The 72,089-nt window shown below is 46.6% G+C and overlaps 1 protein-coding gene across 3 annotated transcripts; it reads right to left on the bottom strand.

Annotated features, from left to right (window-relative positions):
• Positions 1 to 47,090: 47,090 nt before the first annotated feature.
• Positions 47,091 to 66,038, bottom strand: TFAM (transcription factor A, mitochondrial). 3 transcript variants are annotated; one of them, XM_075612939.1, is made up of 7 exons: positions 65,876 to 66,038; positions 61,557 to 61,720; positions 58,077 to 58,147; positions 54,316 to 54,465; positions 51,111 to 51,206; positions 50,297 to 50,353; positions 47,091 to 47,738 (listed from the first exon to the last, which is right to left on the bottom strand). In XM_075612939.1, the coding sequence occupies exons 1-7, from the start codon at positions 66,013 to 66,015 to the stop codon at positions 47,469 to 47,471; spliced, it is 948 nt and encodes a 315-aa protein (XP_075469054.1). In that variant the 5' UTR covers positions 66,016 to 66,038; the 3' UTR covers positions 47,091 to 47,468. The 3 variants fall into 3 exon arrangements, with proteins under 3 accessions (XP_075469054.1, XP_075469057.1, XP_075469056.1); XM_075612942.1 differs by lacking the exon at positions 65,876 to 66,038 and adding an exon at positions 65,543 to 65,820; XM_075612941.1 differs by lacking the exon at positions 65,876 to 66,038 and adding an exon at positions 63,807 to 64,457.
• Positions 66,039 to 72,089: the final 6,051 nt, after the last annotated feature.

The raw sequence follows: 72,089 nt of genomic DNA, 5'->3' as shown, positions 1-72,089 counted from the left end.
CAGCTTAGGAGCGTGAGCGCGGGCGTGGGTTCTGCGCGTGCGGCACCCATGGTACTGGTCTCAGGAAGGGATAGGCAGACCGGAGTGGGCACACCGCCAGGCAGCACTGGAAAACCAGTGTTTCAGCGCAAGAGTCCAGAGCGGCCTGTGCAAGGAGAGAGAGAGCTACAGACCTCAGGACCCGTAGACCGGCCTCTTCAAGGGAAGGGCAGCAGGCCTCAGGAAACTGGAAGCTGAAGTACGCACTGGAGAATCCTCCGCTTCAGCAAAGGAACCAGGACACGGCATCTGCAATGGAGAATGAGCAGCAGGCCCCAGGAACCAGTAGATAGGCTCTGCAGTGGAAGGATAGCAGGCCTCAGGAAACCGGGAGCTGAAGTCAACACTGGAGAGACCTCCGCTTCAGCACAGGAGACAGGAACAGGCCTCTGCGTGAGAGTAGTAGCTGGCCTCAGGCTACACAGGATAATCAGGAAATACAGGCCTTGCATGAAGACTTAGAAGCAGGCCTCAGGAACTAGAGATAACAAATAGAGAGGTTAGTACACACACAAACACGACATCCAGGAAGGATTATGCTCAGCAGGGGAGCATTGTGGGAAAGGTGTCTTTAAAGGTCAGTGAACCAATAGCAGAAGGGGCGTGTGACAGCATTGCATTAATGAGTGAGCCCAGGGTGGAGCTGCAGTAAATATCAGGAGCAGTGTCCCAGGGCTGCACATGTCTGTAAGGCAAGGCAAACAGTAAACTAAGGTGCGAATCCGTTACAGAAAGGTGCTGTTATGAAATTTATTGTATGTATCATTTTAAGTTGGATTCATAAAATACTTCACAATCATCTAAAGAACCCAGTTCTCTCTGATAAGACTAAATATAGAATTGTGTCCCTCACTGATAATAATAGAAAAATAAACTGTATTTTGATTAGGGTGGCCACCATTGATGGAAACTAATTTATATAATGACTACTAAAAGTCGTAACAGATTGAGTAGGACAGGAAACTCTCCTGCAGGTGCCTAGTATATACGGCCTTACCCTCTACTGCAGAACAGTCTTTGGTTTCTCCCACAGCAACAAAACATAACTGAGACACTTGTTACAGGGAGGTTATGTTATACCCACTGCCATTAGTGGAGTACAGGAAAAGAAAACTATGATAAGCTAAATAAACTCTCATCCTGTTCCCCAAATGGCAGTAGGTTCTTTTTTGGGACTTACCTAAGCTCAAAACATGGGAGGGCAAAAATCACAAAGAAATAAACAGTCTAGATTAACCGTTTATTTACTCTACCATCGCTTGCAGAATCTTTCTGCCACCACTTGCTTCAGCCAAGGCTTGAACGTCCAATTTATAGTATTTCACGAAGGTGTGAAAGGAAGATCAGACTACTGCTCAACAAATCTGTGTCTGAGATTCTTGTGCTTTTAAAGGCCCTCTGGGACTTGTTTGCTCTTAAGGTTGTAGTCATCTTGATACATAAAGTAATCCAACGTGATATAGTTGCCCTTGAGGCTTGCTGTCCTCTATTTGGGCCCTTCTGGGAGTATAGACCTTCCTTACTGTTGAACTCCAAGTAAGTATGCCCTCAAACACCTTACAACAGTCATTGTCAACCGGAGTTCCATGAGCACCCCTCAGGGGTTCCACGCCTGCCGGAGGAGGAGAGCGGGGACAACTCTAACAGATGTCCCAGACCTGGTGGCACTCCACACAGCAGTGACCCGGCGGCTCCCTAGTTCAGCAGCAGTCACACAGTCACTGCAATCCTTCCTGTCCCTGCTCTTGTCAGTTCCCAAAGTTGCATTCAACTTCCGGCTGACAGGTAGGAGCTGCGCATCGGCATGCTGCCCAAACGTGCGTGTGTGCGTTGTTAGGGGGCAAGAGGGGGAGGAAGTGTGTATGGGGGGAAGAGTGTAAGTGAAGAGAGCAATATTCTATTCTAGTCTGAAGTTCCACGGGAAACTTAGAGGGTCTACTTGACTGGCGAAATGGTGGAAAGAACCTTGAGTTTACTTTTTCACCTTTTTGTTTCTGATGTGTTGCCATGAGAACTATTTGGGGCTGCCTCCACCAAAGTACCAGCTGATGGAATATTTGAGAGTCCAATTCCAATGCACCTAGGTGGATGATGGTTCGGCGTCAGAAATCGTTCGTTGTGCTCTGGCATCCGGGAATTTTAACCACAGTAATATTGTTGAGTTAGGGCTTGGCTCAAAGAAAGATTATTGCCGTGAGAGTCAGAAGTCTTTCTCTCCTGGTCCCTAATTGCTTCGCAACGTATTTCACAGTTGTGCGGTTGTCAGAATCTATTCGTGTATTTGCACCCTGTATATGGTTCTTCAAGGAAAACAGAGCTCTATAGACTGTGTGTACTTCTAGCATATTTGCTGGAAGGTTGCTGAAGGATCATGGCCAACTTCCTTGTGCCAATGAAGCCATCTGTGCTCTCATCCAGTCTTGCTAGCATCAGTGAGGATAGTCTCTCCAAGAATAGTCCTGGTTAACTTTGTTTTCTAGGTTCTGCCGACTCTCCCACCATCTTAGGTCCTGTTTTGTTTAATGATTGAGACATCCCCTTGGTTGTAAGTATCTTAGATCATTGCTCCATTGTTCCATACAACAGACGACAGAGAAGCCCAATGCTACATCCAACATGACAGAAATACAGTAAAATACTTATATATATTCTCTTGAAATAGGGTCATTTAGTTTAACCCTTTGGCCAAAGCGTTGTAAGCTTGCGAGCCACGTCAAGGCACACACCTGTTCGCAAGTCCTAACACTACCAGATAAAATACTAATATACCTCTATTAGGATTAATGGTTGTTTTGTAAATCCATTGTTCCATAAAATGTATTTGAAGTGGCCTCATGTGGAGTCTTGCCCACTTTACGAAGTTAGAGTTGAAGCAAACCTCAGAAAAAGGAAACACAGAGCACACCAAAGGTAGGTGAAATTGTATTAACCAGTACAATTGAAAGCATGTAGAAACTTACATGTATTGTAATTACAGTTCAGCAGATTCAGACGAAATGTGTCTGTCAAGACTTCAGTAAAAGATAGGACCTCAGTGGCCGGAACAGCAAAGGGGCAGGCGAGAAGGCATCAGGTTCATTAGAAGGGGTCCAGGGCAGGCGGCAATCATCATGGTTAGGGTCACAAGCAGGAGTCCAAGGCAGGTGGCAAGAATCGTGGTCGGTGTCACAAGCAAGGATCGGCAGCAGAGAATCCACAGTGTCAGGGACAGGGCAAGAACAAACCGGGACAAGTCTAGTGCAGGCATGGGCCTTTATTACGGAACAGATACAGGAACAAGCTCAAGCATAAGTCAGGGAACACAAATCAAAGGCAAGGAAGCACAGGAAACAGGAAACTATAAGGACAGAGGAAACGACCAACAAGAGGACACAGACAGAGGAACCCCAGAGCAGACAGAAACAGCAGCACACCCGGTGGACCGACAAGGGAACTGTGACTCGGAGCAGGATGTCTAGGAAGACTCTGACAGTGTCCATGTTGTCCAGTTTTACGTCCAAATAGAGTATGAAGCAGAGTGGGTATTGAGTATTGAGCTGTGGATCCCGCGCGCTGGGATCAGCTGCTACTTGACAATACTTCTGGGTTCAAGGTCCCACATGCACCAGATCAGTGCATGTCTCACACGCAGCTTTTTCCAATCGTGGCATTCACAATGCGCAATTGCACTGGACAAAAAGAGGGGCTGCTACCACAACGTGTTTCACACTATACAGTGCTTCATCAGGCTTCAACAAGGAGGCCTGATATGACCGCCTTATCCTTGCGGTTTGTCCTGACAATTGCTGCATTCTGATGTGGGGTAAATAGACCCTTCTTCGTTTCATTTGGAACATGACTCCCAAGAAATGTAGTGACTGGGATAGAATTAAATCACTCTTGTGGGTGTTTATTATCCACCCATGCCGTTCCAGAAACACAATCACCTGTGTACGCTCTGTCAGCGGGTCATTTTGCTGAGATTTAACTAGTGGATCGTCTAGCTAGGGACAGATCTGGTTTCCTTCTTTCCTAAGCTTGACAACAAGTAGAACCAACACCTTGGTGAAGGTCCTGGGAGAAGTCACTAACCCAAATGGAAGAGAGGTATATTGGTAATGTTTTCCATTTACCACAAATCTTAAGTATTTCTGGTGGTTTTCTTAAATTGGTATGTGCATGTATGCGTCTTATAGGTCTATAGAGACCAACCAGACCGGGCTTGACTTTTTGAATCACCATGTTCAGGGACACCATTTCAAATTTTCCAACGTGCAGAATGGTATTTACTCCTTTGAGATGCAGAACTGCTCTAAATTTTCCAGCTGCTTTCCCAACTTGAAAGATTCTGGAATAGATCACTGTTCTCTGTAAACATGGGACTTCCTTTTAGTTTATTCCATAATAATGGCCTAAGAATGTCGTCTAAGTCTTTGGCTTCTAGGGGGGGAAGTTGGACTTCGAGCTATCTGAAATTAATTTAGTAGATTCTCTTACGCAAATTGTAGTTGATAACCTAAAGTGACAATATGGAGGAATCATCCAGCAAAGCAGGAGAAATAGCGCTGCACGGCCATAGAAAAACAGGGTGTAGACAAGGGTGGTGACTACAAAAAGGTTTATTTAAACAGACATGTGTAGCTGGTGGATCCTCTGACGCGTTTCAGCCCTCAGGCCTTCGTTAAACTGTGAGTTTCAAAGCAACTATTGGTGCCTATAGCTAGGCCAGTTGCTATTTGACTTTCAAGGACTGTTATTTTACACTATGCAATGGTTATCTTATTCTTTCTGATGCACCTGATAGGATATACACTTATATCCATATCTACTAAAGTGACAATATGCAGAACCCCTGTCTTCTACAGACTGAGCCCTTACAGTTGTGAACTGAGTCACCCTCCCTCCGTCCACACACTGCATAGCTCACCTCACTTCATAAAAACGCGCCTCTCCCAAAAGGTCCTCTTCCTTGTGGGCCACAAAAAAAGGCTACCCTGTCCCCCTCTCATGCATGTGGTTGAACCAACGGCTTTCTCAGATGGTATATCTTAGCTTCTCTTTAAGGCATTCTGTCTTCTTGACTAAAGAACCTTTTATTTGTCCTCTCCTGGGGAATGCACTCATTTCGCCTGATATCTTGGCTACTATTGCATCCAGCTTTCTACTGAACAGAAATTCGCCCTCAAAGGGCATGGAAGAGAGATTGTTTTTAGAGGTAGAATCCACTACCCAATGCCTCAGCTCTCTTCTTTCTGCTACTGACAAAGCTATGCTCCTTGCAGGCAGATGGAAATCTAGCAAGGCTTAAGCGATGTAGTCATTTGCTAATTTGATTTCTAACAATGCAGATAGAATTGAGGATATCTTGACACCATTTTTCAATGCCCCCTCCACGTTGGCTGATAACAGTCACATGGCTCTGGAGAGTGACGCTGTTGCTACCATAGGTTTGTATGTGAGCACAGCTGCTACAAAGAATTTTCGTAGGACAACTTCCATCTTCCAATCCATCGTGTCCCAGAATGAAACCTATCACAGGCGGTGACACATTTAAGCAACCTTCCTTGTTGCAGACAGAACTCCCGACAGTGTGGAAACCAGCGTTCAATACCCAACAATAACATCCCTGACATTAGTATCTCCTTCCAAGGAGCATCGTTTGAATGATCTCTTTCCTGCCTTGGCAGGATTTCTTTGGTGGAAAATCCAGATTAGCCGTGAAATATGGACATTCTTTTCTCTTCCCCGTCAATCTGTACAGGGTCAGGAGGAGGAAGAATGCACCCAGGAAAAGGATTGTCCCAGAAAGGTTTTAATAGGGAGGCGTGGAACACAGGATGTGTTTTCATGGAGTTCCAGATTGAACAACACAGGGTTAACTTGAATGGGGATCTTGAAAGGATCAACATATTTCTGGTTCAGCTTAATTATTTTTTTATTTATTTATAAAATGTTTTACCAGGAAGCAATACATTGAGAGTTACCGCTCGTTTTCAAGTATGTCCTGGACATAGTTAATGACAATTATAGACTAAAGCAGTAAAATTCAGGGCATTATTGAAAACCCTGCTCTATGATTGGTTAAAATTCCAGGCATTATCCAATCAGTAGTGCCCGGAATTTAAGCAGCAGATTTTGTAGTTTTCAATGTATTGTATTGTATTGTATTGTATGTCTTTATTTATATAGCGCCATTAGTGTACATAGCGCTTCACAGTAGTAATACATGTGGTAATCAAATAAATAACAGATAATATAAATAACAGATCATGGGAATAAGTGCTTTAGACATAAAAGTAACATTAAGGAAGAGGAGTCCCTGCCCTGAGGAGCTTACATTCTAATTGGTAGGTAGGGAGAACGTACAGAGACAGTAGGAGGGAGTTCTGGTAAGTGCGTCTGCAGGGGGCCAATCTTTATGTATCCTGTGTTCAGAATATCCACAGTGCTATTCATATGCTTCTTTAAGCAAGTGTGTCTTAAGGTGGGTCTTAAAGGTGGATAGAGAGGGTGCTAGTCGGGTACTGAGGGGAAGGGCATTCCAGAGGTGTGGGGCAGTCAGTGAAAAAGGTTTAAGGCGGGAGAGGGCTTTAGATACAAAGGGGGTAGAAAGTAGACATCCTTGAGCAGAACGCAAGAGTCGGGATGGTGCATAGCGAGAAATTAGGGCTGAGATGTAAGGAGGAGCAGAAGAGTGTAAAGCTTTAAAAGTGAGGAGAAGAATGGAGTGTGAGATGCGGGATTTGATCGGAAGCCAGGAGAGGGATTTCATGAGGGGAGATGCTGAGACAGATCTAGGAAAGAGTAGAGTGATTCTGGCTGCAGCATTTAGGATAGATTGTATGGGAGACAGGTGAGAGGCAGGAAGGCCAGACAGCAGGAGGTTACAGTAATCAAGACGGGAGAGAATGAGGGCCTGAGTCAGAGTTTTAGCAGTCGAACAACAGAGGAAAGGGCGTATCTTTGTTATATTGCGGAGGAAAAAGCGACAAGTTTTAGAAATGTTTTGAATGTGAGGGGCGAATGTGAGAGAGGAGTCGAGTGTGACCCCTAGGCAGCGTGCTTGGGCTACTGGGTGAATGATTGTAGTTCCAACAGTAATGTGGAAGGAGGTAGTAGGGCCAGGTTTGGGAGGAAGTATGAGGAGCTCTGTTTTAGCCATGTTGAGTTTAAGGCGTCGGAGGGCCATCCAGGATGATATAGCAGAGAGACATTCAGAAACTTTGGTTTGTACAGCAGGTGTAAGGTCAGGTGTTGAAAAGTATATTTGTGTGTCGTCGGCATAGAGGTGATAATTAAACCCAAAAGATGTTATTAGGTCACCTAGAGAGAGTGTGTACAGAGAAATGTGTTTATTTTCAGTCAATCAGCTTTCAGAACAGCTGAGACAGGGCAGGGGATTCGTCTGATTGAAGTAACAGCTCTGAGACAGGGCAGGGGATTGGTCAGGACTTATCAGCCGCGGGTTGACTCCTCCCCCTCCCGAGCTGACTGAGATTTTCTGAGCAGATTCAGTTGAATGGGGGGTGGGGGGGGGGAGTCTGCAAAGCAAAAAAGTGGCTGTCTGCAGTTTCTTTGTGGCTGCAGTGTGTGTGTGTGTCAGCAGCAGTGTTTATGTGTGTAGCAGCAGTCTGTGTGTGTGTGTGTGGAGGTGCTGGGTATAGAGGTGCAGTGGTGTGTGTGTGTGTGTGTGTGTGTGTGTGTGTGTGTGTGTGTGTGTGTGTGTGTGTGTGTGTGTGTGTGTGTGTGTGTGTGTGTGTGTGTGTAGAGGTTTTGTGTGGGGTGTGTGTAGAGGTGCTGTGTTGTGCTGTGTTGTGTGTAGAGGTGGGGGGGAGTGCAAAGTTTAGTAAGTGGCTGCATTTTTTAGTGTGTGTGTGTGTGTAGAGGTGCTGTGTTTATAGAGGTGTAGAGGTGCTGTGTTGTGCTGTGTTGTGTGTAGAGGTGGGGGGGGGGAGTGCAAAATTTAGTAAGTGGCTGCATTTTTTTATTGTGGCTGCAGCCTGTGTGTGTGTGTTGTGCTGTTGTATGTGTAGCCGCAGTTTGTGTGTGTAGAGCTCCAGTGTGTGTGTGTGTGTGTCAGTGCCGGCAGCAGTGTTTATGGGTGTAGCATGTGTGTGTAGCAGCAGAGTTTGTGTGTAAAGCTGGTGTGTGTGTGTGTGTGTGTGTGTGTGTGTGTGTGTGTGTGTGTGTGTGTGTGTGTGTGTGTGTGTGTGTGTGTGTGTGTGTGTGTGTGTGTAGAGGTGCTGTGTTGTGTATCTAGAGCTCCAGTGTGTGTGTGGAGTTGGTGTGTGTAGCAGCAGTTTGTGTGTTGAGCTGCGTGTGTGTGTGTGTGTGTGTGTGTGTGTGTGTGTGTGTGTGTGTGTGTGTGTGTGTGTGTGTGTGTGTGTGTGTGTGTGTACACAGAGGGGCAGCAGTGTGTGGATATAGATATCTGCAGTGTAAGCGTATATAGGAGGTGGTTTCATGTATTTACCATTTTATTTTAATAAAAAAATCTATTTAACTATACAAAAGTGTCTATTATTTATGAAATAAGCCTACATTTAGCCTATAATAGTAATAATCCCCTCAGAACAGGGCATTACTGGCCAATAATGCCCTGGCTGGGTTAAAGTTCCTCGGCTTCGCCTCGGGCCTTCAACTCTTCCAGCCAGGGCATTATTGGCCAGTAATGCACTGTTCTTCGGGGATTATTACTTAAATAATACATGGTTACAAATACAGTTACATAAATGAACAAAGTATACATTATATACAAGACATTGCATGCACAGCTAGAGGAGATGTATATTATGGGCGTATGTAACAGTTACAGACCAGATTAAAATGTGAGACAGCTTTAGTTTTGAAAGAACTTAAACTGGTGGTGGATGTGAGAGTCTCCGTAGGTTATTCCAGTTTTGGGGTGCACGGTAAGAGAAGGAGGAGCGACCGGATACTTTGAGCCTTGGGACCATGAACAGTCTTTTGGAGTCGGATCTCAATAAGTGCTGCATGGGGTAGGGGTGAGGAGCTTGTTCAGATAGATGGTTAGCTTGCCCAGAAAGTATTTGAAGGCAAGACAGGAAAGGTGAACTTTGCGCCTAGACTCGAGTGATGACCAATCTAGTTCCTTGAGCATTTCGCAGTGATGTGTGTTGTAGTGTCATTGGAGAACGAAACGACAAATTGAATTGTAGATGGTGTCAAGTTTGCTAAGGTGGATTTGGGGTGCCGAGCCATATACTATGTCTCCATAGTCGATAATTGCATTAGCATCTGCTATGCAATACACTTTCTGACCAGCAGGCTTAGGGAGGATTTGTTCCTGTAAAGTACACCTAGTTTGGCATAGGTTTTGGATGTCAGGGTATCAATGTGCATCCCGAATGTTAAGTGGGAGTCAAACCATATGCCCAGGTATTTAAAACTAGTAACAGGAGTTAGGGTGGTGTTAGCGATGGTTCTGATCTGGAGCTCAGTCACTGGAAGCTTTAAAAATGTAGTCTTGGTCCCAAATACCATTTTTACAGTCTTGTCAGTGTTTAAAAACAGTTTGTTTTGGGAAATCCAGTTTTCGAGTCTCAAAGTCAGACTGAAGTATGTGTTCAAGATCAGAGAGGCTATGGCTGTGTGCATATAGGATTGGTCATCTGCATACATGTGTATTGAAGTTTCCTTGCAAGCTGTGGGAAGATCATTGATGAACACTGAGAAGAGTAGGGGCCCCAGAACAGAGCCTTGCGGGATGCCACAGGTGATATCCAAGGGGTTGGAGTTAGAGCCAGAGATGGACACATGTTGGGATCTACCTGATGGGTAGGACTGAAACCAGTTTAAAGCATGCTGCCCTATTCCAGAGCTCTGGAGTTTGTTAGGCAGGATAGCATGATCAACTGTATCAAAAGCCTTTGCAAAATCTAGGAATATTGCACCAGTGAGTTGACCCCATTCCATTCCACAGTGGATTTCATTGCAGACTTTTAGCAGGGTAGTTACGGTGGAGTGTTTGGGGCGAAAGCCAGATTGGAATTGGCTAGGGAAATTTGTCTTGGTATAGTAATCGCTTAATTGGGAGTGGACACATTTTTCCATGACTTTGGATAGTATTGGGAGAAGGGAGATTGCCTGTAGTTTGAGACAGTGTTTTTGTCCCCACTTTTGAAGATTGGGACAACTCTGGCAGTTTTCTAGGTGTTAGGGATATGGCCTACAGACAGGATAGAGTTGACTATAGAAGCAATTGGTTTGGCAATTGCTGGGGCACCAATTCTTAGGAACCTAGATTGTAGTAAGTAGGTCCACATTGGCTGCTTAGTTTTAATTTGAGGAGCGCATGTGTAATCTCCTCTTCGGATATTGGGCCAAATTGAAAATTGTGGGCAGTGTTGGGAGGGAGTGGGGCTATATGGGTACTCCCAGGATGAGATTCTGGTTTGTGGTTTGGGTTGCGTTTCGCTAATAAGTTAGTAGCACACCCCACAAAGTAATCATTGAATGCGTTTGCAATGTCAGTGGGGTTTGTCAGCGTAATATCCCCCTTAGTCATATTACTTGGCTGTTGATGGTTAGCAGGCTGGAATATGTTGCTGATAACCTTCCAGAAGTTAGCTGGGTTTGATGTATTCTGGAGGAGATTGTCAGAGTAATATTGTGCGTTTGCATGCCTTGTTTGCCTTGTGCACATGTTCTGCAGGCATCTGTAGTGATTGAGATCCTTGGTAGTGCCAGTTACTTTGTAGCTTTTCCACAAGGCATCCCTGAACTGGTAGAGTGCTTTATAAGGTCAGGTGTAACCCATGGAAGGTGGACATCCCGTACCCTTATTCTGCGTAGTGGAGCATGGGTATCAGAGTTTTAAGAACTCGGACTGGAAATAGTCAAGTGCAGAATCAGGGTCGGGAATTAAATCGATTCTGTGCCAGGGGCAGTTGGTAAGGTCAGCCAGAAACTGACGAAGTACTGACGAAGTACTTGGTACGAAACGCGTAGAGGTCACGACAGGTCATCCTGCGCGTGTATGCTGGTAAGCTGAGACGGAGCCTGCAGGAAACAGCAGCGGTTTTATCCATCTCCGCGGTGCCGAGATCCGGATCCTGTGCAGCCACCGCGAGTCTGCTGACTGTCTCAGTGTGAGTGTCCGTTTCCCCTTGCCAGTGCCCAACCCTATGGCGATTTCTATACAAATCTGTTGATAGGTTGTTTTCATGTTTGTTTTTTTCTTTCATGTTTTTTATATACATTTTACTGTATTTGTATACTGTGCAGCTTAGGGTTTAGTCACCATTAGGTGTTTTCCTTGGTAGTACTTAGCCGTTCAGCTGCACAGATGTTCTGAGGTGGGGTTGGATCCCATCAGTTTTTGTGTATTTTTAATAAATTACCTTCCATTAATCCCTGGTGCGCATTTGTGCATTTTTTATTATCTTGTTTTTCAGGGTGCCTTCCCCCCTTTCTAAGGGGGGTTCACCTAGATTTCAGAGTTTCTGGGGAGACGCTTTATGTACATGCTGCAAAGGGATCATCCACACCATCACACACCACAAGCGCTGAATATCCTGTTTTTTCTACCTTCAAGAAACTGTTGTGGGTTAAAGTTTCTAAATGTTCTAGTGAGGAGAACTTTGGGGCTTGATTGAGGTGGTTTAATTTTCCTTACACAGTACACTATTGAATGGTCACTGAAAATGTCAGGAAGGATGCCAGAGGATTGGATTCTGCTGGGATTTGAGAAGAGAATCCAGTCTAGCAAGGAATGGTTGTGCGATTTCAGGTTTGTCCATGTGGGTTGGGAAATGAGTTGCGATAGGTTAAGCGATTTTGATTTGTATCTGGATTTTGTGGTTTTTAGGGTCAAGACAATTGAAGTTGAAATCCCCAAGAAGTAGCAGCTCACTCTTCTCATTCAGAGAGGAAATGGAGCCAAGAAACTGGGTGATATCAGTCAGGGATTGTAGAGGGGCTTTAGAGGGGTGGTAGATGCCAGCGAGCAAGATGGGCTTAGAAAAGGGGAGGCAGATTTTGCCAACTAGAATTTCAAGAGGGTGGGTTTGGGGGGCAATTTAACAGTGTAAATTGTAAGGTGTCTGCAATATAAAATAACACCCCTCCTCCTCTCTTTGACCTATCTCTCCTAGAAATGGAGTATCCCTGAATGGCAATATGTGCATCAGGGTTTTAGGGGTTAGCCATGTTTCTGTAAGAACGATGGCTTTGGGTTTATGCATAAGGCACCATGCCCTTAGTTCATCCAGTTTGGGCAGCAGGCTCCGGATATTTATATGGGCGACAGAGAGCCCTTTTTGGATTTTGAAAGGGGTATACTCAGGGTTATGGTGGGGAGCTTTAAATGTAGGTTCTTGATGGTGAGCCAGATTCCATCTCCGACATGTAATGTCTGTGGTGCTTGTCAGCAGTCTCTTTATATTGTTCCTGAGCCTTCAGAAGAGTTCCTTTTAGCGTTTCTTGAATCTACTGCAAAGAAGAAAGTATTTCTGAGACCGCAGAAATGGGACAAGCAACCGTAAGGCAGGGAATTAAGGTGGAATGAAAAACATACTTTGCAAACAATTGACTTTGCTTGATCGAGCTATGTTGAGCATTGTTGTAGGAAAACTATCAGGTTTGAAGGGAGGAAATCCACGGAGAGAGTCTGAAGTCTAATTAACATGGTGGGTTGCAGGTATCTGGAGCCAGGGAGCTCGGATCTGTATGGTGACGTGCAGCTGAGAGCTCCTGGAGGAGTCAGTAGAAGGGTAGACAGGACAGTGGAAAACAGCAGAATGGATCCGAAGTCCGGACAGGAACAGCAGAGTGTGAGAGGTTGCATCCATATGGGGGGGGAAAGCCAGTAAGTCAGACAGTGACCAGTAGAAAAGTATTTGTTGCTAAACCAGGACATGTTTATTCCTTTGACAGTTTGTGCTTGAGATCCAGATCATGCATAGAAGAAAAAACAGCAAAAAGATAGACCTGGTTTAGAGTACATTGCAGGGTTTCTTTAAGCTCACCATGTGAATTCCCATGTAACAGCTCTTTAAGGAGGCAGGAGCAGCAGATCCTGGAGAGAATGGAGCTTTGCAGTGACATCTGCAGTGAATTGCAACCTTCACCTTCTCTCTGATCTGCCATCTGATCCCTCCTTAAATAGCATTAGCCACCTTGTTCATTTAGGACCAAATCATGTTCTACCAACCACAAAGGGGAAACATTTCCAAAACATACACAAATTAGAAAACATAATAAACTTGGCATCACATATACAATTTTCTACAGCAAAACAAAAGTAAATATCAATCGCACGTTTTTACTCTTGCAAAATAATAAGTTACTGAAATTGAGTATCACCTGCCTTACTTTAAACCCCATACAATGGTATAATCTCCCATTTATGGTATTGCAGGAAGGAAACGCGCTATCCTTTTCACATATTCTGCTCAAGCAACCACCCTAACAAATCCTGCTATATTTCAGTTAAGGATTTGTCTATATTTATTATACCTGGCCATTAAGAATGAACCCCCCTTCATTCCTGCTAGAACTGCCTGCATGTGTAAAATACACTGACTGTGCAGCAAATGAACCATTCCTGCATTCATTTGACTGCTTTCAGGACACCACATGAAAATTTAGTAAAGTTTAGGAAATATAGAGAAAAGATAGCTGGGCATAGCAAAAACCAGCCTGATGAAGCACTGAATTGTGTGAAACGCGTTGCGGAGTTCACACAGTGCATACAGGGATCCAGACTCTTGGCTGTATAGGTTCCAGCCCTCCCACAGAGGTTTGAGCCACTTCCATCCGGCTCGCTCGAGTGGGATGTGTGCTGGAAGTACAGAATACCGGCGATTGTGGTGGACTACTCAATATGGGTCCTGCGAGAAGCCGCAACCTGGAAGTAACATCAGAGTTTTGCCGAACAAGCCAGCCCCAGCGCGCTGGACTGATCTGTGAGCCTCAGCATATACCTCCTGCGCCTACCATCCGACTGACCTGGATACCTGTGCACTGGCCTCTACTGGACTTATATAATTTTATATGTAAGTTTTTACTTGTTAATATTTTACATGTTTATTACATGTATATTGACCCTTGGTGCGCTTCTGTGTTTATTTTTCATTTCCATCCGGCGTTGGAGTCTTCCCACGGCGGTTATTGGTGGAGGAGGGGCGCCTTCACACCACAGCAGCAGCAAGAGGGGAGAGCAGATCTACTTCAAGATCCTTTTTTTTAAAAGCATGAGCGCGGTTTGACTCTTTCATCTATAGCAAAAAGAACATAAACAGAAAAGACAGACACAAGTGGTGCACTAATTGCAAGAGAACAAATATGCATTTTTAATTTACACAAAAAGTTGTCAAGCAGCCCTGTCACACAGAGGCAATTCATAGAAAGGACGGGAACTGCAGGGGTAATCCATGGACAAGGCAGGAACAATAGCAGGAGGAAAGCTGTAGACAAGCCAGGCGACAACAGCAGAGTGGATTTTAAGTCAGGAAGAAACAGCAGGGCTGGAAAAACATGATACTGCTAGCAAGATAATTGAGAAGCCATGAGGAAAGAGGGGTTTCCATATTATAGGCCATAGGTGACGTGAGCAGGTTAGCACAGCTGTTTGCCAAGAGCTACAGATAACAAAGTAGTCGAGTCTTGACTACACCAAAGACAGCTGTCCATAAACAGTGTACCAGGAAAAATCAGATTTGGTTGAGTCATAAGAAGACTTAGATGACCTCCCAGGTATCGTTAACTCAGATGCAAAGACTTGCTGCACCGGTGACTGTATAGTCATAGATACCAGATCATGATGAGAAACTGAATACTTGGACATGTAGAGTTGCGCAAGGCTGAAAACTGAAGCACAGGCAGAATAGGCCCATTGGAAGGCCGATAGATGGATGTGAATTTCTCCATAGGAGTTCCAGAGTACGACATTGGAAGCACAGGTTGGTCAGAATCATAAGGCAAAAGTTCTAGTGGAGTAATTTAATTTCTCAGATCAGCATCCAGAAGTTCATGAAAATGCACTGTCACAGCTTGAATCCAGTCTAAGGACAGCAGGAACGGTGACTGAGGGCGTCTAATTAAAGGTTTATCTACAATCCTATTGTCGAGGTCTAGTCAAGTTACACCTAGTCACTTATCTGTGATGGTCGAGACAACAAAACAGTTCTTTGCTATTGGATTGGCCATCAGTAGGAGGCCAGTAACCTTGGACAATTGCCAGGGAATTTGTGAGCGGTAAACTTGTCTTTGATGTGGGAGCCTTAGAATTTGTCATGGATACATCAGGCTCTGCAAGAGAATCAGTGCACTGAAAACTTGTATTTCAAGTTGGGGCCATAGAATCAGCAAAGGGTACATCAGGCTCTGCAAAACAATAAGTGAGTGATAAACTTGTCTTTGAAATGGAAGCCTTAGAGTCAGTAATGGGTACCTCAGACACTGCAGAAGAATCAGTGAGACATGAGCTGATCCTTGAAGTGGGAGTTCCAGAATCACCAAGGGTTAAATCAGGTACTGAAGGGAAATGAGTAAGAGTTTAAGGCAAGAGCCTTAGAATCACGAATAGGGATATAAAACTCTTCAGGGAAATCAGAAAAATGGGAAGTTGTCCTTAAAGCATGTACCTTATGGAGCCATGTTTAAAAATGGTATACAGTTCTCTCTCATGCTGGCAGTAAACCTGGTAAGTTTACAGGATTGCCAGCATCAATCATGGAGGTTTGCCTTCACACCCTGGTGAGGTGTCATATGTACTCAAGGGGAGTGGTACAAGCTCTGAGTCCACTGTTAGTGACATAAGAGGTGTGGCTATTTCCTAAGATATATAAGACACAGCACTGCCCACAGTTAGGTGTTCAAGTGTGTCAACTAGGAGTTCAAGGTTAATCAGAGTATGTTACAGTTCTGGAGGTCTGCAGCAAGCAAGGCTGTCAGATAGTTATAGAGAGTATCTACACTGTGTTCAGGGACCTGACACAGGAGGGGATCTCCCTGAGGGGAGAGGTGACCCAACACCATTAGGAGGTAAGACCTTCTAAAGGGATGTGCGGTGCAAGAATGAGCAGCTAAGCTGACCGCTGCGAGGGGCAGTCTGCCTGAACATGCAAATAAAGATGCCCTTATTCACAAAACCCTCATGTGTGATTGTGGAGTTACTCAGCAGAGGAAGGCACCAAGAAGGAGTTCCTCATCAGATCCATCTCCCTGCGGATGCAGAGATCCTGATGAGGTGGAGGCGCTGCACTGGATATAGGTAGGACTCTAAGCACACTACCTCAGCGCCTGTCTTGCTGATATCCCCACTAACATCATGCGGGAGACTCAGGAGTCCTGTAGCCAACAGGTGCACCACCAGACACATCCATGTAATGGGGACCGGTTAGACCACAGGGGCCAATCTGAGATTGGGTGGGTCAAGTGGGGTCCAGAAAAACCGTTACATTTGGAGGCGAGCTGCAGAGATCTGCATTAACAGGACAGGCTTTTGCTAGGCATACTAGGAAACAGGGAGAGTGTATGCTGCCAGTCAGTGCTGTGTTTGGGATGGAGCCTAAGGGTAGTCAGGGGGCCTGATGGAATTGTCAGCTCGCAGGGACGCCCTAGGATCCTGAGAGGAGTTAGATGGGTCTGGAGACAGGGCTATAGCTGTTCTAGTCGCCTTGAGGCAGCTAGTTGTGGGATGCCATGCTCATGAGAATAGCCTGTTATCTTGGTCAGGAATTCTAGAGAGGACCTGCACTAGTGACGGGCCAACAGAGGTAGACGTCCTAGTACTGCATGGGAGAAGCCAGAGTACTCTAGCCAGTTCCAGACCACTTACCGCAGAGCACAGACTGGAGGGAGGAGGACACAGCATACACAGAGAGGGTGAGCCTAGTCTGAGGTAATGCAACACAAGTCAGACTTACATTAGGTACACGTAGGTGGTGCATCGTGGCATTCTTTATTGCATCGGTATGGCAGCTGCCCCGCAGAGAGGAGCTCCATGTGCGATATGAATAAATACAGTGTAAAGATGGCGACCGCAAGAATGGAGGATCCGCGAGGTGCGGATAGTCCAAGATGGCGGACCGCGGTTGATGGAGGGAGCGCACGTGGTGTGTGTGCTACTGAAGAGCAAGCTGCAGAAGGAACTTTTGCCAGCATGCTGTGGAATGGCGCTAAGTCAGTGGCCGCGCCGTTTTGGTCCTGCCTAGGATCAAGGGGTGCTACCCTGGAGGACAGTATAGAGGACATTGTGATTGTGTGCAGAGATAAAAGAGAATCTGCTTGCCAGACAGTGAGCTACAGCCAAAAATCTACCTCAGTTGCTAAAGTGAATGGCAGAGTGAACCAAGATGGCGGCTCCCGCTTCCCTGGGAGACCGCGGGGGCCGAGTGCAGAAAATTCTGCAAATGCTAAAGTTGCAAGGAGTTGGCAGGGATTGGCACCAAGCAAAGAACCCCACCCTGCTGGGGGGTATGGCGCAAAAGCTGTGGCCGTGCCCTCATGGACAGTGACGGGCTCAGAGCCAGTGCTGGGACACCCAGTGAATCTGTGGGACCCTCCCCTGATATCTACCAGGGGTAGTGGCTTCCAATTGTGCCAAATGAGAATGGAGCTGGTGGAGGGAGGAGTTATCAAACCAACCCCTGCACTTCAGTTGTGAGGAGCTGGCGAACAGGCAAGACCACTGCAGAAAGTATCTCCTGTAATCAGCATTGCCAGCAAAGCAGAGGAAGAAATGGACATCTCCGCTCACCCCTACTCAGCCCCAGGAGGCTTCCTGTGCTCATGGCGGGTGGCAAGGAAATAATTAAATGCTTATGCATGCAGTGCCGGCTGCCGGGTGGTGCGGTCAGCACAACGGCCAGGTGCCCTCAATGTGGCATCCACTACCTATGGTCCGTGCAGTCCTTCGTGCCCAGACAGACCGTGGAGGCGGGAGCGGACACAGCCATGCTGACAGCTGAAGCCCCGTGCGCGGTCCGGAAGGAACCTGTTGACCCCGGAGTATGGGGATCGCTCCTAATGATCAAGACGGAGCCTGAAGAGAAAGGGGCCTACAACCGAGGTGAGAGCCAAGAACCTCACCATCGGTCCCCGACGGGAGTGCCACTCCCCGAGTCGGAGTTCGGCTCCTCGGACGAGGAACAAGCGACCCCGACGACGGTGGTGATGCGCATACCGGCGGACCACTACAGCGGTGCTGTGGAGGAAACAGCACTTACCTGTGTTGCTGCAGAGCGGAGTCTCAAGTTGCCTGAGCAGAGGCAACCGGAGAGGCGGAGTCCCACGGCCGTGGTGACTGGCGGAGCAGCCGGAGGAGACGATCCCATCCCGAGCTGACGGAGCGGTGAGACACACCCTTACCCTCCACAGGCTCCGGTGGTGGCAACGGCGGAGGCAGGCCTAGCCCAGGCCCAAGCAGAGCGGAGAGCAGGACCATCACTTCCGGCGGCGGATGTCGTTCTGGAGGAAAAGGTTCCGGTGGGGAGCCCAACCCAAGATGGCGGCGAGTCCTGCGAGATTGATGACGTCACATCCGGCGGACACAGCGGAGCCGGGTGGAAGATGGCTGCGTCCTTGCGACCAACGAGCTGTTCCAGGCCACCTGGGTCCGGGAAGAGCTGGCAGGCCCTGTGGAAGCCTGGGAACAAAGAAACGGGTGAACCGGAAGGCCAATCCGATGGCACCGGGCAAGGTTGCATGAAGTTGCGGGTCGTAGCCCCACGTATGCCGGCAGTGTTCCCCTATGACCAACCCCCGGCCATAGTTAAAGCTCCTGTCCCTGTCACTTTCTCATCTGGGTCCCAATCAAGCCAAGGGTTGTCTGGGGAGTCCCGAGCAACTTCGGAAGAACGGACTGGGGAAAACTTGGATTGGGGCGAGTGCTTTACGTCTGATGATGGGTCGGGAGGGGGAGTGTACACGTGACAAGTGTCTTGTTCCAGCGAGTGTACCAGTACAGCAAGTGTCACTAGTAGGCCCAAAGGGTTAGGGTCGAATTCCCGATCTACCGGTACTTCGGGGATATCCTCCGGGGGAGAACTAGAGGACAGTGAGGGTACCGTGGCGGTACCGGAAAGTACTGGGGAGAGAGAGACCAGGTTTGGGGGGTACGAGGCCTGGCTGGATCGCACTCGATTTATTTTAAGGAGAGAAGGGGTCGTAGACTACTGGTGGGGAGTAGGGGAATTCACAGAGGAGGAACGGTTAGAGGAGCTTAGATTAAGGTGGCACGATATTCATACGGGAGTAGTGGATCCCAAGGGGACAGCAAGATTCAGGGATCCCGTGGAGCCCGATGAGCCATTGTCATGGGTGCTGCCAGGCAGGGCAGGCAACGCCAGATTCATTAGGTCTAGCAGGGCTGAGAGAGCCATAGTCACTAGGTACAAAAAGTCTCAAGGGTTGGAGTATCCCTATGTACCAGAGCCCTTGATGCAGGAGATCCAGGATGGCAGAGATGCTTGGCTGAGGGAAACCATCGAGGAGTACATCATGACTAAAGGTGGTGGGTATGCTGCTCACAAGATGGAGGAGAGGGTCACTCAGCTTATGAGGGTGTGGAGTATTGGGCGTAACGTCTACATGCACTGGGTAGAGTACAGGCCAGAGAGTAGGCTACCCAGAAAATATAGCGTTACCGTCAAGGACATGGCTGGTAGGGAGGTATGGAAGCCAGGTCCCAGGCACTATTCGTAGGATGATAGACTGGGGGTTCTCCTTAGGAGCAGTGCGGTCTGCTGGTCAGCAGGCACTGTATATTGTTATGGTTATCATGAAAGAAATGTATAATGTATTTTTAATATATTATTGTATTGTTGTGTTTTGTAGTGCTGCCTGGAAGAAGGTTCTACAAATTTAGGTCCCAGCCGGGTCGTTGGGGTTCACCAGGGGGAGAATGTAGCCGTGTTTAAAAATAGTATACAGTTCTCTCTCATGCTGGCAGTAAACCTGGTAAGTATACAGGATTGCCAGCATCAATCATGGAGGTTTGCCCTCACACCCTGGTGAGGTGTCATATGTACTCAAGGGGAGTGGTAACATGCTCTGAGTCCACTGTTAGTGACATAAGAGGTGTGGCTATTTCCTAAGATATATAAGACACAGCACTGCCCAAAGTTAGATGTTCAAGTGTGTCAATTAGGAGTTCAATGTTAATCAGAGTATGTTGCAGTTCTGGAGGTCTGCAGCAAGCAAGGCTGTCAGATAGTTATAGAGAGTATCTACACTGTGTTCAGGGACCTGACACAGGAGGGGATCTCCCTGAGGGGAGAGGTGACCCAACACCATTAGGAGGTAAGACCTTCTAAAGGGATGTGCAGTGCAAGAATGAGCAGCTAAGCTGACCGCTGCGAGGGGCAGTCTGCCTGAACATGCAAATAAAGATGCCCTTATTCACAAAACCCTCATGTGTGATTGTGGAGTTACTCAGCAGAGGAAGGCACCAAGAAGGAGTTCCTCATCAGATCCATCTCCCTGCGGATGCAGAGATCCTGATGAGGTGGAGGCGCTGCACTGGATATAGGTAGGACTCTAAGCACACTACCTCAGCGCCTGTCTTGCTGATATCCCCACTAACATCATGCGGGAGACTCAGGAGTCCTGTAGCCAACAGGTGCACAACCAGACACATCCATGTAATGGGGACCGGTTAGACCACAGGGGCCAATCTGAGATTGGGTGGGTCAAGTGGGGTCCAGAAAAACCGTTACATTTGGAGGCGAGCTGCAGAGATCTGCATCAACAGGACAGGCTTTTGCTAGGCATACTAGGAAACAGGGAGAGTGTATGCTGCCAGTCAGTGCTGTGTTTGGGATGGAGCCTAAGGGTAGTCAGGGGGCCTGATGGAATTGTCAGCTCGCAGGGACGCCCTAGGATCCTGAGAGGAGTTAGATGGGTCTGGAGACAGGGCTATAGCTGTTCTAGTCGCCTTGAGGCAGCTAGTTGTGGGATGCCATGCTCATGAGAATAGCCTGTTATCTTGGTCAGGAATTCTAGAGAGGACCTGCACTAGTGACGGGCCAACAGAGGTAGACGTCCTAGTACTGCATGGGAGAAGCCAGAGTACTCTAGCCAGTTCCAGACCACTTACCGCAGAGCACAGACTGGAGGGAGGAGGACACAGCATACACAGAGAGGGTGAGCCTAGTCTGAGGTAATGCAACACAAGTCAGACTTACATTAGGTACACGTAGGTGGTGCATCGTGGCATTCTTTATTGCATCGGTATGGCAGCTGCCCCGCAGAGAGGAGCTCCATGTGCGATATGAATAAATACAGTGTAAAGATGGCGACCGCAAGAATGGAGGATCCGCGAGGTGCGGATAGTCCAAGATGGTGGACCGCGGTTGATGGAGGGAGCGCACGTGGTGTGTGTGCTACTGAAGAGCAAGCTGCAGAAGGAACTTTTGCCAGCATGCTGTGGAATGGCGCTAAGTCAGTGGCCGCGCCGTTTTGGTCCTGCCTAGGATCAAGGGGTGCTACCCTGGAGGACAGTATAGAGGACATTGTGATTGTGTGCAGAGATAAAAGAGAATCTGCTTGCCAGACGGTGAGCTACAGCCAAAAATCTACCTCAGTTGCTAAAGTGAATGGCAGAGTGAACCAAGATGGCGGCTCCCGCTTCCCTGGGAGACCGCGGGGGCCGAGTGCAGAAAATTCTGCAAATGCTAAAGTTGCAAGGAGTTGGCCGGGATTGGCGCCAAGCAAAGAACCCCACCCTGCTGGGGGGTATGGCGCAAAAGCTGTGGCCGTGCCCTCATGGACAGTGACGGGCTCAGAGCCAGTGCTGGGACACCCAGTGAATCTGTGGGACCCTCCCCTGATATCTACCAGGGGTAGTGGCTTCCAATTGTGCCAAATGAGAATGGAGCTGGTGGAGGGAGGAGTTATCAAACCAACCCCTGCACTTCAGTTGCGAGGAGCTGGCGAACAGGCAAGACCACTGCAGAAAGTATCTCCTGTAATCAGCATTGCCAGCAAAGCAGAGGAAGAAATGGACATCTCCGCTCACCCCTACTCAGCCCCAGGAGGCTTCCTGTGCTCATGGCGGGTGGCAAGGAAATAATTAAATGCTTATGCATGCAGTGCCGGCTGCCGGGTGGTGCGGTCAGCACAACGGCCAGGTGCCCTCAATGTGGCATCCACTACCTATGGTCCGTGCAGTCCTTCGTGCCCAGACAGACCGTGGAGGCGGGAGCGGACACAGCCATGCTGACAGCTGAAGCCCCGTGCGCGGTCCGGAAGGAACCTGTTGACCCCGGAGTATGGGGATCGCTCCTAATGATCAAGACGGAGCCTGAAGAGAAAGGGGCCTACAACCGAGGTGAGAGCCAAGAACCTCACCATCGGTCCCCGACGGGAGTGCCACTCCCCGAGTCGGAGTTCGGCTCCTCGGACGAGGAACAAGCGACCCCGACGACGGTGGTGATGCGCATACCGGCGGACCACTACAGTGGTGCTGTGGAGGAAACAGCACTTACCTGTGTTGCTGCAGAGCGGAGTCTCAAGTTGCCTGAGCAGAGGCAACCGGAGAGGCGGAGTCCCACGGCCGTGGTGACTGGCGGAGCAGCCGGAGGAGAAGATCCCATCCCGAGCTGACGGAGCGGTGAGACACACCCTTACCCTCCACAGGCTCCGGTGGTGGCAACGGCGGAGGCAGGCCTAGTCCAGGCCCAAGCAGAGCGGAGAGCAGGACCATCACTTCCGGCGGCGGATGTCGTTCTGGAGGAAAAGGTTCCGGTGGGGAGCCCAACCCAAGATGGCGGCGAGTCCTGCGAGATTGATGACGTCACATCCGGTGGACACAGCGGAGCCGGGTGGAAGATGGCCGCGTCCTTGCGACCAACGAGCTGTTCCAGGCCACCTGGGTCCGGGAAGAGCTGGCAGGCCCTGTGGAAGCCTGGGAACAAAGAAACGGGTGAACCGGAAGGCCAATCCGATGGCACCGGGCAAGGTTGCATGAAGTTGCGGGTCGTAGCCCCACGTATGCCGGCAGTGTTCCCCTATGACCAACCCCCGGCCATAGTTAAAGCTCCTGTCCCTGTCACTTTCTCATCTGGGTCCCAATCAAGCCAAGGGTTGTCTGGGGAGTCCCGAGCAACTTCGGAAGAACGGACTGGGGAAAACTTGGATTGGGGCGAGTGCTTTACGTCTGATGATGGGTCGGGAGGGGGAGTGTACACGTGACAAGTGTCTTGTTCCAGCGAGTGTACCAGTACAGCAAGTGTCACTAGTAGGCCCAAAGGGTTAGGGTCGAATTCCCGATCTACCGGTACTTCGGGGATATCCTCCGGGGGAGAACTAGAGGACAGTGAGGGTACCGTGGCGGTACCGGAAAGTACTGGGGAGAGAGAGACCAGGTTTGGGGGGTACGAGGCCTGGCTGGATCGCACTCGATTTATTTTAAGGAGAGAAGGGGTCGTAGACTACTGGTGGGGAGTAGGGGAATTCACAGAGGAGGAACGGTTAGAGGAGCTTAAATTAAGGTGGCACGATATTCATACGGGAGTAGTGGATCCCAAGGGGACAGCAAGATTCAGGGATCCCGTGGAGCCCGATGAGCCATTGTCATGGGTGCTGCCAGGCAGGGCAGGCAACGCCAGATTCATTAGGTCTAGCAGGGCTGAGAGAGCCATAGTCACAAGGTACAAAAAGTCTCACGGGTTGGAGTATCCCTATGTACCAGAGCCCTTGATGCAGGAGATCCAGGATGGCAGAGATGCTTGGCTGAGGGAAACCATCGAGGAGTACATCATGACTAAAGGTGGTGGGTATGCTGCTCACAAGATGGAGGAGAGGGTCACTCAGCTTATGAGGGTGTGGAGTATTGGGCGTAACGTCTACATGCACTGGGTAGAGTACAGGCCAGAGAGTAGGCTACCCAGAAAATATAGCGTTACCGTCAAGGACATGGCTGGTAGGGAGGTATGGAAGCCAGATCCCAGGCACTATTCGTAGGATGATAGCCTGGGGGTTCTCCTTAGGAGCAGTGCGGTCTGCTGGTCAGCAGGCACTGTATATTGTTATGGTTATCATGAAAGAAATGTATAATGTATTTTTAATATATTATTGTATTGTTGTGTTTTGCAGTGCTGCCTGGAAGAAGGTTCTACAAATTTAGGTCCCAGCCGGGTCGTTGGGGTTCACCAGGGGGAGAATGTAGCCGTGTTTAAAAATAGTATACAGTTCTCTCTCATGCTGGCAGTAAACCTGGTAAGTATACAGGATTGCCAGCATCAATCATGGAGGTTTGCCCTCACACCCTGGTGAGGTGTCATATGTACTCAAGGGGAGTGGTAACATGCTCTGAGTCCACTGTTAGTGACATAAGAGGTGTGGCTATTTCCTAAGATATATAAGACACAGCACTGCCCAAAGTTAGATGTTCAAGTGTGTCAATTAGGAGTTCAATGTTAATCAGAGTATGTTGCAGTTCTGGAGGTCTGCAGCAAGCAAGGCTGTCAGATAGTTATAGAGAGTATCTACACTGTGTTCAGGGACCTGACACAGGAGGGGATCTCCCTGAGGGGAGAGGTGACCCAACACCATTAGGAGGGAAGACCTTCTAAAGGGATGTGCGGTGCAAGAATGAGCAGCTAAGCTGACCGCTGCGAGGGGCAGTCTGCCTGAACATGCAAATAAAGATGCCCTTATTCACCAAAACCCTCATGTGTGAGTGTGGAGTTACTCAGCAGAGGAAGGCACCAAGAAGGAGTTCCTCATCAGATCCATCTCCCTGCGGACGCAGAGATCCTGATGAGGTGGAGGCGCTGCACTGGATATAGGTAGGACTCTAAGCACACTACCTCAGCGCCTGTCTTGCTGATATCCCCACTAACATCATGCGAGAGACTCAGGAGTCCTGTAGCCAACAGGTGCATCACCAGACACATCCATGTAATGGGGACCGGTTAGACCACAGGGGCCAATCTGAGATTGGGTGGGTCAAGTGGGGTCCAGAAAAAATGTTACACTTAGAATTAGCCATACACAGTACATCAAACACTGCTGAAGTATATGTGAAAGGATAACTTGTCTTTCAAGAAGGAGCCCTATAACTAGTCACAAATTGAAGAGAAAACAATAGAAGGTAAAAGGAGCACCATAATCAGCAATAAGGATCTCACATACTGTAGTGTAGGGAAAACTGTGGGAGGTGACCTTGTCTTCAAAGCAAGAACCTTAGGATCCGCAATAGGAATATCAAACACTTCAGGCAAATAAAAGAAAGGGGAACTTGTCTTTAAAGCAGGAACCTTAGGAACAACAATAGCTATAACAGGCACCGCAGAGGAATCAGTGACAGGTGAACTTGTCCTTGAAGAGCTCATACTCAGCACTTGTTGCTGCAAAATATGGATGAGGGACTAGCAAACTTGTAACCAAGATTTCTTTGCCTGTAAAGTGGTGATGTGATCCTGAAGATTCTTCCAAATCTAGCATCTCCGTCATAACTGTCTGCGTTGTCCCAAAGGCGGACAGCATGATGGGGCTCCCCAAGAATTGCTCCCTTCTGCACAGGACCAGCGTGCTAAGGGTTAACATGTGCTTGTATTTTGTGGAACGTCAACCCGACCCACTGGAATATTAAAGAGCCAAGAGGACACAAAGAACTGTTTGTTCACATCTGCAACAGATTCAATCTCAACCACCCCAGTGTATGTCTGCGTTGCCCCAAAGGCGTACAGCCGAAAGGTGTGAGCCGTTTGCTGCCATTCGCTGATGTTTGGTGATATAAAAAAGCTGCTCTATTTCAATCTGAAACTCACAAGCCCTTTATCCCCTGTACCCAATTTTCCAACTCTATCTGTCCATGAAATGTCTGTGAATTCACTGTATAACCCTGTTCTTTTAATGTAACCATATATTTTTTTATAACTCTGTGCCCAGGACACACTTGAAAATGAGAGGTAACTCTCAATGTATTACTTCCTGGTAAAATATTTGTATAAATAAAATAAAAATAACTCTCCAGGTGGATTAAAAAAAAGTTTTTGTTTTGGCTTCTTGCTCGATCATGTTTGAAGGGAGGAAATTCACAGGGAGAGTCTGAAGTCCAATTAACATGAGGGGTTGCAGGTAGCTGGAGCCAGGATGTCCGGATCTGCATGGCGAAATCAGCCGAGAGCTCTGGGAAGGGTCGTAGAAGGGTAGACAGGAGAGGGGAAAACAGCAGAATGGATCTGAAGTCCAGAGGTAAACTGCAGAGATAATCCATAGACAGGACAGGAATAGCAGGGGGATTGGTAGACAAGGCAGGAACAATGGCAGGGGGAAGTCCATAGACAGGGCAGGTGGCAACAACAGAGTGGATCCGCAGTCAAGACAGAAACAGCCGTGGTAATCTGAAGAGAGAACAGGAACAAGCAGAAACGGCTGGAAAAACAGGGTCCAGCTAGCAATATCGTTGAGAAGCCCTAAGTGAAGAGGCAGGTGCCACATTATAGGCCACGGTCATGGGGAGCAGGTTAGCACAGCTGTCTGTTAAGAGTTGCAGATAATGAAATAGACCCAAGTAGCTGTGTTCTACCACAAACTCTGCAACTCGATCAAGTCTTCTTGGAGGTAGCAGCAGAAGTCTCAAGAGTCTGATTCCTTCAATCTGTTAGGCCATTGGACTGTGGGTGGAAAGTGGATGACAAATTCAGGCTGATTCCCAGTGTGAAACAAAAACATTTCCAAAATCTGGACGTGAACTGTACTCACAAAAATACAGTTATCGCTCAGTACCAAGAACAAACAATTTAGTATAGGGCTCCAGGTGCGTAGGGAGGAGATAAAGCAAAAACACAAATGGCGAACAGAATCACCCAGATCACTATTGGCACGCACTCATGATGCACAAGCATAATTAACAAGGATACATATCCATTAATTTAAACCAAAATTCCCACTACCGCAATGAAGGTATATCAACAATAACAGACAGACGGTCTGTATAAAAACAGAAAATAACAAAACTTTAATGTTGACAGATAGTCACGTCGAAACAAGTATAGGTATGTACAGGTGAGTTACAAAAGGAATAAAAATGACGTTAATATTTGGAGTATCTTTCAGTTTTATTATTGAACTTTTCACTTTGGAGAACAGAGATATTATTCTCATACAGTTGGGACTCATTGCGATCACGGCGGCTGCAGCATTGTCAGTGTTTAGGCTGACCCGGAAGCCTTCCATGCACTACGAGTGAAGACGCTGACCCGGAAGCCTTCCATAGCATTCCATTCACTACGAGTGAAGACGCTGACCCGGAAGCCTTCCATAGCATTCCATTCACTACGAGTGAAGACGCTGACCCGGAAGCCTTCCATAGCATTCCATTCACTACGAGTGAAGACGCTGACCCGGAAGCCTTCCATTCACTACGAGTGAAGACGCTGACCCGGAAGCCTTCCATTCACTACGAGTGAAGACGCTGACCCGGAAGCCCTCTACAACGAGTGAGTCATCTGAACAGCAGGGAGGTGCCTGGTTATCCTCGATACACGGAAGAATTGGTGTCACGGATTCCCCCCAACACAGTGACAAAAACGGCTTTCTATCCGGAGTTGCAGTCGAGGTCCCACTCTACATGCTGGCGATTGAGTATTATCTCATACATGCGTTTTATTATTCTCCGTTTGTGAGTGAGAAGTTCATATTTTACCAGTCCCATATATAAATTTGTTAACCTTACTACACTATGAGTGTGCCTGTTTTTTGTTTTTTTTCTCATTTAGATATCTTCAAGGGAGTGGTGTTCCCCCTAAACGGGCTGCAAAGACTCTGAAGGACAGTGTTCTGGGACTGGTTTTTGTATCTTCTATCTTTATCTTATATTTATTTTTATGTGTATTTTTATATATTTATTATTTTCATAAAATTATTGGTATTTTATAGTTGCTACAATTTCTAATTTATTATACTCATATTAGTATATGGTTCACCAGTTCTTCACTACACAATTGGTCAGTTTTTTTTTGGTATCCATTGGCGCCACTTCTAATTTTCTTTCCTTGCTCTCATATATATATATATATATATATATATATATATATATATATATATATATATAATCCAAAAAACAGCCGGCACTCCACTTGAAAGTAAACAAAGTTTGGTGCTTATCCCATAACACAATAATAGACCATACAATACCGGTTGAAGCACGACATCATGGGACAGCACACAGGTAAGTTGATCACAAGTATGTATGTATATATATATATATATATATATATATATATATATATATATATATATATATATTCATTGTAACCTATCACAAACACTCCTGATGAAGCCTTGTTAGAGGTGAAACGCGTAGAGTGTACCCTGCATACCACAGAGAGGAAGGCTGAACCTAGCACGACCAGCTCCTATTTGGAACCGCCCCCTGCCTATCATCCGGGGATTCCACCCGAACTCACACAGACGGGCGACGCGAGCCCAGCTGAATGCACGAGTGAGGCAGACCGCTCCAGCTCCTGGTTTCAAACTGTTAGCATCGATCAAAATGATCAAACTGCTGTTATTTACTTAACACCATGTGAGTCTGTTTTACCATATCTTTTAACTTAAAGGGACCTATGCAGTAAAGTCCGATAGAAATTATTGGCAGGGTTTTGAACTCGCCATGTTTTTGCCGAGTTGCTCTCGCTGTATGCAGAAAGACCCGGATATCGGTGAGAGCAACATTAGTAAACATGGCGAGTTGCCGACCGCGATAGGACCTGCTCTCGGAGAAGGGCTCACCTGGCGACTTGTATCTGCTGCAGAGAGATCTCTGCGAAAATCTCGGCATAAAAAAATATTTTTACATTTAAATTGTATTACTAGTGTAGGTGAGCAGGGAGTCTCCGGAGCAGAACCGCGTTGGTTTGATGTCCGGGAACCCCCTACTTCCCGAGATACAGGCCCCGTTATGGGGTGCCGGTATCTCCTATGCATGGAAATGTCCCGATCACGGGACATCTCCATGCATAGGAGATACCGGCACCCCATAACGGGGCCTGTATCTCGGGAAGTAGGTGGTCCCCGGACCTGAAATCAACACGGTTCTGCTCCGGAGACTCCCTGCTCACCTACACTAGTAATACAATTTAAATGTAAAAATATCTAGAAAGCACCAATACCCCACCCACCCCCGTGCCCCCCCATAAAACCATGATTTATTATTTTACACACACGATTAATACCCCAGGGCCGCGGGGGTCCCCGGTGGTCCCAACGGGTGTCTGCAGGCCCTGAAGTGCCCCCCCCCCCAGGGGGTATCCACAGGTGTCTGGGGGCCTCCGGGTGGTCCCCGCTAGGCGCCGTGGGCCTCCAGGTGGGCCCCAATGGGGTCCACAGTTGGTCCCCGTGGGTGTCTGGGGGTCACCGGGTGGTTCCCACAGGGGTCTGGGGGCCCTCAGGTGGTTCCCATGGGTATCTGGGGGCCTTTGCGTGATTCCCACGGTTGTCTAGGGCCCTCGGGTGGTCCCAGCGGGTCCGCGGGGGGCCCCCATGGCTGTGGGGCCCCCGGTTCTTCCCCGCAGGTGTCCCCCATGGGTCCTCAAGTGGTACCCGTGGGCGTCCAATTCCCCAATCTGATTGGTTGTTGTACACCATGTGACTCCCTTTGGATGACGTCACATACTTGACCTAAAATTGGTGTACAACAACCAATCAGATCGAGGATTTAGTTCCCCAAATACCATGTGACGCCAGCCATGTGAAATACCATGTGACTCCAGCCATCTTGGATTTAGTGACGTCATGTTAAAGGGAAATAAAGCACAGCCATTCTGATTGGCTGGCATCATTCCCTTTAAATTACATCATTAAAAATATATATATTAAAATCGGCACATGGTTTTAGCAGCCAATCAGGTGGCTGTTGAACCAGTTCACGCCCAAAGATGACATCACAAGCCAAATTTAAGGCTGTGACACCTCATTTGAGCCCAAGAAGACGACGAGACAACATCGGTTGGGATCTACCACTGGTTTTTTAGATTGAAAGATAAAGACAGAAGATTAAGAAGATAAAGAAATAATTACTAGCAGTCCTCGTTTTACAACGCTTCGTTTTACAACCAATGGCTTATCGAACGCTATGCAATGCATACCCATGTTCATTTTTACAACGCCAAAATGGCTTATACAACGCCCTTACGACGCTTTGCAAAGTTATTTATGTGTATATAATATATATATATATATATATATATATATATATATATATATATTATATAGTATTGTATTATATTATACCATATAATATATTATATGTTTATATTATATTATATATTATGTTATATTATATATAATACAGTATATACACTATATAATTTATGTGTGTGCTGCATATCTTATTGCCTGCGTAAAATATTTGGTGTATTTTAGTGTTAAACATGCCTTCAGGAACGGAACCTTTCATTTAAACAGTGTTCCTATAGGAAAGTGTGATTCGCTTTATGACGTTTCGCTATCCAACGCACTGTGACGGATAACCGAGGACTGCCTGTACAGAAGAAGCGAATTCAAGATAGAAGAAAGAAGAATTGGGTATCTGATCCGGATCTTCATGGCGGATGACATCGGATGCTGTTTAAGCCCTTCGCGGTACATGAGCTTCCTATTTCCACGGGAGTCAGAGGGCCAGCGCTTCTAAAGGTAAGTAATATATTGAATGTTTGGAAATGTATTTCTTTACAGGTTTTTCCATTGGATGTATTTTTTTTTTTTCTTTGCACATTGACTGATAATGTATTAATCTGTAACACTTCAGGGTACAGATCAACACATTATTACGCCAATAATTTGTTTTTAATTTCTTGCTTTGTATTGATGGTGATTTTTTCTGTGTGTGTTTATTCTGTGGATGTAATTATTTGTCATTTTGCTGCTTTATTTGAAGGAAAAAATTGTCAATTGATTTGTGTTAATAATTAATGAGGTCTTGTGTTGGGTAATGCTTTTAATAGTTGTGTTGCCGATATTTTTTTAATAATTAATGTCTTTGTTGGTTACTGTTTCAATTCATTCATTGTTAATTAATTGCTTTGATTGGTTATTGTTACAATTAATTCCTTGTTTTATTAATTAAGTGCTTTGATTGGTTAATGATTTAATTAATTCCTTGTTGAGCTGGTGTCAGGTCGAGCTCACCACAAACGAGGCGGGACCGCGGTGTCGAGGTGGGAAAGGATATAACGCCACCCACAGCCACGAGGGCACGTCTTGAGAGTAGAATGGTCTGGGTGTCCGAGTCGGGGCAGGAGAGGTACAGATGGTAGTGGGTGCTGTTAGCCAAGTCCGGGATTAGAGAGACAGACGTAATCGTTTACCTTTTGCCGAGTTCAGGGTGCCAGAGGTGCAGAGAGTCGTATTGTTGTATGCCAAGTTCGGGGTGCCAGAGGTGCGGAGAGTCGTATTGCTGTATGCCAAGTTCGGGGTGCCAGAGGTGCGGAGAGTCGTATTGCCGTATGCCAAGTTCGGGATGCCAGAGGTACGGAGAGATTGCAGCAACAGTTTGGGGTCTTGTGCCTTTAAGAGGCTGGTGCGCCTCCGTGTGGCCGCGCCTCCACGTGGCTGCGCTTGCGGGCGCGTGACCGGGCATGCCCGCAGGACCGGCACTAGAAGAGGGACACCGGCGTGCGCGCGCCCACGTGGAGCTGCAATCGGCGTGCTGGAAGGAGGCTGCCTGCGTGCCGCGGGAGGACCCGGCGGAGCTGCAGGTGAGTGGGGAGCACGCCGAGGGCGGCGTGACTCCCCGGTTGTCACAGTACCCCCCTTCAGGGGCGACCTCTGAGCATCCATGGCAAGGTTTGGAGGGATTCCTATGATGGAATGCTTGGACGAGTCGAGGAGCGTGGAGATCTCGGTGGGGAACCCATGAGCGTTCCTCAGGTACTGTACACCCTCCAGTGGACCAGGTACTGTACTCCTCCTCTGGAGATCCTAGAATCCAGTGTAGACTGGACCTTGTACTCCTGTTGACCTTGGATCAGAAGAGGGAGTGGAGGAGAAGTGGTCTTGGAAAAATGAGGACTCTGAAATGCTGGTTTTAGCAAGGATACATGAAAGACGCGGGGTATCCTCATTGAGGGTGGAAGACGCAGGCGATAAGCCACTGGATTAATCCTCCTGACCACGGGGAAGGGACCGAGGAACTTGGGTGCCACTTCATGGTGGGAACCTTTAGTCTAATATTCCTGGTTGAAAGCCATACCCTGTCTCCTGGAGAGAATTCTGGGACCTGGCATCGATGGCGATCTGCCTGGAGTTTCTGTCTTCCGGTGGCCACTCTTAGGTTCTCCTGAATCTTCCTCCATAAGTCTTTCAGCCGGGTGATACGTTTGTCAACTGCTGGTACCCCAGAGGATAGGGGGGAGGAGGGTAAGCGGGATGGGTGAAACCCAAAATTTAAAAAAAGGGGAGATTCTTGAGTGGAGTCATTACGTAGGGAGTTGAGGGCAAACTCGGCCCAAGGTAGCAGATCCACCCAATCGTCCTGTGTATCGGTTACGAAACATCGAAGGTACTGTTCCAGGTTTTGATTGGCTCTCTCCGTCTGCCCATTGGTCTGTGGGTGGTATCCTGAGGAGAATTGTAATGAAATACCCAATTTTAGAGAGAAGGCTCGCTAAAATTTTGAAATGAATTGGGACCCCCTGTCCGAGACAATGGTTGACGGCACTCCATGGAGACGAAAGATTTCTTGGATGAAAACATCTGCAAGCCTGGGGGAATTCGGAAGACCTCTCAAGGGAACAAGGTGAGTCTGCTTGGAAAAGTGATCAATGACAACAAGGATAGTATTCATCCCTTTGGAAGTGGGAAGATCCACGATAAAATCCATAGAAATATGGTTCCAAGGCCGATCTGGGATGGGTAATGGAAGAAGAAGAAGGCCTGCTGGTTTGACCCGGGGTACTTTGTTGCGAGCACATGTGCCACACGCCTTCACAAACTCCTCCACATCTTTAGACATCCCTGGCCACCAGAAGGTTCGTTGGATGAGGTCATTAGTTTTCCGCATCCCTGGGTGTCCTGCTGATTTAGAGGAATGGCACCACTCGAGGACTCTCTTGCGATGTTGCGGTGCGGTGTAGAGCCTTCCCTCCTGGACCTTGAGCCCCATAGGAGCTTGTGATGGCTCGTATCGGATCTTGTCCATGATGTCGAAGGAGTTGGCGGATACGATAAGTTTGGAAGGAATTATCGTCTCTAGCCGTTCTTCAGACCTATCCTCTGCAAGGAACTGCCGTGACAGAGCATCTGCTTTCAGGTTTTTGGAGCCTGGGACGAAAGAGATGAAGTAATTGAACCAGGAAAAGAATAACGCCCAGCGGGCTTGTCGGGTGCTCAATCGACGTGCCCTTTCTAAGTAGAGGAGGTTCTTATGGTCTGTGAGGATGGTTATGGGGATTTCCGTGCCTTCCAAGAGGTGTCTCCATTCCTCTAATGCCAACTTGATTGCCAAGAGTTCCCGGTTTCCGACATCATAATTCCGTTCTGCGGAAGAAAATTTCTTAGAAAAGAAGGCACATGGGTGTAATCTGGCTAAGGGCGAAGTCCTTTGGGACAAAATGGCACCAGCCCCGACGTCAGAGGCATCCACTTCCAGGGTAAATGGGAGATTAGGATCTGGGTGGGTGAGGATCGGGGCAGACACGAAAGCCTTCTTGAGAATTAAATGCTTGAATGGCGGTTCCGGGCCACGATGAGGGAACTTCACCTTTTTTGGTTAGAGCAGTGATGGGAGATACCGTGGTTGAAAAATTGCGAATGAAGCGATGGTCGTAGTTTGCGAAACCTAGAAAGTGTTGCACGGCTTTAAGGGTGGTCGGACGAGGCCAGTCCAAAATGGCCTTTAGTTTTGATGGATCCATAGTGAACCCGGAGTCAGAGATAATGTATCCCAGGAACGCCACGGACGTCAAATGGAATTGGCATTTCTCCAATTTCGCAAAGAGATGGTTCTCCCGGAGGCGTAACAGCACCTGCTGAACGTGTTTAATATGCTCTTGGACGGACTTAGAAAAGATTAGGATGTCGTCTAAGTAAACGATGAGGAATTTTTTAAGAATGTTCCGGAAAATTTCATTGACGAAGTCCTGAAAGACTGCTGGCACGTTGCACAGGCCAAACGACATGACCAGGTATTCATAATGGCCGTCATGGGTGTTAAACGCAGTCTTCCACTCGTCCCCCTCGCGTATCCTTACCAAATAGTAAGCGCCCCATAAGTCCAATTTAGAAAAAATGGTTGCTCCTTGAAGGCGATCGAAGAGCTCCGAAATCAAAGGCAGCGGGTAGCGGTTTCTGCGCGTGATCTTATTCAAGCCCCGGTAATCGATGCATGGGCGAAGAGACCCGTCCTTCTTCTTTACAAAAAAGAAGCCTGCTCCGACTGGGGAAGAAGATTTTCTGATGAAACCCCTCTCCAAATTCTCCGTAATGTATCTGTTCATGGCTTTAGTCTCTGGAACAGAAAGTGGATAAGATCGCCCCCTGGGAAGGGCTGCCCCGGGCAGCAGGTCGATAGGATTGTCAAAAGGTCGGTGCGGGGGTAGGACCTCGGATCGTGCCTTGTGGAAAACATCATGGAAATCTAAGTATACTACGGGCAAGGAATTGACCTACTCTGGCATGGTACGCAAACCTCCTACCTTCTGGGGCAGCCTGGTACAGGTTTTGGCACATTGAGCACCCCACTGGATAGGTTCCAGGTTGGTCCAGTCGAGGTGAGGATTATGGAGTTGGAGCCAAGGAAGGCCCAGGACCAGCTCGACGGAAGGACATGACATCGAGGGTAATGGTCTCCGTATGAACCCCGACGAACAGTAGTTGAAGAGGCACTGTCTGCAGCGTGATGAAGGCCGGTTGTAGTGGTCGACCATCAATGGCCTCCAGGCCCACTGGAATCCTCTTGCAGGTAAGTGGAATATTGTTTCGTTCTGCAAAGGCTTGATCAATGAAATTGCCTGCGGAACCAGAGTCCACAAATGCCAGTGCTTGAGTATGAAACCCCTCTCCAGACAGCGTCACTGGCAGCAGGATCCTGGTGGGAAGGACATCCTTGATGATGGGGGAGAGAGGCAGTGTTCCCAACGAGACTCCTCGGGATCTCATTGGGATTTGGCATTTCCCGGCTTGTGGGGACACTGGAGCACCAAGTGACCGGCATTGCCACAGTACATACAGAGACCTGCACTGCGCCGGCGTTGTTTCTCGGCAGAGAACAGCTTATTCCCTCCCAATTGCATTGGTTCTGGGACGTCCAAAGAGGTGCTGGGGACATGAACGACGGGACGGGAGACCTTGAAACCCGTTGACGATGACAAGAACGTTCAGTCCTCCGGTCCTGCAGAAGCTGGTCCACCCGAATGCATAGGGCGATCAAATCATCTAGGTCAGTAGGACGTTCCCGCACCGCAAGCTCATCCTTTAGGGGCACCGACAGGCCCTGCCAAAACGCCGAAGATAGTGCTTCATTGTTCCACCCTGTCTCGGCTGCGATGGTGCGGAACTCCACAGCGTATCGGGCGACGGGTCGATCTGCCTGGGTTATGTGGAAGAGAGAGGAAGCTGCCGTTAACTGCCGTCCAGGTGTGTCAAAGACCCTTCGGAACTCACGGGCGAAGAGGTCGATGTCCTGTGTGATGGGAGACTGTTGTTCCCAGATGGGGGAGGCCCAGGCCAGCGCCTCGTCTAAGAGCCACGATATAGGCGACCTTAGAGCTTGAGGAGACAAAACGAGAGGGTGAGAGTTGGAATTGAATAAAACATTGATTAAGGAAGCCCCTACATCCTTGGGGGTCCCCAGCGTAGCGGTTGGGGGTCGGAATTCGGGGTTCCGTAGCAGACGGAGATGTAAAGACAGTTGCGGAGGACGTTGAGGCCATTGGAGAAGGTCCCAGACTGGAAGCTCGGGCTTGAACGGTAAGGGAATGAAGGCTCTGCTGAAGCAAATCCATCCACCTATCATTTTGTTCCAGATAAGTCTCTAGCCTGGCAAAGAGATTAGTGTAGGAAGTTAAAGTACGCTCCACCTCAGCGGGGTCCATGTTTGTTGGGCTGAGCATAATGTCAGGTTGAGCTCACCACAAACGAGACGGGACCGCGGTGCTGAGGTGGGAAAGGATATAACGCCCCCCACAGCCACGAGGGCACGTCTTGAGAGTAGAATGGTCTGGGTGTCCGAGTCAGGGCAGGAGAGGTACGGATGGTAGTGGGTGCTGTTAGCCAAGTCTGGGATTAGAGAGAGAGACGTAATCGTTTGCCGAGTTCGGGGTGCCAGAGGTGCGGAGAGTCGTATTGCCGTATGCCAAGTTCGGGGTGCCAGAGGTGCGGAGAGTCGTATTGCCGTATGCCAAGTTCGGGATGCCAGAGGTACGGACAGTCGAAGAGGAAGCCGGTTCGGTACACGAGGATGACTGCAAAACAAGACAAGACAGGACAGGACTAGGGAGGCAGAGAGTGATGAGAACAACTGGTTCTATGCTCAGCCGACGAGTTAGTGACACTGCAGGGTATATATAGGTGAGAGGGACCAATGGCATGGTAGCAAGGTGGGGGTGTGTGGGTAGGCCAGGCAACGACAGGGATAGGTCCAGAAGGGCTCCCAGGGGAGGAGCTATAGAGCCCAGTAGTAAGGCTGCATTTGATTGCAGCAACAGTTTGGGATCTTGTGCCTTTAAGAGGCTGGTGCGCCTCCGTGTGGCCACGCCTCTGCGTGGCTGCGCTTGCGGGCGCTTGACCGGGCATGCTCGCAGGACCGGCACTAGAAGAGGGACACCGGCGTGCGCGTGCGCGCCCACGTGGAGCTGCAATCGGCGTCCTGGAAGGAGGCTGCCTGCATGCCGCGGGAGGACCCAGCGGAGCTGCAGGTGAGTGGGGAGCACGCCGAGGGCGGCATGACTCCCCGGTTGTCACAGCTGGTTAGTGATTTTATTAACTACATTTGTTGGCTACTGTTTTTATTTAGTGAATTGGGGTGTTTTGTTTTTTTGAATGTTTTATTATTGTCTTTTGTGCATTCATTTATTTTGATTGGGGTGCCCATTTAGTGCTATAGTGGCTTATCAGGCCCATGTTATTATATGCAGTGTTCGACAAATCCAGTCGCCCTCAGGCCCGGGGCAACTGGATTTGCCCCCGTGGCGACCTCCTCATGGCCGCCCAAGCAGCGCACACAGTTCTTTTCCAATTCCCTTGCTCGCGCCGGGAAAAAAATCCTCCTACCTGATTGGCCAGTCCCGAGTTGTGCGCTGCCAAGACTTGTTTTCTTTTGTTTGGCACGCAGGCTCTAGTGGTCTGCCACTCCTAATGCCGTTTGATGAGAACGTAAGTACCCTCCCATGCCTTCCCCCTTGTCTCCTGCATTACATCCACAAAGCCCGCCCCTTATGTCAGACGGCACCCCCTCGTGTCAAACGGATGCTGGGTGTGTGTGACATGCTGGGGGGGGGATGTGTGTTTATGTATGCAACGTGTGTGTGTGTGTGTGTGTGTGTGTGTGTGTGTGTGTGTGTGTGTGTGTGTGTGTGTGTGTGTGTGTGTGTGTGTGTGTGTGTGTGTGTGTGTGTGTGTGTGTGTATGAGATTCTGGGAATGTGTGCAATGCCATATGCTAGAAGGGGGCGGGGGAGCTGAGTTGAGCACCGCCTGTCCCATGGGAGCAAGACCAGGAGGGAGAGGAGAAAATCTCTAGAGCATCCACCAACAAAATGAAGGTATTGAGGGCTATTAAGTTGAACGGGCATGGGTGGGAGAGGAGTCTAAGGAGTGCACCTACCCCCTTGTGTCCAACGGCCTTGTGTCCGACGGCCCCCTCATCTCCTTTGGCCCCCTCCTTGTCTCCCATGCCCCCCCTTGTCTCCAGTCAGTAACCTATCCCCCCGTCTCTCTCTGTCACCCCCCCTGTCACCCACCCAGTCTCACCCTGCCTCACCCACCCTGGCTCGTCCACCCTGTCGCCCCCTCCCCCCAGTCTCTCTCTGTCACACACACCCCCGTCTCTCACTCTCTCTCTCGCACACCCTCTTTCTCACACCCTCTCTCTGTCTGCCTCTTTCACACCCTCTCTCCATCTGTCTCTCTTTCACACACACTCACTCTCACACCCTCTCTGTCTCTGTCTCCATCTCACTCTTTCACACAGAGTCTCTGTCCATCTCTCACACGCTGTCTCTCTGTCTGTCACCCACACTCTGGATATATTATTTACCCTACAGTATATTTCTTAACTGCCCGATACCTACACCGAAATAACCTATACTGCTTTCTTCCAGATCTGACTCAAGCTTCACATGGGAGACATCAGAATCCCCCCTAACCCAGAAGACAGGAAGGGAACACCTCCCCTCCAACATATAACATTGCGGGAATGAGGATACCTGAACATTGAGGGAAAGCGGATAAGGCAAGATCACACATACAAAACGTAACAAGGACTAATTGTAGTATAAGTAGTTAAGGGAATTAACCCCTAAGGTGGTGCTTCAAATTGGTGTCGGTTTGAGGACTGTTGTGATCCTCAGTGTAACAGTGGTAGGGCAGATTAGCCAGATTGAAAGTTATAAATGGGAGCGGTGAAATAGGTACCCCTATATAGAGAATGGTAGCATAATAGCATAATACTTCATTCAGGCACAATAGTCCTCAAACCGACACCAATTTGAAGCACCACCTTAGGGGTTAATTCCCTTAACTACCTATGTCTCTGGCATTGTGGTAGCTCATTGCTGTGTTTGGTAAGGATTCATTTTTTGCATCCAGTGGTTTATGACAATGAAATTTTAACCCCTTACAGGCTGGCTTGTGGCTTTTTTGTGCATAATAATTAAAACTTATTTTTTCTATGAACTAAATTTATACAGTTGCTGAGTATTTGGAGTTCTTTTTTAAGACTGTCACACAGAGACTTGTGTACCTTACGCTTTCATTATGGATGACACATTTGAGGATTGTGTCCAAGAGGATGGCGCAGATACATTTGTATTTAGATGCAGTGACCACACAAAAAGAAGCAGAAAAGCTGAGCATGTTTTTGATGAAACCGGTAAAGTGTTTTGCGAGGAATCATCCGACCTGGTGACTTATTTTCAAAAGTTAGAACAATTATTATCACTTAATATTCGGTTATGGTGGGACATAACCTCCTTGGATAACTATGTGAGAGTCAACAGAATTCCAAGGGGGTTACGTATCAAAAAATCTCCCACCTTCGGATTTATTAACAAAGAATTTGAAAATAAATGGAGGATGGCCTTAGATGAGTGTTCCTTCAAGCTCATGGGACTAATTATTACTCACAAAAAGGAAGAGAGATCTGCTTTAGAAAAAGAATTTTGGATTTGAAAACAAAATTAAAATCATTTAACAAAATGGAACATTTTTCTAATAATGACCTCATCCTGTCCCAGAATATAGACGAGGTAGAGAATACGATCTTGGAAAAGAAACAATCCAAGTTCGAAAGGGACAAGCAAGATTATCTTAAACATCAAGTATATTTTTGGGAACTACCCCCGAAACCCAACATAAATAGATTTAGAGGTAGATCAAAATCACCCCAACATACATCTAATCAGAACAAGGGTGCTAACCAACCAACCCCTAAAAAATCAATACTCAAAAATAAATATGCTGAAGCGTCTAGTGCAGACTCAGATCTTTCAGAAGGGGAAAATAGATCTACCTCAATCACATTTGAAAAAGAGAAATATGACGATCCCTGGAAGAAGAAAAACCCAGGTGGGGTATTTCGCGAGTCCACTACCTCGGATAGATTGAGCCACACCACATATACCAGTGAGGATGATGCAAGACCATCCACCTCCTCCTTTGTACCCGCTTTTTTAGGACGCGGAGGTCCAAAAGGAAGAGGGGAAGTCCAAAGAGGGGCCACGAAGAGAAAAAAGTACCACTAGCGGAGGACAATGTTATTAATATCTCGAACACGTCATTGACCACTGACCAACTTGGACTCCTGAATAAGGGGCTTAATTTTGCTCCGCTAAGTAACTTTGATCTCTTCAATACCATCATAGACTTGCAGTGTTTCACTCGTAAGCTGGCCCTAACCAAATTCTTTTCAGCACACAAGAGTTCACCAAATGAACCAGGAGAGACCTTGGGCTCTACTGTAGATGTTGATTTGAATGTATGTGACACTAACAGAGAAACTCTTTCTTACAGGGAGCACTGTGCAGTTGCAGATCTGGAGGGTCTCCTTGGTGACCAAACTGGTAATTTATCCCCATATGACCTTTCTATGGATTTCTTCCAACATGAACATACAAATTTTAAAAGAAAGTCAATCTTCTGCGCCAATAACTCTAAGGGTCCCTTCATCTCTACATTTGAGAAACTTGTTGAGAGGGACCTTAGGGTACTGGCGGAGGGGATCATGATTGGTCACCCCAAAGGGGATAATCTCTCGAGGACTGAGCGACAAGAGCTAATAAATTTACAACAAGACAAATCCCTTGTCATTAAAAAAGCAGACAAGGGAGGAGCAATTGTTGTTCAGTCCTCGGAAGATTATAACAAGGAAGCTCTCAGACAGCTAGGAGACGTTGCTACATATAAAAAACTTACCTCAGATCCTACTCAAAGATACCTCGTCCAGCTTAGGTCACACCTAGAACTGGGTGAAGTCCTTTATATCTTGGATCCTAAAGAGTTGGGCTTCCTGTACACACCAGACCCAATTATACCTATTTTTTATCATCTCCCAAAGATCCATAAAACCCTGACGCAACCTCCAGGTAGGCCAATTGTGTCAGGAATTGGATCTTTGGGAGATGCTTTATCACGTTATGTTGATTTTTTTCTACAGCCTCTGGTGCTCAGCCTGCCCTCTTACACCAAAGATTCCAGACATCTAATTGAAGACTTAAAAACAATAAATTGGACTACCAACTGTGTCTGGGTGACTATGGATGTGAAGTCGTTGTACTCCATCATAGACCACAGGCAGGGCATAGAGGCTGTACAGCACTTTCTTAACAAATCTGATCTCTCCCCTGCACTTTGTATTTTTTTGATCGAATCTATCACATTTCTGCTCACGCACAACTACTTTAGCTATGATTCACAATTTTATTTGCAACTCACTGGCACTGCAATGGGTACGTCTTTTGCACCCTCTTACGCGAATCTTTTCATGGGGTTTTGGGAATCACTTTTTATTTATAGTGATTTAAATTTATTTAGGAAACACATTTTGTTTTATCGCCGCTATATCGACGATCTGTTTTTTATTTGGGAGGGTGACACTCACACTCTGGAGCTTTTTATCCAGTCTTTAAATTCTAACAATTATAACCTGCAATTCACACATGAGCACAGTAGTAATCAAATACACTTTTTGGATATTCTTATTTATGTTGATCTAAGGGGAGAGATTCAGACCGATGTGTACAGGAAGCCCAACTCTAGGAACACTTACCTTATGGCGAATAGCAACCACCCATTGCCCCTTAAGAAAGGTATACCAAAGGGGCAACTCATGCGCCTCAGAAGGTTGTGTTCAACCGATGAAAATTTCGTCAATCAGGCAAATCTGATGATTAATAGATTTAAGGACAGAGGGTATCCTGAAAGGGATCTAGTGGAAACCTTAACTATGGTTAGAGCAATGTCAAGGGAAGAACTTCTGTCAAAAACAAAAGTGAAAAAGGGAGATCGCACCCAAAATGCACCCCTGTTCATTACTAAACAGAGCCGTCAATCAAATGACATCAGGTCCATTATAGCCAAACACTGGGAAACACTTAAACTAGACTGTGACCTAGAAAACATTACAAAGGAAAGGCCCAAATTGGTCTTTCGTAGAGCAAAACCCTTATCATCTTATTTGTCACCCAGTCTCTTTTCATCCCAAAGTGTGGATAAAATTAGGAATATACCTAAAGGGTTCTTCCTATGTGGACGGTGTAATGTGTGCCAGTATGCCAGACCAACAAAGGTAATTGATTGTCTTAAACCAAAGGCTAAAAAACCTATACATACGTTTATCAACTGCAATAGCAGTCATGTAGTCTACATGATTAGATGCGGATGCAACAAGACCTATATTGGCCGTACAATTAGAGCGTTAAAAACTAGAATACAGGAACATGTACGGCTAATTAAGAAAAAGGACTTGTTGCATCCGGTCTCTCGGCATTTCTCCTCCTGTCGACAAGGTGGCCTACAAGGCTTTTCCTTTTTGGGACTTGAACATGTCCCTAGTCTGATAAGGGGTGGTAACAGACTTAAAATATTGAACCAAAAAGAGATGTCATGGATCTTCTGCACGGACAGTCTCCATCCACAAGGTCTCAATGTGGATTGGGAGCTGTCCCATTTTTTGTAGACCGCTAGCCCAGTGTATTACAGTTAACTGTCTGCTGAATAGATATATATAGGTATTATTTATCCCTCTTGCCATGCCTATATTGGTGAACTGTTTATTCCCTGTTAGATATAATTAGGGTCTACAAAAATATAAAAGATAAAATCGTTACTTATGCTGTTTATTTGCTGCTGTTCTGCTACTCTTCTGCTTTCTTGCCTTTATTGTACTTAGAGGCTTCAAAATTATTGTTGTAACTTTGGATGCATTAATACAATCTTTAAAACATACCATTATGAGGTTATGCCCAAAATTATTGGGTGGTCTGCTGCTCTTATACAAAATAGAATGCAATAGGGTTAGTCTCTTATGTTTTTCTTATCCAGTGTCTGCTGCCTGAATTTTCATTCAGAATTATGTGATATTCTATATTTTCTCTGTGTGGCTGCTCTTATTTTATTTTATTAGACGTTTAGATTTGTTACATGTCTTAAACATGTTTTTAACAATATGCATAATAGGTGAATTAAGTACCTCTAGCTCTCTGGGATAATCTTTTTGCAAGCTAAATGGTCATTCTAATATGCATAATATTATCAGATGATGCATCACCTATTAATGTATATTAATATGTATAGTTTATATAAGATTAAATGTTCTGTCTTGTTATGTTCTCCACATATCAGTTTGCTTTGGCAGCCAGAGGATAGACCTGCTACCCATGCAGTATTAGTTTCCTATTATATATCCAGGAACTATATGGTTAAAATTCCCCTCCATTAGATTTTATGGGCAACTCCCTCCAAATTTACATAATTATCAAGTGGCCTGTATTCTACCGGCCAGGGGCGGGGATTTCTAATTGATCACGTGGGTGTTTGGGGGTATTTAGGGAACATCCCTGGCTGCAGTATAGCACTCTTTGAAAAAGTCTCTTAGACGAAACGCGTCAGAGAACCTGTCCTGTTTTTATGATGGCAATGTTGCCGTAATAAAGTTTTTGTACGTTGCCACTGCCGCCAGCCTGCTGTTTTTTGCTGTGCTCCAAGTCCCTGTCCCTCCCCTCCTAATTGTAGTATAATGTAATGTAATACAATAAATAAACTTATGTCAAAAACAAATGTTGTTCTTACTATTTATTTTATTTGGGTTTTTTTAAGCAGGGCAGGGCTGGGGGCAGGACTAGGGCAGGGTTTGGGGCAGGACTAGGTGACGAGTAGATTTTTTTTATTTGGCGAGTAGATTTTTGGGTGATTTGTCGACCACTGATTATATGGGTATGATGTACCACTATACTACTCAATGGGTACAGGGGGGGGGGTATAGTGGGTCCGGGGTGGGTGGTTAGTCCTCCCGGGTGGGTACCGGGGCAGGGTGGGTTAACCCCTTAATTACTATAGCGGTTATTAACCGCTAAGGTGATTAAGGTGTTAGGCGACATTAGATTGTATTTATTACTGTATGTATGCTTTCTAGCAACGTGACCTCCATATTGGCTGTGGTAAGTAGAACTGTCTTTATTTACTTTATTTATGCTGGCTAATGTTTAATAATGGGCAAATAATCTATTTTCCATATCTCGATAATAGTTATTTTGCCGATTACTGTACTGCATGTGTTTTGGTGGTGGTGGGGTTTAGGTATTGAAATGTAGGCCATGTTTTATTTTTTACATACAGGATTGGTACCACAGGGCAGCGGGGACCCATGGAGACTACCCGAGGATCCCCGGACGCCCACGGGTACCACCTGAGGACCCACGGGAGACACCTGCGGGGAAGAACCGGGGTCCCAAAGCAGTGGGGGCCCCGCAGACCCACAGGGACCACCCGAGGGCCCCAGACAGCCATGGGAACCACCCAAGGACCCCCAGACACCATTGGGGTCCCCAGGGACCACCTTGAGGTCTACAGAGCCTAGTGGGGACCAGCCGGAGGCTCCCAGACACCCGTGGGTACCCTCCTGGGTGCACTGTGGGGCCTGTGGACACCCATCGGGACCACCGGGGACCCCCGCCGGCCTGGGGTATTAATCCTGTGTAAAATAATCAATCATGGTTTTACAGTGTGGGGGGGCAAGGGGGTGGGTGGGGTATTGGCGTTTATTAAATATTGTAATGTTTATTGGGGGCGGGTAGTAAAGCTGTTGTGTTTATTGTTTTTATTGTGGGTAGTAGGGGTATGTGAAGGGGGTATTAGGCCCAAGGATGGGTGTTTAAGCCTACTGAGTAGCGGAAGGGGTTAACCCCTTCATTACAGTGGCGGTATTAACCCCTAATGTAATGAAGGGGTTAAGTAGACCTGCAATCCCCACCGCAAGGCCTAAATACCCCCTACACCCACAATAAGCCTGGCACGGGTCTTTAACCGCCTCATTGCCTTAGCGGTTAGCTGCTAAGGTAATGAAGTGGGCTGTCAATGCATTTTTCCTGCATCAGATTCATGCCGGTCTCCGGTGTCGGTATTAATGGGTATCAGACCCCCGGAGACCCCCGGCATCAATCCGAGGCAGGAAAAGGGCCTGATTTTTTCTAAGTGCCGCCTCGCCGCTCATCCCCACCTTCTTGCCAACTTTTTTTGCCGAGGCCATTTGGGGAGAAATTTTCCACTCTAGAGCGGCGATCAGCTGCGAGAAGCTGATAGGGGCTACTAGAATACAGCGAGTTGGAAAAGCTGGCGATGAGCGGTGAGAAGGAGCCTATTGCCGAATGGTCAGCGGATTTTTATTATTTTTTTCGGGGGGGGGGGGGGGGAGGGAACGGCGAGTTTTGCTCTTATCGCCAGCTTCTCAGGGCCCCAAAGTATCCTTTTATAGTCTACACTATGGTCGGTTCTCGTTTCATTCCACAAAGGTGAATATACCCGCGGCTGTGTTTGGCACAGCACCACAGATACCTTTACATACATCATACCAGTGAAAAATCTGTGAGTACGAAATCCGTTGGATATTGAAGAAAGAAAAATCCATCACTTTAATACAGACGTATTGCACTCCAGTATGTGTGTTTTGTTTCTTACATGTACCTGCGCTCCCAGAAATATATGGAGATCTAAAACATTCACGAATTGCAAAAGCAATCTGAAATTAGGGTTTGAACTGGAAAATTTACATTTTTTATTAGGGTGTATTAGAGCACTTTATCAATTCACAATTTATTGTATTATATGCACTTTTTGTTGTGTCTTAAGCACATTCAGGTCACAGTATTCTTATTTTAAGCAATACCACTGATTATATTTAAGCGCCACAAGGATAACAATTTGTTCTCTGCATTATAAATCAGATTCAGTATGAAAACGGAGACTCTCCATGTTTTATTCTCATGCTAAGCCCAACTCAAGAGAATTGTGAAATGGAGAAATGGTTTAACATATTATAGAATGATGCTCTGATGGACCATAGGTCAAACGGAACAATTCCATACCTGCACCAGTACTAATTTTGACAATGCTTATTTAAAATATTGTCCTCCACTAATCAGAATCAATGGGTAGATATTCTCATGCAGAAGGCCCTGAAAGTTAGATTTGGGATCTCATCTTGCCATGAATAATTCTACGACTTGTTTCACTTGTTCCCCACAATCCTCTGCCTCTACTTGGATATCAGCTTATCTACATTCCTCAGAAGGCAGTCTTGCTGTATTTCGCCCCCATATATATGTCTATCGAATGGAATTTGAAACATTTTTCATTCAGTCTATGGTTAGAAGTAAATTTCCCTTCGCCAATTTTGCAGCTTTAAGACATGATCAAAGTAACATAATTTCCAGGAAGTATTTTGGTGGTGTACATAATTTTCTGCACCTGACCAATTATGTATTCACACATCTGCCATGCATTTACTCCTACTATTCTTTGCAACTATAGTATCAGTTTGTAAGCAGGCTGGAGCAGAACATCTCCTTTGATACTTACTCATCTCCAACCTAATGGTGACAGAATTTTACACTGCATGCTTATTGTATCTAGTGCCGTCTGTGTGAACACCATTACAAAAAAATTATTAAAGACATCAACTAATAATGTTGTTGATCTGCTTATTGTACAGTGTAGTAAAAAAGTAGTAATGTTTGAGCACTGCAAAAAAGCTGGGCTGGAGGCGGGTAAAAATACATTATTTAATAGGCATGATGCCAAACCACGAACATACAGGCAAGGCTGCGGCCAGGGTGGATGAGCGCTCGAGCGCCGTGACATGGCCTGGGCGTTTCATGGCCTGCCAGTTGCGCGCTTGAGGGGGCGTGGCCTTTACATCACAGAGCTGGCTCGCCCTCATTGGGAGAACCACTCACGTGATGCATCAGCGAGCAGCCAAATCAAATTTGGTTGTCTCGCCAAGCAGGTAAGCGCTGCGCATGCTCACGCTGGCCACACACATTGCATCAATGTTTCATCACGGCCAGCGTGAGCGCGCCCGCCCGCTCAGCGCCATCCTGGCCGAGGCCTAAGTCCTCTGACGCATTTCCTGCCTCTACGGCACTTTATCAAAGTATTGTACAGTATAGTTTTATGCACATGCATGTACTATGTAGGACTAGTTCTTACCATCTCAGCTTTAAAATAAACAAATTGGTGAGAAACATGTACCCTAAATAGACACACCAACGTATTTTGTTTTTCTACACAAAGAACTTTTTTTTTCATAAAACTCCTAAATACCAGTCATTAAAGTACTTCAGAAATGTATTCTATCCTACTAAATATAAAAAGATGCAGAACTTGCTTTACAAAAAAATGCTTATGCAAAAATAGAAAATCAATAATTTAAATATGAGACAAAAATGAAAATTGAAGGAGTTATTTACTTATGTTAACATAGAAATGTTTTTGACATAAACATGGTTACTCTGAAATGTTTTTTTTTTTTTTCAAAGGCATGTGCAGCTTCAAAGTGCTTTGCCATCATAATTAACTCTGTAAATTCTCAAGGTTCATTTACATTGATCTTCATAGAGGAAATGCATGCCAAATAGTTTGCAAGTTACATTGAACAGACAGGCTGTTCTTGTCTTGGTTTAAATGTGACTGTACCACTGACAAAGGTAGAGCAACTTATTGATGAGATACCAATATAGCATGTAGCTGTACTCAACAACAAAAAAAAGGCATACAAAAAAGTTGTCAGCGAGGTAAACAGCCCACACAAATATCACAAGATCATTATTCTTCATGCCTCGATATCCTGCTTCTAGCCTTTCTGCCTTCATTGGGCTCAGCAGTCTTTCTGGACTGTTTCAGTCTACTAACAGAAGTCTTTTTCTTTTTAGAAGCCACCTTTGGCCCTTTCAGAATTGGCCTGAGCTTCTTAAGTTTATTCCTTTGCTTTAACCGAATGAGATCTTCTCGTCCAATCTCAATCATCTGTTCCTCCCAAGACTTCATTTCGTTTTCATAGCGGATCTTGTCATCTTCAGCAAGTTGAATATAAGTCTGCAAAAACACATTTAGCAACATTGTGAAGAGACAGAGATCAGTCTTCTCAATAGAGACATCATATTGCAAACCTCCAAGTGCTTATCCAGGCTTATCATCATTTTATCTTCCAAGAAAAAGGGAGCGGGGGATGGTACCACCAGCAATGGAGTCCTGGTAGCCATAGTGTTTTTCCTCTCCCCCAATGATGCCGTTCCCTGCTCACTTTTTCTTTGAAGACAATAAACGCCTTAAGAAACACAGGAAACCGTTTCTTATTGAAGGCTGAGTGGAGGACTTTTTCAAGCCTGTGTGGGTGTGGGTGTATATATTTTCCACACAATATTTTTCTTTTCACTGAAGTCAAACTTTATATTTAGTGTTGTTTTCAGATCAAGGGCCTCAATTCACAATATACAGCTCAACCCCCTTATAACGCTGTGCTTGGTGTCCAAAACATCACATCGCATTACAAACGGATCGCGTTAGAAATAATGTACAATTGTATGCATTGTACAATAAAGTATTTAAGATACCAATAATCGTGTTGTAAAGTATTCATAAATACGAAAATTAGGAGCCACGCTTGCATCGCGTTATAAGCGGATTCGCGTTATAACGGAGTTGAGCTGTACAAGCATACCCCGGTTTAAGGACACTCACTTTAAGTACACTCTTGAGTAAGGACATATCGCTCCAATAGGCAAACGGCAGCTCGCGCATGCGCCTGTCAGCGCGTCCTGAACAGCAATACTGGCTCCCTACCTGTACCGAAGCTGTGCGCAAGTGGGTAGACTATAGAGCCTGTTACAAATGGGTTATTTACATCCGTTATGCACGTATTATGACGATTGCTGTACAGTACATGCATCCATAAGTGGAAAAAAGGTAGTGCTTCACTTTAAGTACATTTTCGCTTTACATACATGCTCTGGTCCCATTGCGTACGTTAATGCGGGGTATGCCTGTATGTAGTATACATTTCACGCTACTAAGGTGATAGAAAAACATTCAGGACCCCTATAAGCTCATATTAAACCCCCAAAATAACCACAACATATATATATATATATATATATATATATATATATATATATATATATATATATATATATGTGTGTCAAAAAGGAGTGCTACTGAGCATGGCAATATATATTTAAAACCAGAAACAGAACATGAAACAGACAGAGCTCAGTGCTACATACAAAGACACTAATACATGGTACAGTGCCTAAATATCTAAATACATATATATATATATATATATATATCTTTTGAATAAAATGGTCTTTTAGTTTAACGCTTTGGCCAAAGTGTTGTAAGCCCTGTTTCATGTTCTGTCTCTGGTTTTAAATATATATTGCCATGCTCAGTAGCACTCCTTTTTTGACACTTATACGTGTATATATATATATATATATATATATATATATATATATATATATATATATATATATATATATATATATAGTGGTTATTTTGGGGGTTTAATATGAGCTTATAGGGGTCCTGTATGTTTTGCAATTCTTGTTCATCTGGTCCTAGCTGATTTGGAGGGTGGCTCCTCCTTCCCTAGTTTGAAGCTCACCCCTCCAACTTTTAAATGGTTAAAGCTCACTCCTTTGCACCTTCCACACCCATGGGAACTTGCATCCAGTCTGATTGCGACAAATCTAATACAGAGTGCTTTTCCTGGTATTATACAGGTTAATAAGAGCTTCAATCAGACTTAAAACTATGCAACTAATTTTGACAGATTTATTATAAATCATTCTTCCTGGTAATGTACAGGTTATTAAGAATCTATTTTAGTGTTAGGACCCTTGAGATGTGGTCTGCCTTGGAGGGGCTCAAGGGCTTACAACACTTTGGCCAAAGAGTTAAACTAAAAGACCATTTTATTCAAAAGATATCTCTATATATTTAGGCACTGTACCGTGTATTAGTGTCTTTGGATGTTTCATGTTCTGTCTCTGGTTTTAAGGTGATATAAAATAACACAGTGACACTACATTTGTTACATTCACTATTGTAATATTTTCCCTGGGACTTGTTCCCCAATGTTTGAATTGTGAAAGCCACCCTAAACCTTGTTTTGTTTGTTATAATTTTAGGTGGCCATAAGCTTTTGAGATGTTACATGTGATTGGATTGGCAACACAGCACTGCAGGAAATAGTTACGATCATGGTTAATAACTGATGCCAAAAAGAAAACTCTCCATAGTGGTTTCTTTATTGATATGTGATGCAAAGTAAATGGCATCCGACTGTAAATTATGTTCTATATATTACATTGCTCCATTCTCTAAGCAAAAAAAGGTCAATGAAACAATCATACTCTTCATCAAGTACTGCTTTATATTGTAGCTTTTTTTTTTTTTTTAAGAATCCAGTCTAAGATGTTAGCATGCAATATAAAACAACCAATATGTATATGCAGTGCACTCCTATGCATTTGAATGAAGAATGCAAGTTCCAGTTTTATGGCTGGTTTGAAGGCTTTATACCCACTTTTTTTTTTTACTCGGTAGTCAGCCTACAAAATAAATATTTACATTTTTAAACAAACACATACCTGCTTCCGAGAACTTTCCAGTATTCCCCAGTCATCAAACAGACTCTTGAACTTTTCCTGGAAACAAAAGTATGCTCATAAATCAAACGTATTTTTAATATGAAAACATTTTTATGAAGAGCATAACATGTACAATCACTCTGCTACCCAAGGGGCTAGCATCACGTTGCAGCAAAGGGAGTTAAACCCTCAACAGCATCAAAGTGAATTCATTCTAGTGGAACTAATAAACAGATTATACATTTGAGCAGTTGTTTAACCATTTTGTTGGCCATTCAATTATTAGTCACCTGATTATACAAAGTACTTAAAATTAAGTATTTAACAGTTCTTGGATCTCTAATGCCCATCAAGGCATTTTAACTTACATTTATATTTAATGTTAAAAAAAAAGTTTAAAGATATTGTACTGTCTGCTACTAAATCATAGGCCAGGATATTTTGACAGTTTTCACAATACATGGAAATCATGAACCCCTCTTCCAGTCCTTCGTTGCCATTTGTAACATTTATATTTAAATGTCTCTTTATTTTCCTCACATTCACAAATCCCATGGGATCAGGTACACACCTACTGGTTAACATAAAGGTGCAGCTAAACCCCTCAATATATCGTCATGTAGCACTGACATTGTATACAGTGCTGTACATAGAATATTGCAGGCACCATACATCTCTGTATCATTTTGGTGCCTCAAGCACAGTGAGATTGAGTAACTTGACAAAGGTCACAAAGAGCCAACACTGGGATTCGAACTGGGTTTGATTCAAAGGCAGTGACATCACCAGTGAGCGACGCCTTAACTTCACGTACCTTCGCCTTCATTCCGCTAGCGTCTTGAAAGTGTTCGGACATAAAGATGTTAAAAGCATTGCGAGCTCTTTTGGGTTTTCCCATGTTTATTAACTCCTGCATGAAAAAGAAAATATTCAAACCCAGACACACCCAGTATGATCTAAAATGACAACCTAAAAGAACTCCTTCTTTAGCTCGGTTGCAAAGCACATGACACCACATCTAGTAAACGGCATTACAAGTACTCCAAATCTATACTTGATGGTCTCCATAGAAAGAGCACAAATGGCGATAAATCCAGGATTTTTTATTTACCAAGATACTACTAAGACCCAAAAGACTCCATACAGTATAGACAGAAAACAGAAAAACAAGGCGCACAACGCACATAGTGTAATAGAGTATAAAACGTGACTTTATGGTTAAAAATAAATATATCTGCGTACATCAAGATAATGATTACAAGCGGTTGGTTATTAGGTTTACCACACCATGTGAAGACCGGAGGTAGCACCCTTGGTAAGTACCAGCAGGGGATGTATCAGCAAGCGTCTCGTCTGCTTCTTCCTTCACAGCTGCGGGAACTGCAACAGGGAGTGTGTCAGCAAGCGTCTCGTCTGCTGCGAGCTCCAGTGTTCACCGTCTTAGGATGGTTTGTATGAATGTCCTGTAATAGGAGTCCCAGAGCACACGGCTCCAAGCGGCGTGCTGTTCCTTGCAGAGCGCCCGGCGATGACGTCACAAATCGCCCATCAGCTTCCGGAGATCTTCTCCTGGAACGCACAGCGTGCGTGTCAAGTTGGAAATAACCAGCAGAATGGAGTAGGCAGCGCGCATGCGTCAAACAAATCAGCTTACTGACAGTGTCCAGAGACGCTTTAGAATACTTTTTGGGGAAACAAGCAATGACACCCTTCTTTCCAACGCGTTTCGTAACACTAGGTTACTTCTTCAGGTATTCTAAAGCGTCTCTGGACACTGTCAGTAAGCTGATTTGTTTGACGCATGCGCGCTGCCTACTCCATTCTGCTGGTTATTTCCAACTTGACACGCACGCTGTGCGTTCCAGGAGAAGATCTCCGGAAGCTGATGGGCGATTTGTGACGTCATCGCCGGGCGCTCTGCAAGGAACAGCACGCCGCTTGGAGCCGTGTGCTCTGGGACTCCTATTACAGGACATTCATACAAACCATCCTAAGACAGTGAACACTGGAGCTCGCAGCAGACGAGACGCTTGCTGACACACTCCCTGTTGCAGTTCCCGCAGCTGTGAAGGAAGAAGCAGACGAGACGCTTGCTGATACATCCCCTGCTGGTACTTACCAAGGGTGCTACCTCCGGTCTTCACATGGTGTGGTAAACCTAATAACCAACCGCTTGTAATCATTATCTTGATGTACGCAGATATATTTATTTTTAACCATAAAGTCACGTTTTATACTCTATTACACTATGTGCGTTGTGCGCCTTGTTTTTCTGTTTTCTGTCTAGCTCCAGGGGTGTCGAGCCACCCCCAAGAGAGGCTGCAGACCCACGCCAAGTGTCACCCTCACATAAGGTTTACAATATTGTTCCTTTATCACGGTGCATAGGTCACTTTAAGTACTAGTTATTTGCTGCGCACTAATTTCCGTTGTCTTCACTGTTTCCATACAGTATAAACTGCAAATCTCAGGTAAAGTAGAATGCTTTCATACTATGAATTGTAATATCCATACCATGTCTAGAAATCTTGAACAGTTTACAACCCTTACACCACTGGTTATAAATATTTTAACTTTATTTAAATATCAGAAGATATTTAGGCCTATATTTACAGAGGTGCTATGCCATAAGAAACCGTCCAGTTGTGGGAGACACTTTATGGCATTTGAAGTGTTTAAGCCCTAAAATGTCTTCATGGAAAGAGGTCTTATGGCAGAGCACCACTGAGCAAACACGGCCAAATCTTACAGTAATGTGCATACCGTGTCAGGAAGTGTTAACATGTGTAATTAAGAGTAAATTGCATTTAATTTAGTGGATAAGCCTATTTAATAAGGATCCTATTGGACATATACAACTAAATTATAGATGCACTAAGCAAATGGCTTCAAATGCCCTATAGTTGGCTGTGCATGTGAAGCAGCAGTTCTTTTCTTTGTTTTCGGTAGCCGACAGACCTCACATTTTCAAGGACAAAGACACAATAACTAAAAGTTACCATCTCTATTTGCTGAGAGAAAATAATGTGAATTTCAGATCTTGGAAATTCTCCTCACTGCCTGTCATCATGTTGTGATGTTGCAATGCTGTAACTAAATTACTAATTAGATGCCTTTATCAATCATGATCTAAGTCAGCGGTGCGCAAACTGGGGGACACAAGACTTTATTGGGGGGGGCGCGTGGTTACAGAGGCCCCAGGTATTGGGGGGGCGCGTGGTTACAGAGGCCCCAGGTATTGGGGGGGCGCGTGGTTACAGAGGCCCCAGGCCCAAGAGCGCGAGGCCTCTAAATTTACTTACTGGTTCTTGTCCACGCGTCTCCATGGCAATGCAGCATCAAATGACACCTCGTTACCATGGAGACGTTACGTCACATTACCCCTCCATTGAAGGTAAGGGGGGGGGCGCAATCGTGAGAGGAGCAGGCGGGGGGGGGGGGGGCACAGCACAGGAAGTTTGCGTACCCCCGATCTAAGTATTTCACATTCAAGCTCTTTTCAAAGGAAGCTTTTAATTCAAGTGAAAATCTACAAAAGAAGTTAAAAGGATATCACTTATTGTGTGTGCACACACACACACAAAACATGCTTTAACAAATGGAACATAAATGAGTAGGAATGCCCAAACATTTTCCTGACAAAACATGTTTATTTAAGATGTTGATGTCCCAGGATAGGACTCAAAATAACAGCCTTTTTATTGTGGAGTGATCTGATTAATGCACAGAAGTCCCAGCTGTCACGTATACTTGATGCACGCACAGTGGATGCACGCACAGTGGATGCGCGCGCAGTGGATGCACACTCTGAACCAGACCACTCATCTTAGGTTCAGTTTTAATACACTCTTCAACTGGACAGACAGATTAACTCAACCAAACGTGTTTATGCCTCTGTAGACACTTTTCTGACGGTCATCGAGAACCAAAAAAACTATACTTTTATTCCTGTGCTACTTCATCATGATCCTTAAGACTTTATTTTACATTTACTTTTTAAACATTGGGAAATACTTTACCCTTCTTTTCCGCGAGCTTTTTCTTTTTGCCAGTTTTTGTTGCCTTTCTGCTTTCTGTACTTTTTTTTCCAATGGTGTCAGATGGTCTTCGTATATTTTTACTTCCTCCTTGTATTTTTGTCGCTCAGCGTTTGCAGCTACAATATAGGGCTAAATATAGAAGACAAACACATTATTATATAATTGTGCAAATGTTTCGGATATAACATGCCAAAACAAAACATATTTAATAAAATAATAGAGAATCAATTACTATGTCCAAAGTTGGCTACTTTGAAAATTAGACACCTAATAGGTTTTAAAAATCACACCCAAAAGCAAACATTGAATGACAAGGCAGCAAATAACAGAGAACACTCAAAGGGTTTATTATTTGCAAATGTGACGAAAATGTAAAAAAAAAAAAAACCCATCATAATATAATAAGGGCAGAGTTACAAAGCCACTCCAACACAACTTCACAATGGTGAATATCTTTTATAAGCCTCACATTTTCCAGAATTCGCACCCGGGATGGGGGTCGGGTCTCTGGAACGAAACAGCTTCTTTTTTTTTTTTTTTTTTTAGCTCTGGGGCCAATCCAGTTCCTATGACACATACAGTTTTGTTTCCTTCCCTCCCCCCCGCCCCCCAAGTTTTTTTCTTGGACATGTAAATAGGGTTGCCTTGTAGGTCCGATAGGAAGCTGCAATGTCAGGGAGAATGGCTGCTTTAATAAAACATGTTCGTGAGCTGCCGTTTGCCTATTGGACGATATGTCCTTACTCGCGAGTGTACTTAAAGTGAGTGTCCTTAAACCGGGGTATGCCTGTACTTTTCAATACAAACCACAAGAGGGCAGTCCTTGCACTCAAAGGAGCAGACAAAGAAAGACCAGAACAAGTAAGTTCTGGAAAAATTCAATTATTTATCAACTTAATAGTAAAACTTACAATGTGTGACCATGTATATGCAACAGTAGCTGTCAACACAACAAGCTGTAAGTAGAAATAACTAACACACGGATAGAGAGAAAATATCCACAAGGTAAACCAGGGGTGCGCAAAGTTCCGGAGCTGCGCTCCCCTGCCTGCCATCCCCAGCCCTCCCCTGCCTGCCAGCCCCAGCGCTCCCCCGCCTGCCAGCTCCAGCGCTCCCCCGCCTGCCAGCCCCAGCCCTCCCCCGCCTGCCAGCCCCAGCCCTCCCCCGCCTGCCAGCCCCAGCCCTCCCCCGCCTGCCAGCCCCAGCGTTCCCCTGCCTGCCAGCCCCAGCCCTCCCCTGCCTGCCAGCCCCAGCCCTCCCCTGCCTGCCAGCCCCAGCGTTCCCCTGCCTGCCAGCCCCAGCCCTCCCCTGCCTGCCAGCCCCAGCCCTCCCCTGCCTGCCAGCCCCAGCGTTCCCCTGCCTGCCAGCCCCAGCCCTCCCCTGCCTGCCAGCCCCAGCCCTCCCCTGCCTGCCAGCCCCAGCCCTCCCCTGCCTGCCAGCCCCAGCCCTCCCCTGCCTGCCAGCCCCAGCGTTCCCCTGCCTGCCAGCCCCAGCGCCCCCCTGCCTGCCAGCCCCAGCGTTCCCCTGCCTGCCAGCCCCAGCCCTCCCCCGCCTGCCAGCCCCAGCGCTCCCCTGCCTGCAAGCCCCAGCGCCCCCCTGCCTGCCAGCCCCTGCCTGCCAGCCCCAGCGCTCCCCTGCCTGCCAGCCCCAGCGCCCCCCTGCCTGCCAGCCCCAGCGTTCCCCTGCCTGCCCCAGCACCCCCCTGCCTGCCAGCCCCAGCGCTCCCCCGCCTGCCAGCCCCAGCCCCCCCCCGCCTGCCAGCCCCAGCGCCCCCCCCGCCTGCCAGCCCCAGCGCTCCCCCGCCTGCCAGCCCCAGCGCTCCCCCGCCTGCCAGCCCCAGCGCTCCCCTGCCTGCCAGCCCCTGCGCCCCCCTGCCTGCCAGCCCCAGCGCTCCCCTGCCTGCCAGCCCCAGCGCCCCCCTGCCTGCCAGCCCCAGCGCTCCCCTGCCTGCCAGCCCCAGCCCCCCCCTGCCTGCCAGCCCCAGCGCCCCCCTGCCTGCCAGCCCCAGCGCCCCCCTGCCTGCCAGCCCCAGCGCTCCCCTGCCTGCCAGCCCCAGTGCTCGCTCCCCTGCCTGCCAGCCCCAGCGCCCCCCTGCGCCCCCCTGCGCGCCAGCCCCAGCGCTCCCCTGCGCGCCAGCCCCAGCGCTCCCCGGCGCGCCAGCCCCAGCGCTCCCCGGCGCGCCAGCCCCAGCGCTCCCCGGCGCGCCAGCCCCAGCGCTCCCCTGCGCGCCAGCCCCAGCGCTCCCCTGCGCGCCAGCCCCAGCGCTCCCCTGCGCGCCAGCCCCAGCGCTCCCCTGCGCGCCAGCCCCAGCGCTCCCCTGCGCGCCAGCCCCAGCGCTCCCCTGCGCGCCAGCCCCAGCGCTCCCCTGCGCGCCAGCCCCAGCGCTCCCCTGCGCGCCAGCCCCAGCGCTCCCCTGCGCGCCAGCCCCAGCGCTCCCCTGCGCGCCAGCCCCAGCGCCCCCCTGCCTGCCAGCCCCAGCGCCCCCCTGCCTGCCAGCCCCAGCGCCCCCCTGCCTGCCAGCCCCAGCGCCCCCCTGCCTGCCAGCCCCAGCGAACCCCTGCCTGCCAGCCCCAGCGCCCCCCTGCCTGCCAGCCCCAGCGCCCCCCTGCCTGCCAGCCCCAGCGCCCCCCTGCCTGCCAGCCCCAGCGCCCCCCTGCCTGCCAGCCCCAGCGCCCCCCTGCCTGCCAGCCCCAGCGCCCCCCTGCCTGCCAGCCCCAGCGCCCCCCTGCCTGCCAGCCCCAGCGCCCCCCTGCCTGCCAGCCCCAGCGCTCCCCTGCCTGCCAGCCCCAGCGCTCCCCCGCCTGCCAGCCCCAGCGCTCCCCTTCCTGCCAGAGGCCTCATGCCTCCCCTGGCGTCCTCCCCCCCTAGAAAATCTTGTGCCCCCCAGTTTGCGCACCCCTGAGGTAGACAACTGATAACCACAAAGGACACTAGTCACAAAAAGAAAAAAGTGAAGGAGAAACAGAACTACTACTAATACTAACGATACAATGTGCAAAAAGAAACAGCAAATTAAACAACTACAGCTCAACACCGTTATAACGCGATCCGTTACAACGCAAATCCGCTTATAACGCGATGTAAGCGTGCCTCCCAATTTTTGTGTTTATGAATACTTTACAACACGACTATTGGTATCTTAAATACTTTATTGGACAATGCATACAATTGTACATTATTTCTAACGCGATTCGCTTATAGCGCGATGTGATTCTTTGGACCCCAAGCACAGCGTTAGCAGGGGGTTGAGCTGTATATACAACATGAAATCTGTAAGGGGGGCAACGTTTCAGGGGAATCCCCTTTCTTCAAGCCTGTTCCCACCAAGAAAATAAATGCGGTACTTCCCTTATCTGTTACAGAATCACCCGTCTATGGGACAGCTCAAGGAACACTATAAGAGACAAGTCGGAGGCCCGTGTGCAGGAGTACCACATTCATTTTCATAGGAAGCCGCAACACAATCAGGGCGTGACTTTGTACTTGTCGATTGGATGAGCCCGGTAGCCATTTTCAACTAAACTCAAAATACAAGGTAATCCCACATTTAAAACAGCTTAGTTTAACTCCATAGAGTCTCTCAAATGCACTGAAAAAAGAATCTGCTCTCAGCCCCTCATCTGTGTACGCCATATTTTTATATCCTGCCTATTTGTGTGCCCCGCTCATGCACGACCAGCGAGAGATGGGGGGCGGTCATTAACAACCAACATTTATTTTATTGTGAATCGAATACTTACTTCTTTTACAAAGTCTGGAAGTGCTTTCCATTCCTGACCAATTTTTCTGGTAATTTCAGTTCTTTTTAGGTCTGTGAAATTATAAACAAAAATCAATACAAATCTGACCAGAAATAAAATACTTAAAACCAGAGACATAACATAAAACACAGACAAAGCTCAGTGCACATCCAGAAAAACTTATATACGGTACAGTGCCTAAATATACATGTATAAATAACTAATAAATAAAATGGTCTTTTAGTTTAACATTTTGGCCAAATTGTTGTAAGCCCTTGAGCCAAACTTCACGGCAGACCACGTTCAAGGGTCCCTACACTAATATAAATTCTTAATAACCTGTGCATTGCCAGGAAGAATGATTTATAATAAATCTGTCAATATAAGTTGCAAAAGTTCTAAGTCTGATTGAAGCTTTTATTAACCTGTACATTACCAGGAAAAGCACTCTGTAATAGATTTGTCACAATCACACTGCATGCAGGCAAGTTCCCCTGATAGTGGGAGATGCCATGGAGGTTCAATTTGAGCTTGTAGGTGTTCTGTATGTTTTATAATTCTTGTGCAGCTAGTCTTGGCTGTTTTGGAGGGTGGCAACCTCCTATCCAATTGAAGCTCACTCCCTCCCACATTTAAATGGTTAAAAGCTCACTCCATGGCATCTCCCACTATCAGGGGAACTTGCCTGCATGCAGTGTGATTGTGACAAATCTATTACAGAGTGCTTTTCCTGGTAATGTACAGGTTAATAAAAGCTTCAATCAGACTTAGAACTTTTGCAACTTATATTGACAGATTTATTATAAATCATTCTTCCTGGCAATGCACAGGTTATTAAGAATTTATATTAGTGTAGGGACCCTTGAACGTGGTCTGCCGTGAAGTTTGGCTCAAGGGCTTACAACAATTTGGCCAAAATGTTAAACTAAAAGACCATTTTATTTATTAGTTATTTATACATGTATATTTAGGCACTGTACCGTATATAAGTTTTTCTGGATGTGCACTGAGCTTTGTCTGTGTTTTATGTTATGTCTCTGGTTTTAAATATAAATTGCCATGCTCAGTAGCACTCCTCTGTGAAACTTATATGCTTATATATATGTTGTGGGTATTTTGGGGGTTCAATTTGAGCTTGTAGGTGTTCTGTATGTTTTATAATTCTTGTGCAGCTAGTCTTGGCTGTTTTGGAGGGTGGCAACCTCCTATCCAATTGAAGCTCACTCCCTCCCACATTTAAATGGTTAAAAGCTCACTCCATGGCATCTCCCACTATCAGGGGAACTTGCCTGCATGCAGTGTGATTGTGACAAATCTATTACAGAGTGCTTTTCCTGGTAATGTACAGGTTAATAAAAGCTTCAATCAGACTTAGAACTTTTGCAACTTATATTGACAGATTTATTATAAATCATTCTTCCTGGCAATGCACAGGTTATTAAGAATTTATATTAGTGTAGGGACCCTTGAACGTGGTCTGCCGTGAAGTTTGGCTCAAGGGCTTACAACAATTTGGCCAAAATGTTAAACTAAAAGACCATTTTATTTATTAGTTATTTATACATGTATATTTAGGCACTGTACCGTATATAAGTTTTTCTGGATGTGCACTGAGCTTTGTCTGTGTTTTATGTTATGTCTCTGGTTTTAAATATAAATTGCCATGCTCAGTAGCACTCCTCTGTGAAACTTATATGCTTATATATATGTTGTGGGTATTTTGGGGGTTCAATTTGAGCTTGTAGGTGTTCTGTATGTTTCAGAAATAAAATACAACAAACACTAGACTGGCAGTACCCCAACACCTAAACAGATGAGGAAAATGTGCCATTTATTTCACATTTCCATAGGCATAAACGATAAACGGACAATGGCTTTGTAAAGATATTTGGTCACTACTCAATACAGGTAAACCCCGTTATAACGCGCCTCGCTATACCGCGATTCGGTTATAACGCGGTTTTCCCGTGGCTCCCGTTTAAAAAAAAAACACACTGCACACACTGCACACACTGCACACACGACACACACTGACACACACTGACACACACTGCTCACACTGCTCACACTGCTCACACACTGCTCACACTGACACACACACACTGCTCACACTGCTACACACTGCACCCTGCTCACACTGACACACACTGCACACACACACACACACACACAGCAAGGTAACCCAACCTCTGTGGTGCCTCTTCAACATTAACCCCCTCACAGCAAGGGGAAAGGGTGTCCGAGCGTCCGGTGTGTCCCCCTCCCCTCTAGGTTGGTGTTACGGCCCGGGGCGGGGGGTGGGACGTCATTGTGCTGTGGGGGGGTGGCGGGGCCCTGCGCTGCGGCTGAGTGGCAGGACGACCCTGCGCTACGGCGGGCCCTGTACTGCTGCGCGAGGGCCCTGTGCTGCGGGGGGGGGGGGGGTAGCGGTCTTCCGGAGACTGTGCTTACCTGTCTCCAAAGCAGCACAACCCGACAGCAATCACTTTAGGAAACTTATGCAGGCACCCTCACGTTCGCCGTGCGCATGCGCCGTGCGGCTCCTGAGGTGTGGATGTTGCCTGCCAGTTCCCTCTGCTCCTCCTGAAGCGGGGACCGGAGGGGCATCCCCCCTCCCATCCCGCGGCCTGTCACGCGGTGACAGGGGGAAGCGGGGACCGGAGGGACATCCCCGCTCCCATCTCCTGTCCCGCGGCCTGTCCCGCGGTGACAGAGGGAAGCGGGGACCAGAGGGACATCCCCGCTCCCATCTCCTGTCCCGCGGGATGAATATGCGCTAAAGCGGCTGCCATTTTTTTTCCCCGCGACCCCGTTAGTAACGCGGTGGTCTCGGGGTGGATCCCGAGGACCGCGTTATAACGGGGTTTACCTGTATGCGGTAAAAAAATGGCAAAGTGTTTACTGGCCAATAAGCTTTAATGTATATCACATTTTCTGATTGTTCCCAATTATATTCCTATATTTGTATTTTTCGGATCGTAAATCAAAGTAAAATTTCCCAACTTTTGTCCAGGTCTTCTTTTAATTTATTACAGTTGTTGCGAAATAGAAAAGCCAAAAGTTTACATCTCTGTACTTCATATTAATCATTCATCTAGAAGGGAAACCCTTCGCAAAATGATCTTTCATGTTAAAAGCTGCAGTTACGGCTCACATTTACTAAGTGGTGCTACTGCACGTACAGCAAGACAACCCGTGGGCGGCTGGAAGACACCTTACGTCTATTCAAGCGAAAGGTCCCTTCTGTTGCTGCAAAGTATGCATTGTAAATAAGGGCCTATATCTTCAGTAATAAATGGGGTGAGGGCAGAAAGACGTCTCAGGACCCCATTTAGTACTTTCTTTTAGATGACATTGTAGTGATTTATTGAAAATAAAATATGAAAATATGAACCCAAAAGGGGCTGACTGGAGCATTGAAATGGGCAATCCAACTGCAGCTGGCAGCAGAAGACTGCATTCTGCTACTCATGCCCTCACCTGGATGCTGTTTGTGGAGAATCACGTGCTGGTCCATGAAATAACGGATATATGCGGATAGTGGCCGCTTTGGATGATCACGTACAGTTGGTCTTTCTGAAAAACACCTTGTTGAGGAAAACTGCAAAGATGAGATTCCGCTGGGAAGGCTGCTGCTGCTGCACCTGAGGAGAGAGGAAATGAAGAGCCTCAAATACTTGCTATTTGGGAATAAAAGGAGCTGGAGCGTAGTACACAGGACGCTTACATACATGATTATTAGGAAGCTATAAGCGTGGAAACAGCAGATTGCCTTTAAACTGGAAGACATCCTGAAGTATGATGATTTCCACAAGTTCATCTACAGGCTGCAATGCGCTCAGCCACACAAATACACCAGGAGCTTTGCTTCAAACTAGTTTTCTAGAGTTGCTCTTAACTAGAAAGTGAATTCTATACATACTATATGTATATATTTGTGTGTGTGAAGTGCGCCTTTCACATTTTTATTCTAGACACTTATTAGTTACAAAGGGAATTCTTGCCTCCATGCGCATACTTATTCAAGTTAATGCGTTATAATAACACACACACAGCTTTATTAAGTTAAAGCACCCACAGTGTACTTTACAAGATAGACAATATAATACAGGGAATTATGATACAACAAACAAAATCAGAAAAAAAGGAGAAAAAATTCCTGCCCCGCAGACCTTACAATCCAAGTGGTATGTTGTAGACTTTGGCTTGTAATATAGTGTGCGCATGTGCGCTGCCGTGCACGCACGCATCAATGACAATTGCAGGGTGTGAGCCAGTTGCTATACTTGATACGCGCGTGCAAGGATATGAGCGTTGGGGCGGCAAATCTGTGAAAATACAAGAAATTTGTATTTTCGCGCTGCTGCCGCGCTGCGAGCCAATCACAGCGCGGACTAACGCTGTGATATCAGAGCCACGCCCCCACCGCTTGCGCTATAGCAACTAAACGCGCATGCCAACACGCACTATGTATCAAGCCTTTCAGAAACAGCAGGTGAGTGAATAAGTGCAGTAAATGACAGTGCTTGGCCACAATGCTTGGTAGGAGCGGCAGTGGCAGAGTAGTCATTAGTCAAGACGATTGAAATGAAAGTTCTAGAGATAACTCCAGTTTAACTCAGGATACTTAAAATGTGACACTTAAGGGGGCACCCTGCACCTTATTATTAAATAACTTAATTAATAACATTCATTTTTTCATAGTACTCGAATTCTCTACTGGTGATTAATTTCACCTCCGGGGACCCCCTGCATGCTAAGAAACTTACCTTGGAAGGGGGTGCTTGTAGCAGGCCAGATGGGGCTATCAATATGCCTGCTTAAATGTCCCGCAGACCAATAGGAAGCTGTGACGTCATCGCTTGCGGCTTCCTACTGGCCCACGCGACGCGGGACATTTAAACTGCACAATTATACCGCCAGGACGGCTGCTTTAAAGGGGTAGTCCTGCTAAGGACAAAAGTGAACAGAATTATTAGGACAGTGGCATAATTATTAATATATAATTATTAGGATAAATAGTGATAGTAAATAAGTATGTTAAAATAATTAAACTTAACATTTTTATGGTCAACAAATGCTTTGGAGAGTTTGTTCAAAAACAGGTCTTCCAACCCGTTAGCTTCACTGTAACTTCCCAATGCTGAAATCAGAGATTTGGGGAATCTGGGCCACACAAATGGCATTTTTACATAAAAGCAGATTTTTTTTAGCAGCAAGACTCCACTGAAATCTGAGAAAACTGAAGGTTAAAAAAAGTTTGCGCGCTGAGCATGTGCATTTTAAGTGAAACTGCTTTGTTTTTTTGTCACAGAAAATGTATTTGTGATGGTGATGTTTATTAATTCAATGAAAGATATCAGTATAATTTATTTTATTTGTGTTGAAATTTCCATACTATCACTTAGGAATACATGATATAATCGACTTATAACTAAAGTAAAATACATATATTTTGAATTGTAAAGTATCTAAATGCCGTTACTCTCAAAAGTCTTTCCTTTAATGTAAATCATAAAAATCAAAAACACAATTTGAATGACAAAATGCAAAGAAGTTTGACTTAGAACGCGAGCTCAGCACACCCCCCGTTACTATATCATAGTAATCTATATACAATTCATGTGTTATATGTTTAAACACCTTGCATCTTTTCCACTTCTGGTTTCTTTATGATAAATGATAGATTTGTAAGATTTTTGCTATTTGCACTTGTATATTTATACTCACTGGGAATTCCTCTAATAAGTGTTCCTGTTGGGTGTGTGTGTTTTTCCTGGGCTTTGCGCAAGCACTGACGGCGTCAGCCCCCTTTGCGCATGCGCGGGGTGGAACACGTCACCATGAAGGAGATTTGCAGTGCCACTAAAGAAGTTTCCCCAACTCGGACTCATATATATATTTAAAAAAAAAAAAATCAGTGAGCTTCTGTGTGTTTAAGGCCGCGTCGTACTCCCCGCGACGTGAACATAAGGCCGCACCTCTATGAGACAGGCCATAGTGTGCACGATTCCCGGGCAGACAAAATTATTTGGTTTTGTCACGCGACGGCTGGTTCACGTGAGCAGTTCAGCCAATGAGGGCAAACCGCTCATTTGACTGTCACGTCTCCCCCTCCCCATTCCATAGGCCACAGATCGCCTCTGGAGCAGGCGCACACAATGCCCCACGTGAGCCTATTATATCCGCGGCCTAAGTGACACGATCATATAGTTACAACGTACAGGCGGCTCCAGCTTGGCAAAGGGGCACGATGCCTTGAAACGTTGATGGTTTGGGGTAGTGGCTGCCTGGATGTCGCAAGTAAAACAGAATTAAACTTTTGGGATGTAAATGCATTTCATAGTCCTTTTTTTTTTTTACTAGAAGTGTGTGCCGGTTAAAGGAGCAATCCAAGCAATATCCTACTTTTTTTTTATTCAACTCAATGCTATTCTTAAAGCTGCAGTTCAGTCTTTTTTTTTTTTTAATTTATTTTTTTACTTCAATAGTTTCATGTGGGCAATCTCTACTTACCTAAAGAACTGCATAGCTGCCGGTCAATTCGTTCTCTGTCTATTGATCGGCAAAGTTTGGCGACATCTTTAAATATGGGGAATGTAAATCGTTGCTATAGGAACAAGCATGCTTGTTAAAATAGAATACAAGAAAATTGGTCTTTCAAAGTTGTTTTTTTTAAAACAGAAAATGCTAAAAGTATTTTTTCTTACTACAGAACTGATTTATTAAAAAAAACACACATGCAGGATGTTGACTGAACTGCAGCTTTAATGAGTTTTAATATACTGAACATCTTTTTTTCAGGTTTTAGGCCACCTTCCAAGCAGTGCCAGATCTTTGTAACACTTTCCTGTTTGTGATAATTTGTTGCCAATATTCCCGGCAGTTTACACTGTAATAGATAATGTTACCTTAGCAATATAAGAATAAATTGTTGCTGCTGAATTACACTGACTGATTTGACACTGAAAGGCAGATATTTAGTGAACCCTGGGAAGCCGGATTTTGCTGATAGATCACGGGAGAATGGATTGGTAGTTTAGATAGTTTTAAACAAAAAGGTAAATCAAATGCTGCATATCTTAAAACAAAAAAAAAAAATATTTTTTTTTTGTTTTAACTGCTTGGATTGCCTCTTTAATATAAAACATGTTTGCAGTTTATGACCGTGGACAGACGTGGCAGGGACACCGGACCAGAGAACCACGACAGAGGACGCAGTTCGAGGAAGGTGGTTACAATTTGTCATAAATATATCAACCAACCGTGGCTTTTCCCCCCAGCCTACTACATGGGGATTGCCCGCTTAACCATCGCACTGCCCAGAGAGGCAGTTATCACTGTTACGTGATGGCAGTAAATGGTTAGACCCCGATTATAGTGCCCACGGGCACAGCGAACAAAAGGTCGTACCTCTATGAGGCCGGTCATAGAGCGCGCGACCATACAAATAAATGTGTAGATACCTTCCAGCCTCAGTGCATGTCGCGTGCACGCGGGCACTATAACTGCGACCTTAAGTTTCTATGCAAATCAGGCAGCGGCACCACAGGGTGAAGCATTTTCTGCTGGACATAATCACTGCGAATAACACGAAGTGTTGGATTAACCCCTTGTCTCCCCTGCTGGCAGCAACAAATGGGCATAGAAGAAGTTACACGGGGTATCTCGGTGCACGTGCTATGAGCTGCCTGCTCTGGAGGAGACACGCGGGGTCACTGTGCGGCGGGGGCAAAGCAGTGTCCCTCACACCCCCTTCCCCCGGGTCTCCCAGGCTGCAGCCCCGCTCCGGGTGTCACCTTGGCGCCTGCCCGCAGCTGAGCCCGGCCAGAGACTTGACGAGGGTCCCGATGCCTCTGAGCAGCAGGGAGGCCATGGCGGAAAAGCAGCGCAGCTCTGCACTCCCGCTCACTGCGATACCTTCCTCCCCCCCCAGCATACTGGGAGGAGGTCACTGGCACCGCGTCACTTCCGCTAATCCTTCCCAATTTAGCGTCACGGAACCGCCAGATACAGGTTACTAATAACAGGAAGGGGAGAGGACGCGTGTTTGTGGTAACCCGTGCGGCGCCAGGTCGGGCTCACTTGAACTAGCCGGGAGGTGTCCCCGCGGTGACAGCTTTATACATAGAAATATAATAATAATCCTCCGGAACGTTACGTGCGTGCATAGTGTTTTACCCCGGAGCGGACTGAGGGATGCACCCGATAGAACATGCGCGAGCGAGGGGATGAAGAGTGTAGCTGTCTGTCACTAAGCAACACACACTCACTCACTCACTCACCCAGTCTCTCTTACACTCTCACTCACACACACACACACACAGTCTCTCACACACTCTCACTCTACCACTTACACGGACACTGCAGTTTGATCAGATGCACAGTTATACACACTGTTGTGTGATCAGATGCACAGTTATACACACTGCAGTGTGATCAGATGCACAGTTATACACACTGCAGTGTGATCAGATGCACAGTTATACACACTGCAGTGTGATCAGATGCACAGTTATACACACTGCTGTGTGATCAGATGCACAGTTATACACACTGCAGTGTGATCAGATGCACAGTTATACACACTGCAGTGTGATCAGATGCACCGTTATACACACTGCAGTGTGATCAGATGCACCGTTATACACACTGCAGTGTGATCAGATGCACAGTTATACACACTGCAGTGTGATCAGATGCACAGTTATACACACTGCAGTGTGATCAGATGCACCGTTATACACACTGCAGTGTGATCAGATGCACCGTTATACACTGCAGTGTGATCAGATGCACAGTTATACACTGCTGTGTGATCAGATGCACAGTTATACACACTGCAGTGTGATCAGATGCACAGTTATACACACTGCTGTGTGATCAGATGCACTGTTATACACACTGCAGTGTGATCAGATGCACCGTTATACACTGCAGTGTGATCAGATGCACAGTTATACACACTGCTGTGTGATCAGATGCACAGTTATACACACTGTTGTGTGATCAGATGCACAGTTATACACACTGCAGTGTGATTAGATGCACCGTTATACACTGCAGTGTGATCAGATGCACCGTTATACACACTGTTGTGTGATCAGATGCACAGTTATACACACTGCAGTGTGATCAGATGCACAGTTATACACACTGCAGTGTGATCAGATGCACAGTTATACACACTGCAGTGTGATCAGATGCACAGTTATACACACTGCAGTGTGATCAGATGCACCGTTATACACACTGCAGTGTGATCAGATGCACCGTTATACACACTGCAGTGTGATCAGATGCACAGTTATACACACTGTTGTGTGATCAGATGCACAGTTATACACACTGCTGTGTGATCAGATGCACTGTTATACACACTGCAGTGTGATCAGATGCACCGTTATACACTGCAGTGTGATCAGATGCACAGTTATACACACTGCTGTGTGATCAGATGCACAGTTATACACACTGTTGTGTGATCAGATGCACAGTTATACACACTGCAGTGTGATTAGATGCACCGTTATACACTGCAGTGTGATCAGATGCACCGTTATACACACTGCAGTGTGATCAGATGCACTGTTATACACTGCAGTGTGATCAGATGCACAGTTATACACACTGCAGTGTGATCAGATGCACAGTTATACACACTGCAGTGTGATCAGATGCACCGTTATACACTGCAGTGTGATCAGATGCACAGTTATACACTGCTGTGTGATCAGATGCACAGTTATACACACTGCTGTGTGATCAGATGCACAGTTATACACACTGCTGTGTGATCAGATGCACAGTTATACACACTGCAGTGTGATTAGATGCACCGTTATACACTGCAGTGTGATCAGATGCACCGTTATACACACTGCAGTGTGATCAGATGCACTGTTATACACTGCTGTGTGATCAGATGCACTGTTATACACTGCTGTGTGATCAGATGCACAGTTATACACACTGCAGTGTGATCAGATGCACAGTTATACACACTGCAGTGTGATCAGATGCACCGTTATACACACTGCAGTGTGATCAGATGCACCGTTATACACTGAAGTGTGATCAGATGCACAGTTATACACTGCTGTGTGATCAGATGCACAGTTATACACACTGCAGTGTGATCAGATGCACAGTTATACACACTGCTGTGTGATCAGATGCACCGTTATACGCACTGCAGTGTGATTAGATGCACCGTTACACACGGCAGTGTGATTAGATGCACCGTTACACACGGCAGTGTGATCAGATGCACCGTTATACACTGCAGTGTGATCAGATGCACAGTTATACACTGCTGTGTGATCAGATGCACAGTTATACACACTGCAGTGTGATCAGATGCACCGTTATACACACTGCTGTGTGATCAGATGCACCGTTATACACACTGCAGTGTGATCAGATGCACCGTTATACACACTGCAGTATATTGTATTGTATTGTATGTCTTTATTTATATAGCGCCATTAGTGTACATAGCGCTTCACAGTAGTAATACATGTGGTAATTAAATAAATAACAGATAATATAAATAACAGATCATGGGAATAAGTGCTTTAGACATAAAAGTAACATTTCGGAAGAGGAGTCCCTGCCCCGAGGAGCTTACAGTCTAATTGGTAGGTAGGGAGAACGTACAGAGACAGTAGGAGGGAGTTCTGGTAAGTGCGTCTGCAGGGGGCCAAGCATTATGTATCGTGTTTAGAATATCCACAGTGCTATTCATATGCTTCTTTAAGCAAGTGTGTCTTAAGGTGGGTCTTAAAGGTGGATAGAGAAGGTGCTAGTCGGGTACTGAGGGGAAGGGCATTCCAGAGGTGTGGGGCAGTCAGTGAAAAAGGTTTAAGGCGGGAGAGGGCTTTAGATACAAAGGGGGTAGAAAGAAGACATCCTTGAGAAGAACGCAAGAGTCTGGATGGTGCATACCGAGAAATTAGGGATGAGATGTAAGGAGGGGCAGAAGAGTGTAAAGCTTTAAAAGTGAGGAGAAGAATGGAGTGTGAGATGCGGGATTTGATCGGAAGCCAGGAGAGGGATTTCATGAGGGGAGATGCTGAGACAGATCTAGGAAAGAGTAGAGTGATTCTGGCAGCAGCATTTAGGATAGATTGTAGGGGAGACAGGTGAGAGGCAGGAAGGCCGGACAGCAGGAGGTTACAGTAATCAAGACGGGAGAGAATGAGGGCCTGAGTCAGAGTTTTAGCAGTCGAACAACAGAGGAAAGGGCGTATCTTAGTTATATTGCGGAGGAAAAAGCGACAAGTTTTAGAAATGTTTTGAATGTGAGGGGCGAATGTGAGAGAGGAGTCGAACGTGACCCCTAGGCAGCGTGCTTGGGCTACTGGGTGAATGATTGTAGTTCCAACAGTAATGTGGAAGGAGGTAGTAGGGCCAGGTTTGGGAGGAAGTATGAGGAGCTCTGTTTTAGCCATGTTGAGTTTAAGGCGTCGGAGGGCCATCCAGGATGATATAGCAGAGAGACATTCAGAAACTTTGGTTTGTACAGCAGGTGTAAGGTCAGGTGTTGAAAAGTACATTTGTGTGTCGTCGGCATAGAAGTGATAATTAAACCCAAAAGATGTTATTAGGTCACCTAGAGAGAGTGTGTACAGAGAAAAGAGAAGAGGTCCCAGGACAGAGCCCTGGGGTACCCCCACAGAGAGATCAATAGAGGAGGAGGAGGTGTTAGTAGAAGAGACACTAAAAGTACGATGGGAGAGGTAGGATGAGATCCAGGATAGAGCTTTGTTCCGAATACCTAGAGTATGGAGAATGTGGAGGAGAAGAGGGTGGTCCACGGTGTCAAATGCTGCAGAGAGGTCGAGTAATATGAGCAGAGTGTAATGACCTCTGTCTTTGGCAGCATGGAGGTCGTCAGTTATTTTGGTGAGGGCTGTTTCGGTGGAGTGAGCAGTGCGGAAGCCAGATTGTAGAGGGTATAGGAGAGAATAGGTGTTGAGAAAATGGAGCAAGCGAGAGAATACAAGACGTTCAAGTAGTTTAGAGGTAAAAGGCAGGAGGGAGACAGGTCGATAGTTAGAAAGACAGGTAGGGTCAAGCTTGCTGTTTTTGAGTAATGGTATGACTGTTGCATGTTTGAAGGAGGATGGAAAGGTTCCAGAGCAGAGGGAGGAGTTAAAAATGTGTGTAAGCGTAGGGATTATAGTAGGAGCTAGAGGTTTTAGGAGATGGGAGGGAATGGGGTCAAGAGGGCAAGTGGTAGAGGGAGAAGAGGAGATCAACAGCGACACATCCTCCTCTGAGACAGTGGAAAAAGACTCAAGGAAGGCAGGAGGAGAGTTAGGAAGAGGTGTAGGATGGGGGGAAGAAACAGAGGGGATGTTCTGCCGTATGGATTCCACCTTTTCCTGTGTGTGATCAGATGCACCGTTATACACACTGCAGTGTGATCAGATGCACCGTTATACACACTGCAGTGTGATCAGATGCACAGTTATACACTGCTGTGTGATCAGATGCACAGTTACACACTGCAGTGTGATCAGATGCACCGTTATACACACTGCTGTGTGATCAGATGCACCGTTATACACACTGCAGTGTGATCAGATGCACCGTTATACACACTGCAATGTGATCAGATGCACCGTTATACACACTGCAGTGTGATCAGATGCACCGTTATACACACTGCAGTGTGATCAGATGCACCGTTATACACACTGCAGTGTGATCAGATGCACCGTTATACACACTGCAGTGTGATCAGATGCACCGTTATACACACTGCAGTGTGATCAGATGCACCGTTATACACACTGCAGTGTGATCAGATGCACCGTTATACACACTGCAGTGTGATTAGATGCACAGTTATACAGTTATGGCTCGCGGACCACACTCTGCATTAAATGCCATCCCCCCAGGCCCGCCTCCAGACTACGATCACGCGGTGACACCACCGTCATTCAGTGCGCACCCGCTATGCGCGGCACTTGCACACATGCGCAGAACCTCCCTTGCTTCTCTGTCTATACTACACCTGTTGCTGATACCTCTGCTTGAGTATACACCTGTGCTATATCTCCAGCCAACCACAGCCAGGGATACTCCTGAGTATGCTCCAACCTTTCTCCCACACTCCGCGCCCTGATGGCAGCGGTGGAGGCGTGGGGCTCCTGCTCTCCTCTCTCTGCCGTTACCGAACCCTTCCTATTCCTCCCTCTCTTGTTTTTCCCTCCTTTGAGGCTCACACTGTCCAGATCTTCTCTCTTCTCCCTGTCAACGTAGCGGTCATCTATCGCCCACCTACCTCTACTCACCCCGCTTCTGCCTTTCTCACTTTGAATCCTGGCTCCCTTTCTGTCTCTCCTCAGACTCCCCTGTTCTTCTCCTTGGGGACTTCAATTGCCACATTGATGACCTCTCTCTTCCTTCCCGCTTTCTCTCTCTAACCTCTTTTGGCCTTCAACAGTGGACTGCAGCCAGCACCCACAAGGATGGCCACTATTTAGACCTGGTTTTCACTAAAAACTTCTCTCTCTCCGATTTCTCCATTTCCCCCTTTCCTCTCTCTGACCATCACCTCATCTCAATCTCTCTATCTCGCTTCTCTCCAACTCCATCTACCCCCCGGTTCTGCAGAAACCTGCGCTCTTTTCACCTACCAGACTTTGATTCCACTTTACGCTCCTCCCTCTCCTCTCTCAGCTCTGCTGCAGACCCTTGCCAACCTGGTCAGGAACTACAACTCTGCCTTATCATCCTCTCTTGATCTACATGCCCCGCTTTCTCTCGGCCGTCCTCGCCCTGCTAACCCCAAACCCTGGCTAAATTCCCACACGCGCATGCTGCTCTCGCAGACTTTCTTCACTACAAATTTATGCTATCCTGTTTCAACTCTGCCCTCTCGCAAGCTAAACAAGCCTACTTTTCTTCACTAATCAACACACACAAGTCTAACCCACGCCGACTCTTCTCTGTCTTTGATGCTCTACTCAAACCACCCTCAGGTGCCTCTTCTTCCTCCAT

This window comes from Ascaphus truei, chromosome 8 (genome assembly GCF_040206685.1).
Source record: "Ascaphus truei isolate aAscTru1 chromosome 8, aAscTru1.hap1, whole genome shotgun sequence".
Classification (NCBI taxonomy): domain Eukaryota; kingdom Metazoa; phylum Chordata; class Amphibia; order Anura; family Ascaphidae; genus Ascaphus; species Ascaphus truei.
This window is presented reverse-complemented; position numbering and strand designations above follow the sequence as displayed.

Excerpts from the sequence above, each read along its gene's own strand:
- TFAM (XM_075612939.1), bottom strand. The coding sequence starts at position 66,015 with ATGCTGGGGGGGGAGGAAGGTATCGCAGTGAGCGGGAGTGCAGAGCTG. Across the intron at positions 61,721-65,875 it reads AGCTGCGGGCAGGCGCCAAG|GTGCAGCAGCAGCAGCCTTC; the intron begins GTGACACCCGGA and ends CTCTCTCCTCAG. Across the intron at positions 47,739-50,296 it reads TGGAAAGTTCTCGGAAGCAG|ACTTATATTCAACTTGCTGA; the intron begins GTATGTGTTTGT and ends GTGTTTTTGCAG.